A 72,089-nucleotide genomic window follows, 5' to 3' on the forward strand; every position below is an offset into this window, starting at 1 on the left:
TTTGTAACCCGTTTTGAAATAATAGAAGTGTATTATTTGAGTATTATGTGTTTTGTGCTTAATTATGTGGTATGATTAATTAAGAACAAAAATAAGCGTCAAAATTTAAGTATAAAATAAACTTGATATCTTTGGATAATGTTGTAGTAGTTGAAACAAGGTTTCCGAAGATATAAAGAATGCCGAAATCCGAGTTATAACGAAGAAGTTATGACCTGTCGAAGTTTCGCGACAGAACCGGCAACGCTGAATGACGTAAAAAGTGAAATTTACGTTAGAGCGATATTTAGCCTTAGTGATCTAAACGAGAATCGAAGATCGCGTTGTTAGTATCGAAGCGATAAAAAGTTAGGCGAGAACGAACGTCAAACAAAGAAGTTATGAATTTATAACGAAATTTTCTGTCCCGGCCTATTAAAAATAAATAATAAAAATAAAGTCAAGCCGACGGAGTCTAAACGAAAGTTTTAGAGCGTAGCCTCACCTTCGTGTGGGTATAAAGAACGTCGAAAACGGAGTTCGTATGAAGAAGATATGAATTTTCGAAGTTTATTAAATAATTAATAATTAAATTTAATTATTAAAACCGGCCTTATCCGAAGGGGAGTCACCGATCTGATCCGAAGTACGCCCCGCATACAACGAAGAATGACACGCCTCGCACTCGAGTTCTTCGGATGACGCATGCAGTGACGAATTCGGAGGCTTACGCCCCGCGTAAGGCAGTACACCCCGCGTACTCCGAGGCTCCAGCCTCCTATAAATAGGATGCGAGGCTGCCGAGTTCTTTTGCTATTTTTCTTTCTTCACTCTCCCGTTTTGCATCGTTTTGCGTGCCAGAAGTACCCGGAAGCCCCGATAATATTCCCGAGTCCCAAAGCAAGTCCCGAGATCCCGAAGATCCTGAGAAGTGCGATTTCCGAGCCGAAGCTCTGTCCGCGAGAAGTTCGATTTTTGTAGAGATCTTCCAGATCTGCTGAGGATTACTACTTCTACAAGCCGTAGTGCTGTCCGATTATCTTCTGATCATGTGAGTGTGTAGTTACTTTCTTCTAACGCATAATTATGAAGTATTTTATACAAAATACGTGTTATATGTATAATTTTGTTGTTATGTACGTGAATGTATATTCACTCTCTTCAATCTCATAGATCTGATTTGTTTTCTATGAAATACGTGTTATGTGGGTATGCCTCATCTGTTATGTGAAATATGTATTGAATGAAAATGCTATACAGGTTTTAAACTACGTATAAAAATATATATTTTTATCTACTAATATGTTGGTTAGAACATGGGTAGATAGTTGGTGTGTAATAAACAGATGAGAGGCCTCGATGTTGTTGTTGTTGACTTAGTTATTCAGCAGAGTATGGATAACGACCACAAACTCCTTCTAGACAGTCTTGTGGAACGCTAGCAGGTTCATAACCTGTAGGTGTTGTGAACGATGTGTTCACCGATGTACTCTATCCCCCTCATGGTTGCCTTTAGGATATCTATTGTTGAGGAAACCCCTTAGCAGTAATGTCCGTCTCGATGAAAATCCTAGATTAGGTCCCTTGAGATAGATGTTGTTTTAGGGACGTATAGTGAGGATAACGGGAATGGGTAATCGGGATAGTGATTGGTTGGTGAAATTAAATATAATTTATTTATTGTGGGTTGAAAACCCTATATGCTCACCAGGCTCCCAAGCCTAACCCACTCAGTTTTATTTGTATTACAGGAAGTGGCGCAAGGGCGTAAGATGGATGAATCATCGAGTTGTTTTGTTTACAAGTCTGTATATGTATATATTTGTTGAATGACTTGTAATGTTATCGTTTATGCTTTATGGTCTGTATCGGAACATGATACTCCGAGTTTTAATTATATAATGAAAATGCATCTCTTGATGAAATGCTTTGATAAATATTATTTTATCATGTTTTGTTTTGGGAACAAATTCCGCAACACTTTTAAATCAAAAGAATTTACTCTGAAATTATTTTAAAAATCATAAATGAAATCGGTCTTTTCTGGCCGTGATTTTGGGGATGTCACAGTTGGTATCAGAGCATTAGTTTAAGCGAACTAGGAATTTGTAGGATTTCTAAACTTAAACTTAGAATGCTAAGTGGAGATTGCGAGGTGTGTGTCTATTAAATTTTAGACACAAGCACTAGTTTATTTTAGGAAAGTTGCCTAAAATGCTTTTATGTGCTAAATGTTATATGTTGCCATATATGATATTATTTGTTCGGATCTACGGTTTGTTGCCAACCGGATCTGAAGGTTTATGTGTTTAGGATTCTAAGCATATGTATACGATATTAGAACTAGCATGTAATCGTTTCGGAGTGATAAGGATGATTTGAAATCTATCATGAATGAATATCTAAATTTTACCTTATTCGGTGTGTAGATCAAAAATGGTGAGAACAAGGAGTGGCGTTGGAAACGCAGATGAGAACAGGAATCAACAACCAGTGATTGAGCAAGCACCTGTTGTAGTAGCAGCACCAGAACCAATAACGATGGCTGGGGTGCAAGCCATGATTCGGGCTATGTTAGCCGAACAAAGGGAGGATATGCGACAGATGTTGCATAATAATAGGGACGAACCTATCATACCTATTAAGGAAACTGAATTGATTCCAGAGTAATCGGAGGAAGGGAACAATAGTCGCATTATGAGTCAAGTTGGGACTCAAGGAGAATGAAGGAACGATCCGGAAAATAGAAACAACAAGGATGGGCGAATGTACAAAAACTTCTTGGGCGCCAAGCCGCCAAGTCTTTCTGGGAGCCCAAAGCCTGTTGAGATAATGGATTGGATCTCCGAAATGGAGATAGTATTTGAAAGTTGCGACTGTAGCAACAAACAGAAGACCGTCTTTGCAGTTAGGCAACTGAAGACTGGAGTCTTGAGCTGGTGGAAGTTGTTGGCAGATACTATGCCACGAGGAGAAGCTTTGAAAATGTCATGGGAGGAGTTCTTGGAACAGTTAAGGGTGCAATATTGTTCAGAGATAGATCTGATTGATCTGAACAATGAGTTCCAAAACTTGAAGAAGGGGAGGATGAGCGTAGACGACTATGCTACGACATTCACTGAGAAAATGAAATTATTTCCGTACCTAGTGCCAACGGAACTCTCCAAGATTGAGAGGTTTGCTAATGGACTGCATGCCGACTTTGGTCCGATAGTCAAGATGGCAACTACTCTGAAAACAGCTGTTCGAGCAGCTAAGAATGTGGAAGCCCAACAGAAGGAAAAGGGTCTGGAAAGGATAGAAGTTGGTGAAAAGAGGAAGTTCGATGGAACTTCAGGGTCCAATAAGAAAAACAAGTTCTCGAAGTCTGGTTCGAGGGGAAGTGGAGGCGAAGCGAAATGGTGCGACAAATGTAAGAAGAAGCATCATGGAAAATGTGAGGTAGTGGCCACATGCTACAAGTGTGGAAAGCCAGGTCACTATGCCAATGAATGTACCCTCACTAAGAAAGTTTGTTATGGTTGTGGTGAGGAGGGACACATGTCGAGGGACTGCCCGAAGAAGAAGGAGGCAGCTAGACCCAACATTGCGCCAAAGCCAAAGGTGACAGCATTCCAGATGACACTAGAAGTTGGTAAAGATGAAGCTGATGTCGCTCCAGGTACCTTTCTCGTAAACACATTGCCTGCCCAAATTTTATTTGATTCTGGAGCCAACTACTCCTTTATATCGCATGAATTTGGTAGAAAACTAGCTTTGCCTGTTGATAGACTAGATAATGCTTTATTAGACGAAGTTGCTAGTGGCAAGTTTGTACCTGTTAGCCATCGTATGAAAAACATCTTAATCGACCTTAATGGGAATAAGTTCCACGAGGAATTATTGCTTATCGAACTTAACGGTTTCGACATCATTTTGGGAATGGATTGGCTTAGCGCCAATGACGCCGAGATTTTGTGCAAGAAGAAGATAGTGAAAGTGAACCCGCCTGGGAAGGAATCGTTTATGGTGTATGGGGACAAACGCCGAGTGAATTCTGGAATCATTTCCCTAATGAAAGCCAGAAAGTGTTTGACCAAGGGATGTACATCATATTTAGCATTCGTGATTGATGCTAAGAAGGAAAAGAAGGTGATGCAGAGTATTCCAGTGGTGTGTGATTATCCGGAAGTATTTCCCGAAGATCTTCCTGGATTACCACCTGATAGATAAGTGGAGTTCAGAATTGACTTGTTACCAGGAACCATGCCAATAGCAAAAACACCTTATCGATTAGCACTGACGGAGATGAAGGAGTTGATGATGCAACTTCAGGAGTTATTGGACAAAGGTTTCATTAGACCTAGTTCATCACCATGGGGAGCTCCAGTGTTATTCGTGAAGAAGAAAGATGGAAGTATGAGAATGTGCATTGATTACAGAGAGCTGAATAAGGCAACAATAAAGAATAGATATCCGTTGCCAAGGATTGATGACCTGTTTGATCAATTGCAAGGTTCGAGCTATTTCTCGAAGATCGATCTAAGGTCAGGATATCATCAGCTAAAAGTAAGAGAGCAAGATATCGAGAAGACTGCATTCAGAACTATATATGGACACTACGAGTTCTTGGTTATGTCGTTTGGACTAACCAATGCTCCGGCAGCTTTCATGGATTTAATGAATAGGGTTTGTAACCCGTTCCTTGATAAATCCGTGATAGTGTTCATAGATGACATTCTTATTTACTCGAAAAGCCAGGAGGAGAATGGTAGACACTTGCGAGAAGTGTTAGAAGTCTTGAAGAAGGAGAAGCTGTATGCTAAGTTCTCCAAATGTGATTTTTGGATTCGTGAAGTCCAATTCTTGGGTCACGTGGTCAACCAAGAAGGGATAATGGTTGATCCAGCGAAGATCGAAGCTGTGATGAAGTGGGAACAACCGAAAAGTCCCACGGAGATCCGAAGCTTTTTGGGATTAGCCAGATATTACCGAAGGTTTATCCAAGGTTTTTTCTTCGATCGCTAGTCCATTGACAGCTTTGACCCACAAAGGAGCTACTTATGCTTGGAGTGAGAAGCATTCGAGAAGCTAAAGAAGAAACTATGCGAGGCACTGATACTTTCTCTACCCGATGGAGTTGAAGACTTCGCTGTTTATAGCGATGCGTATGGGGTTGGATTGGGTTGTGTTTTGACCCAAAGAGAAAAGGTGATAGCATATGCGTCTCGACAGCTGAAAGAGCATGAAAAGAACTACCCGACTCATGATTTGGAGTTGGCAGCGGTAGTTTTCGCTCTGAAGATATGGAGGCATTACCTCTATGGCACGAAGTGCAAACTTTTCACTGATCATAAGATTCTCGAATATCTCTTCAATCAGAAAGAGTTAAATATGAGGCAACGACGCTGGCTAGAGTTACTCAAGGACTACGACTGTGAGATACTTTACCATGCCGGTAAAGCTAATGTTGTTGCTGATGCTCTCAGTCGGAAAGTCAATGTTGAGAGAAAAAGGCCAAGAGCGTTGAGAATTGAAGTTGTCTCGACTATTTTGGAAAGTATAAAGAAAGCTCAAAGTGAAGCTTCTGAGACGAATGACCGAAAGGAGGAACGTTTGGGCAAAATGTTGGTGTTTGGTGTAAACAGTCATGGACTGAAGGTGTTCCAGGATCGGATTTGGATACCTAAGACAGGAGGAGTCAGAGATCTTCTGATGGAAGAAGCTCACAAGACCATATACTCGATTCATCCTGGTAGCACTAAAATGTATAGGGACCTGAAACCCTACTACTGGTGGCCGACAATGAAGCTTGATGTTGCAAAGTATGTGGCTGAGTGTGTGACTTGTGCAAGATTCAAGACACAACATCAGAAACCGTACGGGAGTTTAGAACCATTGCCTGTGCCTATGGGTAAGTGGGAAGACATTGCTATGGATTTTGTCACTAAACTGCCCAGAACAAAGAATGGTCACGACATGATTTGGGTGGTCGTTATTCGATTCACTAAGAGTGCGCATTTCATAGCAGCCAAGGAGAAATGGTATATGGAGAAGCTTGCAAATTCTTACGTGAAGGAAATTGTGAGGCTTCACGGTGTTCCGTTAACGATTGTATCGGATCGTGATAGCCGTTTCACCTCGAGGTTTTGGAAAAGTCTACAAGAGGAAATGGCTACCAAGTTGGTACAATAATAGTTTCCACACGAGCATTAAGATGGCACCTTACCAAGCTTTGTATGGACAGAAGTGTCGTACGCCGTCTTGTTGGCTTGAGGCTGGGGGAAAGCAGTTTATGGGACCGGAGATGGTTCATCAAACTGCTGAAAAGTTGAAAATAATTAGGGAAAGAATGTTAGCAGCTCAGGATCGTCAAAAGAGCTATGCTGACAAAAAGCGAAGACCGATGACTTTTGAAGTTGGGGATTCGGTTTTGCTTAAAGTCTCGCCGTGGAAGGGACTTATAAGATTTGGAAAAAGGGGAAAATTAAGTCCAAGGTTTATTGGACCGTTTAAAGTTCTTCAGAGGATTGGGAACCAAGCTTACAAGCTCGAACTACCAGAAGAACTGAATGGAATTCATAACACTTTTCATGTGCGTTATTTACGGAAGTTCACGGGGGAAGTTCCCGACATGATTCCACTTTCGGAGTTGAGAATCGATGAGAAAAAAAGGTTGATTGAAGAACCAGAGGCAATTGTTGACCAAAAGACTAAGAAGTTGCGACGCAAGATGGTCGAGTTAGTGCTTGTCCGATGGAAACACACGAATGGGCCGAATCTCACCTGGGAAACGGAGACTGACATGATGGGTCGCTATCCGCATTTGTTTGTTGATGTGTGATTCCTGGGACGGAATCATTCTAAGGTGGAGAGAATTGTAACGACTGTGTTTCTGGGCCTGTCATTAATGTCGATATAATAGTCTAGGTTAACCTTTGTAACCCGTTTTGAAATAATATAAGTGTATTATTTGAGTATTATGTGTTTTGTGCTTAATTGCTTAATTATGTGGTATGATTAAAAGAATAAAAATAAGCGTCAAAATTTAAGTATAAAATAAACTTGATATCTTTGGATAATTTTGTAGTAGTTGAAACAAGGTTTCCAAAAATATAAAGAATGCCGAAATCCGAGTTATAATGAAGAAGTTATGACCTGCCGAAGTTTCGCGACATAACCGGCAACGCTGAATGACGTAAAAAGTGAAATTTACGTTAGAGCGATATTCAACCTTAGTGATCTAAACGAGAATCGAAGATCTCATTGTTAGTATCGAAGCGATAAAAAGTTAGGTGAGAACGGACGTCAAACAAAGAAGTTATGAATTTATAACGAAATTTTCTGTCCCAGCCTATTAAAAATAAATAATAAAAATAAATTCAAAATTAGCCGACGGAGTCTAAACGAAAGTTGTAGAGCGTAGTCTCACCTTCACGTGGATATAAAGAACATCGAAAACGGAGTTCGTATGAAGAAGATATGAATTTTAGAAGTTTATTAAATAATTAATAATTAAATTTAATTATTAAAACCGACCTTATCCGAAAGGGAGTCACCGATCTGATCCGAAGTACGCCCAGCGTACTAGCGTACGCCCCGCTTACAGCGAAGCATGACACGCCTCGCACTCGAGTTCTTCGGATGACGCATGCAGTGACGAATTCGGAGGCTTACGCCCCGCGTACTCCGAGGCTCCAGCCTCCTATAAATAGGATGCGAGGCTGCCGAGTTCTTTTGCTATTTTTCTCTCTTCTCTCTCAAGTTTTGCATCATTTTGCGTGCCAGAAGTACCCCGAAGCCCCGGTAATATCCCGAGTCCCGAAGCAAGTCCCGAGATCCCGTAGATCCCGAGAAGTGCGATTTCCGAGCCGAAGCTCTGTCCGCGAGAAGTTCGATTTTTGTAGAGATCTTCCAGATCTGCTGAGGATTACTACTTCTACAAGCCGTAGTGCTGTCCGATCATCTTCTGATCATGTGAGTGTGTAGTTACTTTCTTCTAACGCATAATTATGAAGGATTTTATACAAAATACGTGTTATATGTATAATTTTGTTGTTATGTACGTGAATGTATATTCACTCTCTTCAATCTCATAGATCTGATTTGTTTTCTACGAAATACGTGTTATGTAGGTATGCCTCATCTGTTATGTGAAATATGTATTGAATGAAAATGCTATACAGGTTTTAAACTACGTATAAAAATATATATTTTTATCTACTAATATGTTGGTTAGAACATGGGTAGATAGTTGGTGTGTAATAAACAGATGAGAGGCCTCGATGTTGTTGTTGTTGACCTAGTTATTCAGCGGAGTATGGATAACGACCACAGACTCCTTCTAGACAGTCTCGTGGAACGCTAGCAGGTTCATAACCTGTAGGTGTTGTGAACGATGTGTTCACCGATGTACTCTATCCCCCTCGTGGTTGCCTTTAGAATATCTATTGTTGAGGAAACCCCTTAGCAGTAATGTCCGTCCCGATGAAAATCCTAGATTAGGTCCCTTGAGATAGATGTTGTTTTAGGGACGTAAAGTGAGGATACCGGGAATGGGTAATCGGGATAGTGATTGGTTGGTGAAATTAAATATAATTTATTTATTGTGGGTTGAAAACCCTATATGCTCACCAGACTCCCAAGCCTAACCCACTCAGTTTTATTTGTATTACAGGAAGTGGCGCAAGGGCGTAAGATGGATGAATCATCGAGTTGTTTTGTTTACAAGTCTGTATATGTATATATTTGTTGAATGACTTGTAATGTTATCGTTTATGCTTTATGGTCTGTATCGGAACATGATACTCCAAGTTTTAATTATATAATGAAAATGCATCTCTTGATGAAATGCTTTGATAAATATTATTTTATCATGTTTTGTTTTGGGAACAAATTCCGCAACACTTTTAAATCAAAAGGATTTACTCTAAAATTATTTTAAAAAGCATAAATGAAATCAGTCTTTTCTGGCCGTGATTTTGGGGATGTCACATCATACCAGGGTACTACAATGTGCCAGAAGTACTATCATGTACAAAGTCCTTTTTTTATACTTGTGTGTCGGGGTACGGGAGCGTACGAGAGTACTTTATTAGTATTTCCCCACACTTTTTCTTCTGATGAGCTTCGTGTGTCAACGTTTCCTTTCACGAAGTAACTGAGGGAACTTTGTAGTCTACCTAATAGAGTGTGTCAGTAATAGACCACTATCAGGTATGTCTGATGTTGTATTGCCAGATAGGGTGAGTCTGGGGGTAAAATACCTCACAATGTCAGACCACTGCTAGGCACAGTTATATGGATAACCACCCCTAAGTTAATTGTCTTGTTGTTTTTACGGATGGAGGTTTGTGTTGAAAACTTATTCCATTCCCCTCATTTGATGTATTTATTGATCCTCGTATGCTGCTATGGAATTTTCGAAGCAACGTCGTCAGTTTGTTGTTCATATCGATCCTTTAGGCTAAATCTTGTAAGATTGTTATATAGGATCTATATGTGGGAATCGACGGGATGGGATAAATTGTTTTAGAGATATGATATATCTATGTTAATGATAATAGTTGGATTTGCAGGTTTGAGATATACATTATTATCACATCGTGGGATTGAAATCCATATGTACTCACCATGTTTTCCAACCTGACTCACTTAGTTTATTGTATCACAGTAGCTATACGAAAGATGCATTATGTTGAGAGATTCATGGAGTATTATGTCACTAGTTTAATTACTGTAACACTTGTAATATTTCGTTATGCTTATGTTTTTGACGATTACATCTTAATGTTTTAATATAAATAAAATACATATCATCGAAAACGTATTGATAATACATTTATCATATTTTTTGGAACAAATTCCGCAACCTTATTCTTCAAAAAGTGTGTATGTGTGTGTGTTTAGTTTTTATCAGATGATAGCCAACAAATATATATATATATATATATATATATATATAGAGAGAGAGAGAGAGAGAGAGAGGGACCCATATTTATTATTAATAAAACTTTAAATGAAATAGAAAAAAATGTATCAAGAGAGCAATTTAATATTTTTTTTACTTTTGCGAGGGATCAAATCCACAAATAAACTTGCTCAAAAGAACCACCATTTGTTCTTTGGATATTTTTCTAAAAAAATGCATACCACAAAGATCATTTTTGTAGTTTTGTATATAGACAAAACTTCAAAAATGGTGCCTGTGTTTTTCAAAAATATCAAGTTTAGTCCCTAAGTTCAAAAAACCTCACAGATGGTCCCTGTGATTTCAAAACTTTTAACATTTAGTCCTTCCGGCTCACTCCGTTAGCATTTCACCGTTAACTCATTTTTTAATTTTATATTGCAGGGGTAATTCCCAACTTTATAAATTTCCCTCATTTCACCGTTAAGAGAAGATCTGGATCTAGGAGCAAATTCAAACTTTACATTCATTTATGCTAGACAAAAGGTGTGTATCACCTAACTTTTTTTTAGTACCATTTCTAAATAAATTTGGGTAACTGATGTTGCATACATTGACTTTTGTTTAGGGAATAATACCAGCAATGGAGAAGGTATTCCCTAGTGATAGTTAGTTTTGTTTGCTTCTTTTTATAGTTTATTTTAGCATATTTCATTCATAATTTAGATAATTTCCATGCATATTTTCCTTTTTGTTATTTTATGACTATTTTGGGTACTTTCGAATCTTGTGAGCATAATTGCAGGTTTTCGGGTCTAGCGGAGCGGGAGTGTTCGGGACGTATGGGAGGCGATGAGATTTGGTAGACAAAAATGATGTTGGGCTTGATGGGTAGTGGAGATGATTCATGGAGTGATCTTGATGATTATTTGAAGGCTTGGAGAGAAATAAACTTTAAATTTGCAAGATGCGGGGGAATATTCAAGCGTACGTAGATTATTAATCGGGAGAGTTCACGAGCTTTGGAGGATTTGGAGAGGTCAAATTGGGCTTAAAATGAAGAAAAACTTGAAGAAAATGGGCTAGGAGGTGATTGGATTCGATCTGGGCTAGTGGGATATGCTTCGGAGGCCCAAAATCTCAAAGAAGCCCATGTCAGGCACCACCCGCGCAACCCACCCGCGCAGAAGCACGCGGGTCGCGCAAGGCTCTGCAGGGGTAATTTCGGAAATCCATTTGGAAGGCTATTTGAGGAAGGTTGGTGCCCATCTTTTGGATACTCTTGGACATCCGATTTTTAAAGATTCTCTCTGGAGTTTTGAAGACTTTTGAAGGCCAAGAACCCTTGAAGAACATCATATTTTTACCTCTTGATTCTTGCTTAATGTTTGGTACAAATTTCTCTAACTTTGTTTCTTTGGGTTTAGCCATGCTTGGCTAAGCTAATCTTGGTTGACTTTTGGTTAATCCTTTGAACTTTTGTTGAATGTTGAAGAATCCATGAACATGTTCTTGAATCTTTATGGGAATGTTTTGTGTTTTAACATCTTATCATTACTTGTATGTTTTAGTTCATGAGTTTAAATGTGTTTGTGGTGATTAGTTGGCTAATTTCTTGATTAAGTAAAGGATCCTCAAATTTGCAAGCAACAAATGATTTTTGTGTTGTTTTTGCTTCACACAATCATAAAAACATTTCCTCCAACATGGTGGTGAAAGCATTTGACCCCTCTTGGATTTGGTGACTTTTTGGTTCTTAATGTAGTTGACTTTCACTAATTACATGCTATTTGGAATTAGTGACTTTGACTAAGGAAATTGTTATGAGCTTCTCTAGTCATTTCAACAATTAAGAAAAGTCTAGGTAATCTCAAGCTCCTTGGATTACTATAGCCGAATTGAGGATTTAAAACAAGTATTGCACCATTGAATTCTAATGATATGTTCATCAAAAGTCAAAGTGAGAAAACTTTAAGTCAACCATCTTTCCCTTATTGATTTTACATCAAATTCTTATTTTTGTTGCAATTGTCTATTTAAATCATAGTTAATTCTAGTTTGTTTCAAGTATTTCAAAACATCAAAACCCCCATTTTTAATTTATTGTCATATTCCAAGTATTTTACAAAGAGATTTTTCATAGAGTTATCAAATTGAACAAATCTTCGTGGATTCGATCCCTTTACCACTATACACTATTTTAGTATGTAATATTTAGGGTTATTATTTGTGTTGGCCTCGACAACCACCAAATTTTTGGCGCCGTTGCCGGGGATTGGTTTTGATTTAATCAGTTTGTTTCTCTATGCCTACATCTCATTGTGCAGGTACTCTAATTTAAATCCCGGAAATTAAAAAAAAAAGTATGATTTGGAAATGCCCCACCCCAAGCTTTTGGCGCCGTTGCCGGGGATTGGTTTATTTTTAATCAATTTGTTTCTCTATGCCCAGATCTCAGCGTACAGGTGACTTGATTTACAATCCAGAAATCGAAAAAGAAGCAAGGCGTTTGGCGAAGGAGAAGCGAATTGAATGTGGTCAAACTTCTAATCCTTACGGGGATCTGGAGGTCGAAACTGCTTCATTAAGCAACATAGAACCCGATTCTAGTCCCGACCTTCGCTAAGAAATTCCCGAAACACCACCCCTACAACAAAATCCACCCATTATTGAACCAATTGAAATGGCGGACGGAGGAGAAGTTCCCGAAAGAACTTTGAGGCAAATGATGGAGACCGATGTTACACAAACTCCAACTGGTATCAATTACCCGGTTTTGGAAGGAGGCTCAGAGTTGAAGTCAAGTTTAGTCCATCACCTACCGACTTTCCATGGATTGGAGAATGAAGACCCTCATAAGCATTTGAAGATGTTCCACATTATTTGCACTAGCATGAAGCCACAAGGGTCAACCGATGACCAAATTAAGCTAAGGGCATTCCCCTTTTCATTGGCCGATAGAGCAAAAGATTGGTTATTCTATCTTCCGCCGGGGTCGATCAACTCATGGACCGACATGGCAAGAGCTTTCCTTGACAAGTTTTATCCCGCCTCAAGAGTCTCAAGTCTTCGAAATGAGATTTGTGGAATCCGCCAAGGTCAAAATGAGACTTTCCATGATTATTGTGAGAGGTTCAACAACTTGTGCTATAGTTGCCCACAACACCAAATTCCGGAACAACTCCTCATTCAACACTTCTATGAGGGATTGTTGCCAATGGAGAGAAGACTAGTTGATGCCTCAAGTGGTGGAGATGTCTTTAGTAAAACCCCACAACAAACAAGACAACTTTTCAACACCATAGCCGCAAATTCACAACATTTTGGCCCTCGCCAAGACATGAAGAGAGACACACAACACAAAGTTAATGAAGTAGGAACATCGAATCTTGAGTCTAAAATAAAAGATCTAACATCCGTCGTCCAAAAGCTAGCCATGGGACAAACTCCACAAGTGATGGTTTGTGGAATATGTGCAACCATGGGACATCCTACGGATATGTGTCCCATCCTTCAAGAAGATGCGGAGCATGTGAATGCCACGGGAGAATTCCAAAACTACCACAACAAACCATCCGGGTACTAAAATGCATATAATTCAAGTTGGAAGCCAAATCCCAACGGAAGCTACAACCCAAGACCATTGCCTCACAATGCATTGGTTAGACCGTCCTATCCACCACCACAACCTCAATACCAACATCAACAACCACACTATCAATCCAAACCGCACCCTCCACATCATCATCAACAATCTCCTCAATCTCAACCAAGTAGCTCCGGAATGTCTCTTGAAGACATTGTCAAATCTCTAGCCACTAGTACCCAACAATTCCAAAAAGAGACAAGGACTAGTATCTCCAACCTTGAAGCACAAATGGGAGATATAGTTACATCTATAAGCAAGTTGGAATCTCGTGGTAAACTCCCTTCTCAAACCGAAAAGAACCCAAATGTCAATGTGGTGACCTTGAGAAGTGGCAAGCAAGCCGGAGAAAGTAGTTCAAAGAAGAAGCCAAGGGAAGAAGAGGAAGAAATAGAGATCATTCCCATTGAAGAACCTACAGTCAAGAACGATGCACAAACTGGAGTTCCAAAGAAGTCCATCCCTCTAGTAACACCAATAGCCACTCAACCACCGTTCCCCTCTCGACTTGCAACTTCAAAGAAGAATATGGAGGAGAAAGAGATTTTGGACACCTTCCGAAAGGTGGAAGTAAACATCCCTCTACTTGATGCAATCAAGCAAATCCCGAGATATGCAAAGTTCTTGAAAGAACTTTGTACCAACAAGAGGAAGTTGAAGGGAAATAAGAAAATTTTGATGAATGAAAACGCATCCGCGGTTTTACAAAGGAAACTTCCACCCAAATGCAAAGATCCCGGAATGTTCACGGTTCCTTGCAAGATTGGAGATGTCACTTTTAGTAGTGCTATGCTTGATCTTGGTGCTTCTATCAATGTCATGCCCTATTCAGTGTATGAATCATTAAATGTTGGACCCTTAAGTGAAACCGGTGTCATAATCTCTCTTGCGGATAAATCAAGTGTCTTTCCTAGAGGTGTTTTAGAAGATGTCCTAGTGCAAGTGAACCAATTAGTCCTCCCGGCGGATTTCTATGTGATTGATCTAGATGAGCAAGTGTCTTCCAAATCGGCTCTAATCTTGCTTGGGAGACTGTTTTTGAAGACGTCTAGGACAAAGATCGATGTGTATGCGGGAAGTTTGACAATGGAGTTTGATGGTGAAACAATAAGTTTTAATATTTGTGATGCCATGAGATATCCTAGTGATGTTTCATCTTTGTACTTTGTTGATGTTGTTGAGCCAATTACTCAAGAATTGTTTGAGTTATCTAACAGTGATATGTTGGAGATGATCTTAAGCAAAGGATTCGATTGTGGGAAGCTAGCCGAGCAATTAAAGCTTTATTCTTTGGATCCGGAAGTTGAGAAGTTGGTAAATAAAATGGAAATGAAAAAATCCACAAGATTAGATGTCAAGCAAATTGAATTGTCCCCAACTCATACAAAATTGTCTCCATCCCTTGTTCAACCACCCGAATTGGAATTAAAGGTCTTACCTCAACACTTGAAGTATGCCTACTTGGGAAAGAATGAAACCCTTCCGGTTATCATCTCAACTCATTTAACCGAATTTGAAGAAGAGCAACTCCTCAAGGTGTTGAAGGAGCATAAAGAAGCCATGGGTTGGACGATTGCGGATATCAAGGGTTTGAGCCCCTCCACTTGTATGCACAAGATCTTAATGGAGGATGAATGCAAGCCAAGTAGAGACGCGCAAAGAAGGCTAAATCCACCAATGATGGAAGTTGTGAAGAAAGAGATATTAAAGCTTCTTGATGCGGGGATGATCTATCCAAGCTCAGATAGCAAGTGGGTGAGTCCGGTGCAAGTCGTTCCAAAGAAGACGGGAATCACGGTGGTCGAGAACAACAAAGGTATGATGGTCCCCACCCGTGTGCAAAACGGGTGGAGAGTATGTATTGACTACCGCAAACTCAATGCGAGCACACGAAAAGATCATTTCCCATTGCCTTTCATTGACCAAATGTTAGAAAGGTTGGCCGGGAAATCCCATTATTGTTGTCTAGACGGGTACTCTGGTTTTCACCAAATCCTGGTGGCACCGGAGGACCAAGAAAAGACAACATTTACATGCCCATTTGGTACTTTTGCATACCGGAGAATGCCATTTGGATTGTGTAACGCCCCGGCCACTTTCCAACGTTGTATGGTTAGTATCTTTTCGGATTATGTTGAAAACATAATTGAGGTTTTTATGGATGATTTCACGGTACATGGCAACTCTTTTCAAGAATGTTTGACTAATCTCACAAAAATTTTAAAAAGATGCATTGAAACAAACTTGGTTTTGAATTTTGAGAAATGTCATTTCATGGTGAGTCAAGGTCTCATTTTGGGTCACATTGTGTCTAAAAAAGGAATTGAGGTAGATAAGGCCAAAATTTATGTTATTCAAAGCTTACCTTACCCGACTTGTGTTCGGGAAGTTCGTTCTTTTTTGGGCCATGCAGGTTTCTACCGAAGGTTCATCAAGGATTTTTCAAAGATAACAAGACCAATGTGCCAACTCTTGCAAAAGGAGGTCGATTTTGAGTTCAATGAGGCGTGCAAAGAAGCTTTTGACAAGCTCAAAGAGTTGCTTACATCCGCTCCCATCATGCAAGAACCAAATTGGGATCTCCCTTTTGAGATCATGTGTGATGCAAGCAAATATGCGATTGGCGCCGTTTTGGGTCAAAAGAATGGGAGGGCCTCCCATGTGATCTATTATGCATCAAGGACACTAGACAATGCCCAAAGCAACTACTCTACCACGGAGAAGGAACTATTGGCCATAGTGTTCGCCTTGGAGAAATTTAGACAACACCTACTTGGTACCAAGTTCATAGTGTATTCGGATCACACAGCTCTTAAGTACTTGATGACGAAGAAAGATGCAAAGCCGAGACTCATCCGGTGGATCCTACTGTTACAAGAATTTGACTTGGAAATCCGGGACAAGAGCGGATGCGAGAACCTCGTTGCCGATCATCTAAGTCGGATCACTTCAAATGAAACTCCTCTCCCATTGTGGGACGAGTTTCCGGATGAGCATCTCTTTTCCCTTACCCAATCTATTCCTTGGTATGCCGATATCGTTAACTTTTTGGTCACAAAAAGGTATCCCGACACATTCACGCGTGCTCAGAAAGACAAGTTGAAAAGTGATGCAAAATACTATGTGTGGGATGAACCTTATTTGTGGAAACATTGTCCCGATCAAATCATTAGGCGATGTGTGCCCCAACAAGAGCACCAATCCATTTTGCAATTCTGTCATGAATTTGCTTGTGGGGGACACTTCGGACCTAGCCAGACTTTGAGAAAAGTCCTTGAATGTGGATTATTTTGGCCAACCATGTCACGCGATTGTTATATGTTTTGCAAAAGTTGTGAGCGGTGCCAAAGGACGGGAAACATTTCGCAAAAGAACCAAATGCCCCAAAATCCAATCCTTGTTTGTGAAATTTTTGACGTATGGGGGATTGATTTTATGGGCCCATTTCCCGTATCATTTGGCAACGTTTATATTTTACTCGCGGTTGACTATGTTTCTAAATGGGTTGAAGCCAAAGCCACAAGATCGGACGATGCCAAAACGGTTATCGAGTTTTTAAAGTCTAATGTTTTTGCGAGATTTGGTGTGCCTAGGGCTTTGATTAGTGATAGAGGGACGCACTTTTGCAACAAAATGATGGAGGCTCTATTGAAGAAGTATCACATGACTCATCGTATCTCCACTGTCTATCACCCTCAAACGAATGGTCAAGCGGAGGTCTCGAATCGTGAAGTGAAGTCTATTCTAGAGAAAACGGTGAATCCGACAAAGAAGGATTGGAGTTTGAGACTTGACGATGCCTTATGGGCATATCAGACCGCTTATAAGACCCCGATTGGAATGTCGCCCTTCAGATTAGTTTTCGGAAAATCTTGTCATCTTCCCGTCGAGTTAGAGCACCGAGCATTTTGGGCGGTCAAGAAATGCAACTTCGACATTGACGAGGCTGGAAGGCATAGGAAACTTCAACTCCAAGAGCTAGAAGAATTGAGAAACGAATCCTATGAAAACGCAAGGATTTATAAGGAGAAAACGAAGCTCTTCCACGACAAGTCCATCACCCGGAAGAATTTTGAACCGGGACATAGGGTCTTACTTTACCATTCACGGTTGAAGTTATTCCCGGGCAAATTAAGATCAAGGTGGATTGGCCCATTTGTTGTAATAAAGACTTTTGACCATGGAGTGGTGGAAATCCAAAGTGAAAAAACGGGACATATTTTCAAAGTTAACGGGCACCGATTAAAGCCATTCTATGAAAGTTTTAATGCAAGTGTTATTGAAGTCATCCACTTGGATGTCCCGGAGTGTTGAACCAAGCTAGAAGGACGTCTCGCCTAAGACGTTAAAGAGAGGCATTTTTGGAAAAGCTTTATGCTTTCGTGTTTCTACGTTCGAATAAAGAAGTTTTGAAAATGTTTTGATGCGTCTTTTGAAGTCATTTTTGAAGAAATCAAGAGTTTCTAGGTGTTTGGGGCATTTGGGATCAAGAACTAGTGAAGAAACGGAAGAAAACAGAGAAAAATCGATTTCCGGGAGCAGGGGTCTGCGCGACCCGCGCACGGGTGCGCGGCTGGTGTGCGCGGCCGGTCTTCAACTTGCAACAAAAATCAGGCACCTAACTGCATGATCTGCGCGACCCGCGTGCTGCTTTGACGACCATCCCATATTGAGTTGACCTTTTGACTTTTCTTGACCAACATTGACCAAAATTGACCCTTGTTGACCCATAGATTAAAATGTTCAGCTTCCCTTCTTCTTCATTTAATCATCTTGACCTCCCACTCCATTCCTCTCATATAACCTTCCAGCACCCACCTCACCGGAAAATTCAAGATTAGCGGAGTTCTATCGGTCATAATTTCAAGAAACCACCGCCACAAACATCTCCTGTCATCCAATCCTCCGATTTAGGTCATTTTTGCCCTTACCTTAAGCATTGAGGACAATGTTTGTTCTTAAGCTTGGGGTGGGGCATTTTATTTTCCTTTTATTTTTTCATGCATTTTTAATTAGGTTGCATAACATTTTAGTTTTAAGCTAATTTTCATTCATTTTTTTTTTAATTCCAAAAAGATTTTATTTTCTTCTTTTTCACCTTTTATATTTTTGCATAACATTTAGCTTAGGGCATTAACATTCATGCATTTTTATTGTCTGTTTATTCTCACCTCCTTAGATGCCATAGAACAGGTTCATGGTTATTGTATCATTATTGGTTCAGGATCTTGTTGCTATCTCACCCATCGAACCGGGACCATTAGCTGCAGTCTGGGACCTCATACTTGGGATCAGATGCTGGTAGCTTAAAGGGGTAAGTGATCATGGACGGGTAGTTTTCATGAAGAATTATGCATACAATACTAATAACTGTAGGATATACTATAGCAATGGATGTCTTAGCCTTGCGGTCACTACCGCCGAGAGGATCACACTTGATCATGTTTGAACCGTTAGGATGAAGCACTAGTGCTTGTCCCCGAGTAGAATCCATATCCAGTATTTTTACATCACCATATCTTTTTGCGATTTTCTTAGGATTTTAGAGAAGTCTTTTAGTCCGCATGTGGACAATTTCGTTATTTTTGAAAAAAAAAATATTCACAAATTGGAAGAGGAGCTTACATTATATCTTTATGCTCCACACATGGTCATTTTCTCGCTTAGACCATTCGGATTATATTACTACCCTTTCAGTTCCACTTACGCACTTTAGGAACCAAATGTTGAGTCAAAGGGTTGTTATTACATTACCTTCAAGTATGGTAACATCTTAAAAAAAATAATAATAAAAATAAATAAATAAATAAATAAAATAAAAAAATAATAAATAAATGGTGTGCAGACAAATTCCCAGCCGTAGAAATCTGAGAAGGGTGACCGGTTCAATTATTGAACTAAATTTTCTAACATTTTGGTCACCCGGCGTTTGATATTCATTTATTTAGGTATGTTTTATTGTATATAGATCGAGTTGTTTTTCGCAAATTGGTGATGTTAGGGAGACTTTCGAGTCGGATACTACGGGAGGTTTGGGCCAACACCAAGTGAATCGATTCCTACAACGGTGCCCGAGCGATTAAACCTAGTTACACATGAGAGAAACCGGCAAATGTGAGATCAGAGTGTACACTTAAAGAAGAGCTCCACCCGAGCCCATCCAGCTGCTTTCTCCCTACTACAAATATTCTTCATTGTATGCATGTTCCATTGAGGCTGCGACTGCTCATCCCTCCTTACTCACCTAAAGGAGTTGTCCTGGGTGTGGTTTATGGTTCCATTGTCATCGGATGAAAAATTCGTGAGGTAATAGCAAGATCAATTCTGACCATGTTGACTAACGGGGATCAGGTTCTACGGTTCTATCAATTCTTTTTATTTTCTTAGGATAGTTCATCCCGAGTTCATTTTAGTCTTGTCTTACTTGAGGACAAGTAAGGTTTCAGCTTGGGGTGATTTGATAGTTAGTTTTGTTTGCTTCTTTTTATAGTTTATTTTAGCATATTTCATTCATAATTTAGATAATTTCCATGCATATTTTCCTTTTTGTTATTTTATGACTATTTCGGGTACTTTCGAATCTTGTGAGCATAATTGCAGGTTTTCGGGTCTAGCGGAGCGGGAGTGTTCGGAACATATGGGAGGCGATGAGATTTGGTAGACAAAAATGATGTTGGGCTTGATGGGTAGTGGAGATGATGCATGGAGTGATCTTGATGATTATTTGAAGGCTTGGAGAGAAATAAACTTTAAATTTGCAAGATGCGGGGGAATATTCAAGCGTACGTAGATTATTAATCGGGCGAGTTCACGAGCTTTGGAGGATTTGGAGAGGTCAAATTGGGCTTAAAATGAAGAAAAACTTGAAGAAAATGGGCTAGGAGGTGATTGGATTCGATCTGGGCTAGTGGGATATGCTTCGGAGGCCCAAAATCTCAAAGAAGCCCATGTCAGGCACCACCCGCGCAACCCACCCGCGCAGCAGCATGCGGGTCGCGCAAGGCTCTGCAGGGGTAATTTCGGAAATCCATTTGGAAGGCTATTTGAGGAAGGTTGGTGCCCATCTTTTGGATACTCTTGGACATCCGATTTTTAAAGATTCTCTCTGGAGTTTTGAAGACTTTTGAAGGCCAAGAACCCTTGAAGAACATCATATTTTTACCTCTTGATTCTTGCTTAATGTTTGGTACAAATTTCTCTAACTTTGTTTCTTTGGGTTTAGCCATGCTTGGCTAAGCTAATCTTGGTTGACTTTTGGTTAATCCTTTGAACTTTTGTTGAATGTTGAAGAATCCATGAACATGTTCTTGAATCTTTATGGGAATGTTTTGTGTTTTAACATCTTATCATTACTTGTATGTTTTAGTTCATGAGTTTAAATGTGTTTGTGGTGATTAGTTGGCTAATTTCTTGATTAAGTAAAGGATCCTCAAATTAGCAAGCAACAAATGATTTTTGTGTTGTTTTTGCTTCACACAATCATAAAAACATTTCCTCCAACATGGTGGTGAAAGCATTTGACCCCTCTTGGATTTGGTGACTTTTTGGTTCTTAATGCTAGTTGACTTTCACTAATTACATGCTATTTGGAATTAGTGACTTTGACTAAGGAAATTGTTATGAGCTTCTCTAGCCATTTCAACAATTAAGAAAAGTCTAGGTAATCTCAAGCTCCTTGGATTACTATAGCCGAATTGAGGATTTAAAACAAGTATTGCACCATTGAATTCTAATGATATGTTCATCAAAAGTCAAAGTGAGAAAACTTTAAGTCAACCATCTTTCCCTTATTGATTTTACATCAAATTCTTATTTTTGTTGCAATTGTCTATTTAAATCATAGTTAATTCTAGTTTGTTTCAAGTATTTCAAAACATCAAAACCCCCATTTTTAATTTATTGTCATATTCCAAGTATTTTACAAAGAGATTTTTCATAGAGTTATCAAATTGAACAAATCTCCGTGGATTCGATCCCTTTACCACTATACACTATTTTAGTGTGTAATATTTAGGGTTATTATTTGTGTTGGCCTCGACAACCACCACCTAGTGCATAACAAAAGTTCTGTTTGAGGCATATCCAAGAAAACATGAAGAAACAATGGAAAGGAAAAGACTTAAGTGACCAACTTTGGGAGTGTGGTAGAGCAACAACAGTCAATCATTTTAACAGAGCAATGGATGATTTGAAGAAGATCAATGAAGAGGCTGATGCTTGGGTGTGTAAGATCCCAACAAACACTTGGGCTAAATCTCACTTTAGTGGTAAATTTCTAGAAATTTATTGATAAATGTTAATCTTCCCTGTTGTTTGTTTACTATATGTGTAATTGTCTTCTCTTAATATCTATTATTCAGGAAGGGCACATACTGATTGTTTGGTGAATAACCTTTGTGAGGTATTCAATTCTAAGCTAGATGAAGGTAAGGATAAACCTATTATCACTTGCTTAGAGTATATTAGAGAGTATCTCATGAAGAGGTTATGTGTGGTGCAAAAGGAAATAGATAAGTCTGAAGGATTTCTAACCCTTACTGCAACTACAGTGTTTGAAAAGATTAAGACCGATGCAACTAAGTATGTGGCTAAATACAATGGGGCAGGAAAGTACCAAGTGGCAAGCACATGGCAAGACCAGTATGTGGTAAACTTGAATGACCAAAGTTGCAGTTGTAGGTTTTGGGAGATTACAGGTTTCCCATGTAGACATGTTGTTTATGCTATATGGGACAAAATTGAAAATGGTGAAAATGGCCCATATGTTGATGAATGGGTCCATCCTTGCTATCGGTTATCAACATGGAAAGCCATGTATTTCAACAAAATTGATCCATTGAATGGATGTTCAATGTGGCCTAAAAGTGATTGCCCATTCACTTTACTTCCACCAAAACATAAAAAACAGGTTTGTATTTCAAGTAGACCAATTATATAGTAAACATGTGAACATAGAATGAATTCAATTTTAACTATAGTGTATCAATATGTGTAGGTTGGAAGGCCTAAGAAGAAGAGAAGGAGGGGTGTTGATGAGCCAAACAGCCAAGCTGGTAGATCGAGCAGGAAATATCTGGCAGTCACTTGTTCTAAGTGTCATAACAAAGGGCACAATTCCAGAACATGTAACGGGTAGGGAGGTAGTGGTGAAGTTGGAGGGGGCTGAAAAGTATTTTTAGTAGTTGGACCTGGTGCTAGTGTTGTAGGTCTTTTGAAATTAAAGTCACGTGTAATTTTTTGAAGATGTGTTAAGAACTTTTCAGGGAATTGCATGTAATGCTTGTGTTGTAGGTCTTTTGAAACTTAAGTCAAGCTTGTGTTGTAGGTCTTTTGAAACTTAGTATGATGGTTATGTTAAGAACTTTAAAAATTTGCATGTAATGGTGTGTATGCAATATGCATATTTTGGTAATGAATTAACCTGTTTTGTGTACTACCCTTTACAAATCAATTAATAACATTGTACATTTCAATTGCAAATCAAAACCATCTTAAATAAGCATTTACAATACACTTAACAATTGCATTTCAAAAACATTCAAGAAATTGAACAATCAACTATTACAAACTACATTCCATTACCATTACCATTACCACTCCATTACACATTAATCTGATACATAAACCAAATACAACAACACCAATTCCAAAACCCCCTACTTAAACTGAAAGCAAAAAAAAAACCCTATTCGATTAAAAAAGAAAAACTGCAATGGTTACAAACCAAAAACCAAAACTCCATTACCATCCAAACCTTCACAAGATACTTAGAGATTAAAATAATACCAAAAAAAAAACACCCATGAACAAAACAACATCAGCTGGTAGTTCCACAATTCTGCACTTGCAATGACAACCCTCTCTTCCAATCGGTTCATTGAGCTTATCAAACCCAGAATCACCACCAATGCCCTAGCACACATAGGAGGATCAGACCATTGAAGGAACCCACATCTTGTACACTTCCAAAATTGTCTTCCAGGGTTACGATCCGTCCATGAAGTGATCTTCATTGTTTCATTCCCACATCTACAAGTCACCATCTTTGAATCAAAAGCGGTTGGATGTCGTGAAAGGTGCAACGGTCGAGCAACAATGGAAGGGAGAAGAGAGATGACGACTGATAAAGGTAAAGAGTTTGCCAAAAAATCGGACATGCAATTTCTTTTAAAGAGAGAAGGTTATAACTGAACTGACAAAATTACCCCTACAATATAAAATTAAAAAATGAGTTAACGGTAAAATGCTAACGAAGTGAGCCGGAAGGACCAAATGTTAAAAGTTTTGAAACCACAATGACCATCTGTGAGGTTTTTTGAACTTAGAGACTAAACTTGATATTTATGAAAACCATAGGAACCATTTTTGAAGTTTTGTCTTATATATATATATATATATATATATATATATATATATATATATATATATATATATATATATATATATATATATATATATATATATTCAATAATTTTATTCAAATGTTTTATCAAAAAATATACATTTTATTCATCACAAAAAATAACAAAACATCGTTTTCAGACACAGTCAAGCCATACCAGATTTCACTCAGTCGGCAACGAAACGATCAAAAACCGTTACACATACACTTTCAATGTAGGTTTTAGAAAACTTTATTTATTTATTTTTATCACAAGCAATTTTAATTTGTATCTATTCATCAATACATCTTTAACTTTTATCCCAAAAAGGAATCCACACTTTCAAAAATCCATTTGTTTTTCAACCAAAAATACAAATAAAGAAACATTCATGTAATTTAGTTTAGTACATAATGCAACATGAATATTAATTCGAGTGTTATGAAAATTTTCGAGTGAGTACCTTCGTGGATCATTTAATTTTCGGTTTATATAAGTAAATAACCATGTCATAAAAAAAATTACAAAACACATTCATAAAAAACTGCATAAGTGCATCACCTATTTACTTCACCCCAAGTCTTTTCAAAAAAAAAAAAAGAATATCTACAACAACCACCTTTTTCCAAATTTACAAAAAAATAAAAATAAACGTCAACTATCTTTTGGAAAGGATAAAATCGTCACACCACATTTAAATCTGATAGTAAATAAGAGTACAATTAATAAAAGGTCATCTAATATCTTGAGATTTCCCCCGAGTTTCTAGCTCTGCTTGCATCCATTGTTGAAATCATCTGTGGCATTGACATCCCCCCTGACACCACAATTTCTATACCCAAAAAAAAAAAAAACAAAATTACAATTCAGTTTTCCGTCAGACAGGGACTATTTTTGTAATCCCTTCAAACACATGGACCATTTCTGTAAAAATATCCGCACCAGAACCTTTTCCATAAATCACAGGAACAGTTTTTACAATTTATTTTCTAAATAAGGACCAAACGTGCCAACATGCAAAAATCTTGTGGCCAAAGTCTCGAACCCAATTTTTTTAAACACAGACCTTTTTTGTAAAAAAAAAAATGCACAGTGACATTTTCTGTAAATTACAGGAACAGTTTTTTTTGTAAATTATTTTCTACACAGGGACCAAACCTGCAAACATAGGAAAGTCTTGTGGCCAAAGTCTAAAACCCTAAAAGTATAATAATGTTCTAACTATAAAAAGAGTTGTAAATATATAAAAACGAAAGTACATTGCTATTTTTTTTACCTATTCCTTCACGAACAGATAAATTTGGTCTGATAACCTCTTTTGAATTCACCAAAAAAACATCCCCAATGTAAAGATGATTTGTTGGGACATATACTGTATACAGCTCCTCATCTCCCGAATAATTCTATGTCACAAAAATTCAATTATTGAACAAGGGTAGTTTGGGTATTACCATAAATATAATCAGATTAAAGGATGTGTAGAAACTACATACCTGAAGAGTGACTGATGAAGTAATAAATCCAAATGCATATTCACCGATTCGAGGATGTGCAATGATTGCAACTTCTTTAAAAGCTTGTGTGTTTTGATCTGTATCATTATGAATAAATAAAGATTGTGTCTTTTTTTTTTTTATATATTTTGACATAAATTTTATAAAAAAAATTACCTGGAGAAATAGCTGAACTGATCTGTTTGGATGCATTGTAGATGTGGCGAACGAATGGCATGCGTTTGATGAACCATTCTCCAAGGGTTAAAACAGATGCACCCAACCATGATGACATGAACACTCCAATTAGAAATATGAATGTGATTGAGGTTATGAACCCTAAACCTGTGAAAATATAAATTTGTAAGTATGATTGGAAGATATGAATGATAGTTATAAATGTTTGAAATGGATTATCATCGAGTGATTTACCGAATATGTTTATGCCAAGATGATCATAGATTGGAGAGAAGAATCCATCAACAAAATGTATAAACCACCATGTAATGTAGAAAGTAATAGCCATGGGTAATAAAATGACACTATAAAAAGGGTTAAAAGAAAACAATAAATGAGTGGGAAAAAAATAAAAATGTCTGAATTGAAAAAGGAAACTTGTTCTTAGTTTCTTACCATCCTGTCATAAACTTTTTAGATGCCCAGCTTCTGATAACTTTGCCGAAAGTCTACATAAAAGTAATAGTGTGTGTAAATGTAAATCAAACAAGTTTGTTTATAGTATTTTATGATTGATATAGACATTATTATAGTGGAATTAAAGAAGTTAATGATAATTATTTGAAGCTGAAAAGTAAATTAATACTTGATTTTAGGTTTGTGGCAACATGCCAACATGCGAGTTTGATGTACCATTTTTCTCTACAAACGAATCAATTATTTCTTATTCATGCTTATTGAGTGCCAGATTCAGTGTGAAAATGGCCAGTTTGGTTGATCAATGACAAAGATTCCCCAAATCTAAAAACCTAATTAGGGCACTTTCAGAAGTTTCAAAAACCAATGACTGATTTAGTTAACTTAAAACAGAATTGCGAATTCTATATCATACAACTGATTCCACCAAAACCCCATCACAATCATCTAAAATCCTAAAGTTCCATAAACAAAATTAAGCCAAATACATAGAAATATTAAAACCAGTTAGAGAGAGACCTCACGACCAGCGGTATGAGATGATGAAGTTGAAGAAGAAGAGGGTTTTGAAGAAGCGGCGGCAGCGTCATCGACGGTGTTAGCGACGGGTATAAGAAGCTCCCGATCTTTCTCTCGGCTAATCGGTAACTTTTCGTCCCCCATTACTTTCTCACTCTAAAACTTTGCTTCAAATTACAAAATCTGTAACTTTTTTGTATGTGGGTGCTATACTGTATACACCCACATACACACACTGAAATCTGAATTGGAATCAGGTGAATCTAAACCAAGGTAGTAGTCGCGAAGAATCAGAGGGTTTGTTGTTTGTGATTTGTGAGGAAGAGTAAGAAGCGATGTGTCGATTAAAAATGGTTATTTAAACCCTAAAATATATATAGATACTGTGTCATGTAATTTAGGCACAATCTTTGATGGGTGATGTTTTATGAGGGGCCGGTGGTCAATGAGCTGTACCTAATCATATGATTCCAGCTATTTACCACAAAAGTTACAAATCGTATCCCTATACTATTGCTTCAAGTCAGATTTAGTACCCAAACTTTAAGTCTCACCACTACTCATACAGTCGTCACAAACCGTTAAGTGTCCGGTTAAAGTCTAGTGCGTTTGTTAAATGAAAGCCTGTTTAAGGCCCAATTGTGAAGTGCGTAAAGCCTTATTGTGTCAACAAAAATAGGGAGATAAGTTGGTTTAGTTGACCTTTGCATATTGGGTCCCCCGCCTTCTGCTAGCCATGAAGGAACTAAGCCAATAAAACCGACCAAAAAATATTACTCTTTTTGTACATTCTTTAATAAAATACATGCACCCACGTTTATATCCTCCAACAAAACGTGATACACCAACAAAATCACAAACAAAGAAACAAAACTTCTCATAAATGTTAAATCTCCAATTCTCTCTCAGTTTTCTTGGTTTATTTCACCTTTCTATAGATAAAATTCGTTTTCAAAAGAGTAGCTCAAACAAATTCAGAGCATGCATCATGCCATAGATATGCACAAATTTTCATAAACATCAAATCATATCAACCGCAGAAACATTGTAAAAAGCAAGAAGCATGGATGAACTCAACCGCAATATAGCTCAAGTTCCAGAAGAAGCTCGTATCGAGGTCAAGAAAAGGCCCAACTCTGGTGAGTTTTCGATAACAAGTACATTTACGTCTTTTATACAAATGAGAGATGTCCCACCTTTTGGGGTGAGACACCAAATTGCAATTTATGTCACGTTAACATCAGTATCAGTCCAATACATGTCAAACACAGTACAATCTATCCTGTCATGTCGTGTGTGACCAACTGTTTCTATTTTTTTTTTTTTGGAAAAGATGAATTTGTTAAAGATTTTTATTTTATTTTATTTTGGTAGACATAGAACAAATGAAGGAAAGATTTGCAAAGTTGCTTTTGGGGGAAGATATGTCGGGTCATGGCAACGGGGTTTCATCGGCTTTAGCTCTATCGAATGCAATTACAAATCTAGCCGGTAATATTTTCTTTCTAAATTCCAAATTAATACATTTTTATTCATTTATATTATGTTTTTTTTTTTGGGTATTTCTACAAAAACAAGTCAAACCCTTTGACTATTTTTGCAGCTTCTGTATTTGGAAAACAAAATAAATTGGCTCCAATGCCGGAAGATTTAAAAAAGAGATGGAGAAAAGAAGTTAATTGGCTCCTATCAGTTACAGACAACATCGTTGAGTTCGTTCCATCTCAACAACAAGGAAAAGATGGATCAAATATGGAGGTCAACTATGTGTATTTTTAGGTGTTTTTGTGTGTGTGTGTGTGTTTAATATTTTATAAAATTATATCCCTCAACTTATTTTTTTTACTATTATTTTTGCAGATTATGGTCACACAACAACGAAGAGATCTCCTCATGAACATCCCTGCCATTAAGAAGCTTGATGCCATGCTCATTGTAATGAATCCTACATAAATTTATCATCTTAAAAGTCCAAAACGCCCCTACTGTTTAGATAACTTCAAATAAATTTTAATTTTAACGAAAGTATTAATATTAATATTAATATAAATAAATATTTCAGGATTGTTTAGATAACTTCAAAGATGAGAAAGAATTCTGGTATGTGGCAAAGGATGCAGATGAATCTGAAAAAGGTGTCCAGAGAATTGATAGATGGTGGCTACCAAGTGTTAAAGTTCCTGAAGGAGGGCTTTCAGATGAAACAAGAAAATGGATGCAGCATCAAAAGGAATGTTGCAATCAAGTTCTTAAAGCTTCCATGGCCATTAATGCTCATGTTCTTTCAGAAATGGAGATCCCAGAAACCTACATCGAAACTCTCCCCAAGGTAATCTTTGAGAATTTCTTTCTTTCAGGCTTCATGATTTGTTACCTAATCTATGAATTTATCTATCTCCACAACAGAATGGTAAAGCTAGCCTAGGAGATTCGATCTACAAGAGCATTACAGATGAGTATTTTGATCCTGGAGAATTCCTATCTTCCATGGACACATCATCAGATCAGAATGTGATGGAGCTCAAGAACAGAATAGAAGCTTCAATTGTGATATGGAAGAGAAAGATGAATCAAAAAGAGTTGAAATCGTCATGGGGTTCAAGCGTAAGTTCAGAAAAAAGAGAAGTATTTGAAGAAAGAGCAGAAACAATTTTACTCCTCCTGAAACATAGATTCGCAGGACTTCCACAATCATCACTCGACATTAGCAAAATCGAGTACAATAAAGTATGATCAAAATCCAAAAACCCTAATATATCTAATCTCCCCTTTTGTAATACAGTATAACTGATAGATTTTCTGATTATGAAATGTGTAGGATATTGGTCACGCTGTGCTCGAGAGCTATTCGAGGGCGTTACAGAGTTTGGCGAACACAGTGATGAACAGTATAGAAGACGTACTTTATGCAGATGAAGTTGTACGAAATCCAGAAATGGAGACGATGATGAAGAAGGAGCAATCAGTGGATGTTGTAGCACTATCAATATCAATATCATCACCGCGAGCGATACGAGGAGTGAAGGATTGGACGGGAGTTCATAGTCCTAAAGGAAAACCTAGCTCGATGAATCTGTTGGATTCGATGGGGTGGGGTTTCGATCAAGGGAAAATGGAGATGATGAATGGGAACTCTAGTCCAGTGAAAATTTTGACGAAAGCGAAGATGTCGTATATTGAGAAGCTTGAGGCTTATGGATTAAGAAGCCCAACTGCTAGACATTAATCATTAATGGCTTCCTAACTGTTAGAACAAGGTAAAGGAAAAAGCATTGTGAGAGTGAGGTGAAAAGAGTAGGAGTAGTGATTCGAGCTGTCAAGATTTTTGTTTCGAATTATGGCTTTCTATTGATCGAGACTGGTGTCCAATTTAAGTAGCAAAGACGGGGACAATTCTCCTGTATCATAACACTTCCCATTTCATAGAATGTGAATATGAATAAACTTCTTTTTGTCACTTAAATAATAAATGACTAACTTGATTGGTATTTTATTATTATTATTATTATTATTTTTTTTGGAATAGGCCAAACTGTTTAGGATTTAAAGTTTATCTATTATGTATCCGTGTATAATCTTTATTTGATATCAAACAATAATATCAAGACAATCTATTTTATATCATGGTATCAGAATTCAGAGTCAAACTCTCTCTCTCTCTCACACACACAAACACCACCAAAATGTTGATGGAACGGTGTTGTGATTAGGCGGCCACCCCTTTTGGCACCTTCACGCATTGAGCCCTTGGAATGGTCTTAAAACAAGAACAGGTAATCTGGATACAAATAAAGCTTAGGACAAAAAGGAAGAACTCAATAATTGTAATACTCATTTTCCAAGTAGTTATCAAGTTTTTGTTTTTATTATCACTATAAATAGATTTTAAGAAATGTATAATAACATGGTTTTTTAACCTTTGCACGCCTTAGAAGTGATTTTCCAAATCTTCTAAGAAAAAAAAGGATGCACAAACATTTTAACATCTACAGTCTCCTAAAAATAAACAATCAGTTAAAAATAGTTATAATGTACGAATAATATGTATATATATGTTCCTACATTCAGAAAACAAATCAAGAAATGAACATGATAAGTAATTTATGAAGAAAAAAAGAAGTTGTTGCAACTGAATTCAACACTTTGAAATTGTACACACAAGTGTCAAGCAAACCAAACTTTCCACTTAACATTCACACCCTGAAGATGATCTTTGTTGCTGCCCACTTCCCACATCAATCGTGTCCGGAAGGTATCTTCATCCACAACAAAACATGAAAAAAAAAACACTCAGCCTGACAGAGTGACAGTGACAATGACAATTGTCAGTGTTAGTGACAGATGTCAATGGGAAAAAACTTGCATCTTTTTTCCCACCAAGAAAGTGGAACAGAGATTAGACCCAATCTTTTGCTTGTGCAAAAGACGAAAATGCCCTTCTCATCTTCATCATAAAAATAGTCCTAGAAAGCTTGTCAAGTCTAGTCATGTTTTATCTTATTATACCATTTTTTTACATTATTTTTGTAATGAGAGTATGAGACCCACGATTATATCTTCATTTTTTCATGACAAAATAAGTGAATTTAATGATATTAAATGAGGGAAATGAATATAAACTTACATTTCTTCCTCGGGTTCGTTTTTGAGGGCGTTTTTGGCAATGCACTCGAAAGCAGCATCAACATTAAACCCCTCCTTTGCAGAAGTTTCAAAGTATGGAATGTTTCCTTTTGAAGCACACCATGCTCTTGCTTTCTTCTCAGACACCTGGAAATTAGGATAAAGAGATTATTATAAAATCTTGATGCATACTTTAAAAACCACACGAATTAAAAGATACACATTTTTCATGATTCAATATTTCAATTTGGTTTATAGAATGTTTTTGGAAGGAATGAAATCTGTCAAAAGAATTATAATATCACAAATTAGAATTTTGGGTATGAAATGAGAGATCAAATTTTCAATTAAGAAGATGGAATTCAAGAACAAAGAATCATCTTATCTCACCACTCGACTATTGCCTCCATCAACATCAACTTTGTTCCCCAATACAACAAATGGGAAGTTTTCTGGGTCAGAAGGGCTAGCCTGAAAATTCATGACAAAATCTTCAGTAGTTTATAACATGTACAACATGGTGTTAGACTGTGTTCGTGTGTTGTAAATTGTAATGAATCACTGAGTGACACCTGTTACCTGAATCAAAAACTCTTCCCTCCAATTATTTAGGTTATCAAATGACTTCTTGACATTAACATCATAGACAAGGACACAACAATCTGCACCTCTGTAAAATGCCACACCAAGGCTTTGAAACCTTTCTTGTCCTGCTGTATCCCATATCTGAAAGTACACAAAATATCATGCCATTTAAGGTTTCTGAAACAATAATGTCTTTTATGGATCATTTTGGAAGCATGTCTACCATTATAAAAGATGATGTGAGGGAAAGAAAGAGAAACTATGGTATACGAAATGGAGAATATATCTACACATGCAATGTTCTAATGAGATAGAACTAAATGTGATTATCAAACATAATGAACATGTTGCATAAAAAAGATATGAGATAAATATGGAAAGAGGAAGAAGACGAAGAGATAGTATGATGAAGACCTGCAATGTGAAAAGCCTGTCCTCGAATTGGACTTCTTTGGTTAAGAAATCAGCTCCAATGGTGGCTTTATACTGATTACTGAACTTTCGATTCACATATCTAAGTTAGAACCATTTAAGGGCAACATCAATAGCACAGCTGCATTTTAATTGTTGACAGCAGACCTAGTTCTAGTAAGTGCAGAATTGGTATGAGCATATTTGAAATTATAAAATCATTAGCATTTTATGATCTGATCTAATCGCAATCTTTTACTCCTAAAGCTTTAGATCCATATAATCGAAATTTGAAGTTAGACTAAATGGATTGACATCCAAAGTAGTGTAGCTTTCTATGAACAGAGGGAGTAAAATTATGATCGACATCACGAATTGGATTTAATATCTACCAATTCATACTAAATAGTATTAAATATTTAAATGCATAATTGTTTAGAAAACATCTAGAACTGAAGGATACTGATTCATAAGAGAGGTCTTCCCAACGCTGAAATTCGCCAATAAACATCAAAAACAGTTTAATAGACTCTAAATCAGTTTATCCAAACAATTATCAATCACAAAAACGTAAATTTAAAAATTAAAGGAGACATAGAGACCCGCTATCGCCGAGGATTATGACCTTGAGCAGCATTCGACGACGAGACGCCATGGATTCCGAGCTTCAAAATCTCTGATTCACTTTCTAAGCTGAAAAGATATCTAGGGCTTGAATCACATCACGAATTCAAAATCAAAAAGATAATCAAACCGCACGTTTAATTTTCGTCTTCGTTATATTTTCAATTGACACCCCTCTAGATATATCGAGTGTACGGAAACTGAATCTTTTTGACATATAGAAACATTTAACAGGAAAAAGCAACCAGGTTGTCAATAAGGCCTTCTAGAATTTTTATTTGACCATTTCACATCGGGACTTCACGCGGCAATTATTAATTTGTATATTAAAATATAATTTTCATTTCTTTTTTGTAAATTAAAATGTACTTTTTTATTTTTTATTTTTTTTATTAATGTATTATATATTTTATTTTATTTTTTCTAATAAAATTCATCATCTTTTTCATCAATCACATAAGGTCAACCGGTATACCATCAACGAACCCGGTCATGGTCTACATGGCCGCGGAAAATGGTCGTGCACACTAGCCTGGCTGTTCGTGGTGGTTTGTAGTGGGGAGGACGAAAGACAACACCCAATCGTTTTCTTTTTTTATCTGAGTTTTGAATCTCTCTCTTCTTTTTTTTCTCTTTCGTTCTTAGTGAAAAGTATTTAGATGGTTTGTGGTTGCTGAAAGGGTTGATCCGGAAGCTCTCCACGATTGATGTTGTGGAGAGTATAGCAGATGGTCTAAGTTAAAAGTTACTAAAAAAGAAAATCAAAATTGCTCCTTAAAATAAAAAACTTTAAAAAAAATATAGAAATCTATTTTATGAATGTAAATATATTCTTGTAAATTAAAAATTGTAAATACATTTACATTTTATTTTAATTTAAGCAAAAAATAATTTTGTAATACGCAGTATGACCCGTTGGAAATTTTGTTGTTTTTTTTTAAACTAGACAAAATATTATAAATTTATTAATTTATCATATCAAATATTGGTTATTTTGTTGTGCGTCTTTATAATATATTTATTATAAAAATTTGACTTAATAATAACATCATATTTTAAAAAAATCTGATTGAAATTTTTTGACAGATACAACCATTTCTTTTAATTATTTTGTCTTACAAAGTAACAAAATACGAGAGGATATACATGCATAATCAATATATGTTTTTATCATTCTTATTAGTCTACTTTGGGTTTCCTAGCACCATAGGATAGGATGTGGAACTCATAATACAACAGATCATATACAATAATATTATTAACTTAAAATCTATAATCGTAGTAGTTTTACAATCCATAAAGATCTAAGGTAATCCACAATGAGAGTTTAATAGAATAAACTTGAATATAATATAAAGGAAAGAGAATGTGGAGTTAAATCACCATTGAACGGTTGAATAAAATATGTAGTGAAAAGTTGTGAGTTTTTTAAGAATTTAATTGAATATATATAGTTGCTTTCCTAATTGACACTCTATTCAACTCTCCATTAGTTTAATGCATTAGAGATGGTCTAACAATGAGTGGTACTATCAACTTGTTGCCGGTTTGTTGTAACTCTAATTGAATCGATTATAAATTTATTTATTTTCTAAATTTACTTATTTTAAAATATATTTCGCTTACATAAACTTTCTAATGTTAGGCCAACCTACCATTAGTCCAATACAAATTAAGCGAGTCCAAAACCCAACTATCAAAACTTGTTACTTGAAAAAGCTTATAAACATCCATTTTTATATAACTTCTCGCAAAAAGAAAAAGATCAAAACATATTATGTTTAAATTCATATTTATTTGTATAACATTATTCTTTCAATTGTTTTTTAACAACTACCCTTCAATTTTAAATTACATGATTATCCCATAGTCGCCCTAAATCCCACATAACGTGCTAGCCATTATCCATAAACGACGACGTCCAAAATGACAAATGACAGCTACGATTATTTTGTCAAACCCTTTTAAAAATCCTCCATTTTCAATCCAACTGTCAAAAACAAACACCCCACAAAAGTCTCAACAAAAACTCTTTGAATCTTTCAAATTAGCATCCCTTTTATTCTTTCAAATTAAAGAATTGTATACCATTATATAGTTTCAAAAAAGACCAAAACAAATTTAAATACATATCCAAAAAAAAAAAAAATTAGCATCCGATTTTTATACAATTATAATTAATCAAAACCCATCGCTATAACCCCGAGTATCTTTCCTCAACTTCCCCATCTCCATTTCTCGTGTATTTTGCCCCTCACTACTTGACCCAGACGGGTTCAACCCATATTCACTCGTGGGTCGACTATACTCACTACTCGCATATTCTTGTGTCCCGAGAGCCATTTTTCTGAATTTAACCATATCTTCGTTATATTGAGCCGTATCGTAGTCTGAGCTCCCATTGTAGACTGAACTGTGTCCCGGTCTGATCCCCTCATCGAGATCAGACAGGGACACATCGCCTTCTAGGGCGCGAACCACCTGGCTCATCTTGGGCCGCCGGCGGGCCGAGTGGCGGACACACACGGCGGCACATGACACCATGCGGGCCATCTCGCTATGGTTGTAGTCTTTTGGTAGACGTTGGTCAACTATGGAGTCAAAGTTTCCATCTTCTAAAGCTCGGGTTAGCAATGGCCTTGCCTGTAATTTGGTAGATTTTTCAAAGTATAATGAGTCAATACGAAACTTTTAATAACCGAAAGTATAATATTTGTAGAAAAGATCAAGGGTTCAAGTTTTAGCAGTATGTGTCAGACACCTAGTGGGACCACTGTATATCTGATTTACATCTCACATGATGTTGCAGGCCAGGGTTACACTGAAAAATGACGTAAGTTGATATTTTTTACTCACCCAGTCGACTAAACTATCGTCCATGAAAGTTTGAGCCGTATCAACAGGTCTTCGTCCGGTTATCAATTCCAAGAGCATGACCCCGTATGAGAAAACATCGGATTTCTCCGTGAGTTTTCCAGAAGCTGCATACTCTGGTGCTAGATAACTATATAAAATTTAAAACAAAAAAAAATGAAAAATTATTCGATTAAAAAAACGGAATTCCAAATGAAGAAAATCATACCCGAAAGTTCCCATCACTCGGGTTGAGACGTGAGTGGCTACATCAGAAGTAATCTTGGCAAGCCCAAAATCAGCAACCTGAGAAATTACGCGGCAACAATAAATACAAAACTAATAGACATCATAAAGTCGTCAGTCTGACATGACAGGTTGTACTGTGTTTTGTTGTTTATTATAGCATATTACTTTCGTTTCTTTCTATTACAACAATGTACTTTCAATTTTTTTGTATTTCTTGCATTTAACCCAACAAAAAAATGCAATTTTTTATCGCATCCATATCAAAAGATCTTACCTTTGCTTCAAAATTGAATTCAAGAAGAATGTTAGCAGCCTTGATATCACGATGAATAATCTTGGGATGACCTGGAAATAACGAAAACAAAACGTTGAGATTTTTTTTTTATTTGTAAAATATATCACAATAAATGTTAAAAAAAATAAAATAAAACTTACAGTCCTCATGGAGATAAGCTAGTCCTTTTGCAGCTCCTAGAGCAATCCTCAATCTTGTTGAGAAGTCCATCACAGGGCGATTCTTGCCTGAAACATTATTCAGGATTATAAATTCACAATCTTTATACTAAATTAGCAATTTTTTTGAAAAGGGTTTCTCAAAGATCGAATCTTTAAGTAATAAAGCTTCGATCCTTGATATAATTTAATGGATCGGGATGAAGAAATGAAGAACATACCATGTAAATGATACTCCATTGTGTTGTTTGGAACAAATTCATAAACAAGCATTCTTTGATCTCCACTAATGCAATATCCAACTAAAGAAACAAGATGTTTGTGATGAACTCGACTAATGATCTCCACCTCCGCCTGAAACTCCCGTTCTCCCTGTCCACTTCCGGCTTTCAATGATTTAACGGCGACCTCTTTTCCGTTCGGAAGCACTCCTTTATGGACGTATCCGAACCCACCTTGTCCGAGGAGGTTGGCTTCGGAGAAACCTTCGGTAGCCATGGCTAATTCTTCGTATGTGAATGTGCTTTTCGAGAAACCTAGTGACATACCAGGGGTAGGCGGTGGAAGTGTGTTCGAACCGCCGGAGTAATTTGATCCTGAACCACCGCTGCTACTCAGAAACGGTGGCCGCGGTGGAGGCTGTGGTGAAGGTGATCTAGCTGGTGATTGTGGTGGCCGTGTTCCCATTGGCGGGGGTTTCAGTGGTGGCATCATTACGACGTGATCGCCGGGAGGTGGCGCGTTGTGCTGCCATTGTTGAGGATGGTAAGGATCGGCTGCACCACCAGTCAAACAATCAGCATCAAAATTCACAAATAACAAGAAATTAAGATCCCTAATGAAATTTTGGTGAACGGAATCTGACCTTTAGGTGGTGGAGGTGGAGGAACATAGTAACCGGCAGGGTCGTTGGTTCTTCTTTTCTTCTTTTTACAACAAATAAACAGAATACTAAATATCGCGAGTATCAGAACTCCGCCGATGGCGATTCCAACGACGGCCCCGGTTGAAATTCCGGAAGAGCCGTCAGACGACGGAGCCGCGGGAGGACTAGAAGACACACTCCTGGGAGGCGGTGGAGAGGATGTAGTTTGTCCCGGAGTAGACGGTGGGCTGTTTCTTGGAACGGATGGTGGCGGGTTAGATGGCGTGGAGCCGGGAGGTGACGGAGGTGATGGAGTCGGAGGCGATGGTGATGGTAGCGTAGGAGTAGCTGAGGAAGGGGGCGGGGAGGTTGTTGTGGGTGGTGCGGGGGAAGTGGTTGGAGGTGGAGTAACAGGAGTCGGGGGAGAAGGAACAGGGGTGACGGGGGTTGGTGGGGTTGGAGACGGCGGCGGAGAAAGAGGTGTGGATGGAGGTGGGGGAGAAGCAGGGGTGGATGGAGGCGGGGCAGAAGGAGTAGGTGGTGGTGCAGTTGCAGCGGGTGGTGGTGAAGTGGTGTTAGTGGATGGTGGTGTAGATGGGGTGGTGGGTGCCGGAGAAGCTACCGGCGGTGGAGAAGACATAATCAAGATTGCTTACAGGCGTGAGGCGGTGGTTGCGGAAACAAATGTTGAAAAAATTGTAGAAAAAGACGGCGTGGATTTGTTTTTCCGGCGAGAATTTCTCCTTTGATTGGGAGAATAAATGGATTAAATTTGAGGGTTTTGAAGAATTCAAGTGATGATGATGATGATTATACATGTGCGATTGGAGAACAGGGTGTAGCAAAATACGGTGGTGGGACCAACGCGGAGGGGCCACGGATGTTCATTTGTCTTACTCGGCCACTTCATCTCAAAATACTCTTTTTTGGCAAAATTAAAATAAATTGTGATAAATCTTAAATATTTTTTTCCTAAAAAATTTGCTGATTATTATTGATTTTTTAATAAAATAATAAATTAAACAGAAAATAGTTAAATGAAGTCATGAAATTATTATCGTAAAGTATAAACAAAAAAAGGCCAGAGCTGATTTGTTGATTTAATCTACAAATAATCACAAATTTCGAAATATGTTTACTGTAAAATCATTGTTTCATATAGTATTTATTTCTTGTATAGTCCCTGTCAAAAAGAAATTATATGCATAGAGAATTTTTATTTTCATACTTTGGAATTGTTATTTATATGCTGTGGAATTATTCATATTATTTTGAGGTACATAGTTTTTTTTTTTTTTTTTTTTTTTTTTTTTTTTTTATCGATTTCATAATTTTTTTTTCTTATTAGATTTTTAAACACCATTTGCACGGCAAAGAAAGATTTGTATAATGTGAAAGTAAAGTGTCGTGAGACATATTTTTCCAACAAAAAGGTATAAAAAAAAGTCTAAAAAGTATATGAAGACCTAATTTTGAATCAAATAGTAATGATTATTTTTGGAAGACTAAAAAATAATGATCTATTTTGTTATAAAAAACTTGTATGAATGTGATTATATTTGTTTTCTAGTTATAAATATATATTTAATATATTAATTAAGGGCAAATGACATAAAATATAATATATTTTTATTTTATTTCGACATTGAATTATTTTTTATTTTAAATCGAACATCATAATTTTTCAAGGCCATTCACTCTCATGGGTCACTCGGTTTGTCATGTTGAGTTGGAGAATGTAAAATCAAAATCGTCAAAAATATATTAAAAAAATTACACATAGTGTCTTTATAACCTAAAAATGGAAAATGCAAGTAGAAAAAAAAGTAAAATGTTGTGTTTTTTTGGTGACATTTAATGAAAATATAAAAATGTAATATTGAACAAAATTAGAAAAATACGATATTGGATTTAAAACAAAAAATAATGCCAATTAATTAACTATAAAAAAAAACATCAAACCAAGCTAATCATGCATTATAAAAATTCGAAATAATGAGAGACGAAACACGAGTGTAGGACATTTTGTATTGAAAAAAATAGGGAAATTAAACATGAATGTTGGTCAATTCAAAATAAACATACATATTTGACTTTTGTTAGACGAGTAGCCAATATCTAACAAATACATAAATGTGATACAAAAGAGTGTAGAACGTTGGTTATGGTACTTCATAAATGACATGCACGTCTTTTTGCATCATCCTTTTTTACATTTTAATTTATAAGCATTGCAATTTGCAACAATTAATGATCGAAAAAGACCCCAACACCTTTGTACTTTTAGGATGAATAATAAAGTACGTTTTCCACATTGTGTAACGTTATCTACAACCCATAATATCATGTTATTACAGCACATTGCGGAAGTTATATCTTTTTTTAAGATGGTATAATACTAACAAATTCAACCTTTAAAGGTTTGCTATTTTTTTTATTAATTTATGTATGTACGAGCAAGTATAACTTGGTAGTATGGTAACATATCTATCATACTGTTTTATAAAGAAAAGGTTAAGGAAATGCTAAAAAAATCAAGGTATTATTTTCATTGTTAAAAAAATCCCCAAATGTTCAAAAAGTCGTTATTTTCTTTTTGTGTCTATTAAAACTATTAGTTCAAATTAAAATTTAACAATTATTTATTGGTTAATAAGATTTTTTACATGTTACTTCGTTATCAAATGTAATATAATTATTGGTGGTGACTTTTGTTCACATCATAATTCCATATTGATATATTTTTTTAAATCAAATAGTTATGTTAAATTACATATTAAATTGGGAGCTAGATAATTTTTGTAACTAAAAAAACAAAATTTAAATCTTTGATTCTGATTGTAATGATGTGATATGATTGATTCAAATTATTGTTTATTTAGTTATATTATTAATCTTGATAAAGTCAAAATAAAAGTTGGTAACGGGTGGTTGCTCCGAGTGAAAGGCAAACATGGGTTTGCTTTAAAGAATGAAGCCATGAAAGACGGTGACAATATTCCTAAACATCCATTTTCTATCAACTTGACATGTTCAAACCTTTACCAAAAAAATATATTTATGAGTTGGATTCCAAATGTCCAATTTTATAAGGTACCCAACAACCTACATAGATGTATATATATTGAATGGTGTGATTTAGGTTTTTTCATGTAGTGGAGTAGTATACATCAGTTGTAGGTATTATTAAGTGGGGGAAAATGTAAGGAGAAAAATGTGATCGACCTTAAATTTTAATTTTTTCCTAGCTTGGAACTTGTATCACAAATCCTTTTTTACTATAAACTTTTATGATTATCTATGATATTATATTACTATTTCCATTTCCCAATGTGGATCTTATGTATCGCTTCTCGAACATTTGTGATCTCACTTCACATATGTTTTTGTAAGAGCATCAACAAGTTGATAATAGCTTTTTCAAGGGTTATTTATTTAGTTAAATAAACTTTTAAAAAGTTAGAAGTATATATCATATAAATATAATATATAATACAATGTGCTACTTATAAGCATCGAAAATGATTTATAAGGGTAAGTATGTTTTAAAAACGTTCAAAAAACATCATTCAAAATTTTTATGTTAAAAAAAACATATCTATTTAATCGCTTTGTACAAAAAAGACAAACAAACTTTATGTTTTGTTCCAATCACATCCACTAATAACCAGCATCTATAGGTAAAAGGGAAATTTTTACCTGTAAACATAATTGAGGAAAAAAAAAAAGATGACATGGCATTCTTACGTGGATTAAGGGAAATTATCAATACATAATTGACTTAAGGATGGAGTGAAGCACAAAAGCAACGGAAACTCTCTAGGGTTTGATCGATCAACCTTTCTGATTCTCTACTCAAATCGATCTATGACCATGTTTGTGGTTTCTATAGGAATTTTGACTAAATTGCCCCTGTAGACTCTTGTATTTGTCTGTGGTCAAGGGTATAAATGTCATTGATTATTTATTACTGGGTTTGAACCCTAAGTCAGATGGTGAACCCAAAGTCTGTAGTCAAGGGTATAAATGTCATTGATTCTTCATTAAAAATCGATTTAGTAGTTTATATAGCATGAATGTTTATACTTTACTCATGGTTGTCTGCAAAGTGGTAGTAAAGTCTCCCGAAAGATGCCAAATAAATAACTAGAAGAGCTCACCAACAGGTATAGGAAAATGTTGTATCTTGGTTACTACAATGTATCCTCGTGTGTCTGATATATTAAAGAAAATGATAATATTTGTTTTAAAGGCTTTTGACTCGATAAAGAAATCCCTTCCTAAAAAAATCAACGATGCGAAACGATTGGAAAAAGAAGTAACACTAAATAAATTCATTCACTATTTAAAAAAATGAAATTTACAGTAATTATGGTTATATTGGTTGATTTTTGTTCATGTTTTCAGGTTGAAGAGTTGACTAAAAAGTTTACAAATTCGACCGAAGATATATGAAAAGCTATGGAAAATGCAATCACATAGAGTGGAAAGAACAAATTATTTGTCTAATCTTTGATGTTACGTTTGAGGGGAGTTTCACATAATTTAAGGATTTAAGCATAAATTTAGGGGGTTCTATGCAAACAATTGTAACACCCTGAATCCTGGATGAGAAATTTAAGAGTTATAATGCACTTTGGAGGACCTACTCGACGAGTTGGTTGGTCCCGCCTCGTCGTGTAGGGGCTGAACTGGCCACACGAGTTATGAAGCCTACTCGGCGAGTCGAAGGGCTGGACTCGACGAGTTAAGTATGTATTGAGAAAACCCTATTCTAGGGCTTGTACCCTATTTAAAGGCCCTTAAGCCCTCATTTCCGCCCCCTGTTCATTTAGACAAATTAAAAGAAACCCGAAACGAGCTAGAGTCACTTATGAGAGAAGGAGAGGCTAAGAGAGTGTATATTGGTGGGATCTTTAAAGAAGCTTGAGGAGCAAGAGGCTTGGAACAAGAAGGAGACCTTGGACCCAACACCTACACTATTTTAGCAACCATCTACAGGTACAAAGTCACCACCTTGGTCACTATTTTGTTAGATCTCTTTCTAGAGAGTTTTTGGGCTTTATCCCATACATCTTTTGGTTTGGAGTTGTTGAACTGGTCATGCAAGTTGAGACTATATATCTGAGCTATATGAGTCCCTATGAGCCTAAAGATTCAAGTTTTATCAAGCTTTGGGCAATTCTTCAAGCATAAAGACCTTCATGGAGCTTGTTTTGACATTTTGAGCCCTATATGCCATACATGAACGTAAAGCTTGTAGCCTTACGTGATGATTCAACCTTAGGAGGCTAGATCCAGAGTATGAGACCTTAATTATGTCTAAAATCGCTTGAATGATGAAATGGACTGAAGAGACGCGATGAGTTGGTGAGTCGACTCGACGAGTTGAGAGAGTTTTACCCGTCTTTGGATTCAGAATGGACTCGACGAGTTGATGAGACAACTCGACAAGTAGGTAGGGTTTTCCTGATCTTTTAGATGTTGCATGGACCCAACGAGTTGGCTAGTAACTCGGCGAGTAGACTCGGGTTTTCACGATTTACTGAGTTCTGAGGACTCGACTAGTTCATGAGTTGTACTCGGCGAGTTGAGTCAACATGGACTGTTGACTTGAGTGTTGACCTCTGTTGACTTTTAGAGCTGGGTCAATTTTGACTGTTAACTTTGGGGTTTTGGTCAATTGGAGATTTTGGAGGCCATGGAGGGGCGGAGATTAGACCAGCAACTCGAGTGTGGGATACATTGCTTACTCTGCAAAGTGACTCTTCTCGCTATTCTTACCTAGAGTGGTAATCTTTGTGTGACTGGAGGGTCTTATGTACTTATATTGAGTATTGTGATATTATGTATTTTATCTTTGTGATATATGCTATATTATTTTGTGCATTTTGAGATCGAATCGGAGGATCCAACCCGAGCTGTGAGATCGGAGGGTCCTCACTGAGATACATGACCGGAGGGTCTAACCCGAGCTATGAGACCGGAGGGTCCTCATTGAGACACATGACCGGAGGGTCTACACCGAGCCGTGAGACCGGAGGGTCCTCACCGAGATGCATGACTGGAGGGTCCATACCTAGCTATAGCCATGAGAGACATATTATTTGTGTATGTGGTATTTTGGAGAACTCACTAAGCTTCGTGCTTACCGTGTTGTGTGATATGTGTTTCATGTACTTTTCAAGATCGCGGGAAGGTGTCGGCTTGATTGTACACACGAGATGGAGTTATGTTTTGAGGATCCTGAATTTTATTCAAACAATTATGAATATGTGTTTTTGATAATTTGATATTTTGGGAAATTTGTGAATGTGATAATGAGATTTATGTGAATTTAAAACAAAAAATTTATTTGAAAATTTACGGTGTTACAACAATAGTTTTGGTATTTTTGTGGGAATTGTATGTTTGGTGTGTCGATGGATTTGAGAGAAATCTATAACATTTTCATGCTTTCATAATTCGACAAGTGTTATAAATAAACAAAAGCTGTAGAAGAATGAAAACTGAAAAAAAGGGAATAAGGTAAACTGGAAAAATACTTGTATGATATAAATATGTAATAAAATGATATTTTGGAAAAAAAAGGACCGACTTTTATTCAAAAAAATGTTTTGGCTTTGGTGTTATTAAACGTCAACAACCAAGAACATGCCAAATGCTCATTATATCTAAATCTCATTAGTATAATCGGTGGTAATATACAAAAATACATATGTTGAGGCATTACACTTCTGACATATTAATGCATTGTGACAAATTAAGGCAATGTACTTTTAGTTTTGTCCCTTCACAGTTTTGACCTAGATAGTTTTATCCCTTGACTTTAACATTGATATTATACCCTTGACATCAGACATGAAAATTTTATTCTCACGAGCAATGAAAGTACATTGATATAATACATAAAAAAACAAGCAATAAATCATATGCAATCATCTGTGATAAAATATAAACAAAACACCAATATAGCAACTTACTTCCATCTCATTCAAATAGAGCTTCACTATCAATCACTTGTATTTTACTGGTATCTTAAAAGTCTTTCAATAGAATTTCATTGGCATCCGACTTTCACAACCATATATGATATATCTACTGGTAGCTTAAGGGTAAATTGGTCATTTTTTGCATAAGTGAGTTTTGATTTTGTCTGTTGTAATAGGCAATGGTAATTCACCATCTGTAATTTAATGCATATGTTTTATTAATGTCATTCCACAAGTATTATTGTTAAGCTTTACTTCTCAAGGGAAATGGTGATTTTTGTGTTGGTTTTGTTTGTAGTTTAATGCATATAATGTGTTAATGTCATTCAAGGGGTATTATTGTTAAGCTTTACTTCTCAAGGGTAAATTGTTTATTTTTTCATTGGTTTTGTTTTTCGTTTAAGGCATTTGTTGTATTAATGTCATTCCAGGGGTATTATTGTCAAGCTTTACTTCTCAATGGTAAATTGGTCATTTTTTTAGCATAAGTCAATTTTGGTTTTGTTTGTTGTAATAGATAATGATTTCACTGTTATCTCAATGTATTTCACAATAAAAGAATGGGAAAAACCAATGAAAGTGTCCATAACATAATCAACAAAAATCACATGAAACCTGACCCATGGGGGAAAACGTCAAAATCTCCAACAAGAAACATAACTTCAACAAATGAGTCTAACTCACGGAGATAGAGAGAGTAGAGTAGTAGAAGAAAAGTATGAGCTTGAGTTGGAGTTCAACAATGGAGAATCCATGAAAGTTGAAGAAGTCGACCAACAAGAGCCGTATGCATCAGTTATGAGCTTGTGACCTAAATTGACTTATCAAGGTGGGTTTTTCATTTGTTGGGTAGATTTGTCAACTTACCACCTAAATATGCTAGCTCAACAAAAATATGTCGACTCATCTACTAACTTGAAAGAGCCGATAAGGTTAAGGTGACATTTGAACAATAAGTATAGTTCATTGGTATTTTTTGTATAGACATCTTATTTGGATGGTGTTTTTTAACATCTTAAACTTGAATGATATTTTTTGAACAAATTTGAAACATACTTACTACCCTTATAAGTCATTTTCCCTTATGAACAGTGTCTTATCTTTATACCTCATAATTTGGCAAAAACATTTTATTTGGCTTTTACTATTTTCGTTCTATGCCAAGAGTTACGTTGATTCTAGAAGTTTTACCATAAGTTACATAAATAGTCCTTATAATTTGTTTGTTTATTCAAAAGTTATATACTTTTGATTTGTTTAACATTTTGTTGTTTTAAGTTACCCGACTCATAAAAGTTTTAATTGCTTTAACTTTTGTTGTTTTAAGTTACATAAATGTTCCCTAATATTCACTTTTATAACATAATATTTATTGATCTACTACACTCATCTACTATCCCCAGATACACACACAAAATAGAAACAACAAACGAAAAAAAACCAAATAAACACTAAAATATGTAAACATCAAAAATATATATATATATATATATATATATATATATATATATATATATATATATATATATATAGACACACACACTAACTGTCGTGAAACATGAATCACCTTCTAATTAAAATAATAATATAACATGGAAGTATTAATGTACTTGTAACATCTCGGAAATTATAAGATTCGTATGACATGCATAAGTTTGAATCAATGAAGTATGGAAGTTTTTCAAGCCTAGGACCTTAATTGCTAGATGGTTGTTGGAGGAAAGGCTCGAACGCAGGGCGTTCATATCTTGAACGCTCAACGTTCAGTGCATGAAGATGATGCAGAGGCCAAGACGAACGCGGGGCGTTCTAGGGAGGAACGTAGCGCGTTCGTCGTCTGCACTCAAAACCCTAAATGTGCACTATTTAAACAACTTAAGACCCAAGGCTCTTGATTCTGTCAGCCTCTACAGTACCCTAAGCCTCTTTTCGAAATCCTAACCCTAATTGTGAGTGTGTAAGCTTGGAAGACCATCTTTGAGTGTATTTTGGTGTTCTTGAGGGAGAGTGATCATCTTGGAGCCTAATTGACCAAGGAAGAGCTTTTGCATCCAGGTTCTCCAGCTCATTTGCAAGCCTCAGAAGGTATAAAGTTTCTATCTTGCTATCTTATAGCTTAAGATCTAGATTAGGGCTTGTTTGGGCTTCTTATGATCATATGGATGCTCTTTGGGAGTTTGAGCTACTCCAAGAGCCTAGGATTTAAGATCCTCATGTTTTTGAGTTGTTAGAGTCATAAAAATTGTAACTTGATGGTTGAGGACCAACCATACAAAGGTTTTGGGTCTTGGTTTATAGATAGGAAGCCTTAATTGATCTTTGGGTCCTTTTGGGCCAATAAAATCCAATACTTTCTTGTAAAATGAACTTCTAGGTCTTAATCCCAAGACCAAAATGATAAGTAGTGTTGTACTAGAAAATAGTATAATGTAGTCTTATCACTTTATAAAACTGATTGAAGGTAAGTTAGCCCAATAAACCAAACATATTGTTAATACCCCATGTGAGTTATTATAATCGTGCTAAATGACATAGAGGGCATGTCACAATGCTCTTCAAGCGTCGGAATGTTATGACATTTGTCACCCCAGAACTGTCGGTCTAACAGTAGTTATTCACAAGTATCACACTCTCTTACAGGAGATTCCAGTTAAAATATAAGACTTTTGTAGGTACTCTAGTAAGTACGTGAAGATAGTGTCTCACAGCCTTGTATCAACAAGTATATGTATAGTGTAAGGAAAGATCTTTTGTAAGTGGAAAAATTTCCTTTCTATAGGAGTTTCGTAGTGTAAAATAATTATACCTTTAAACAATTATTTCTTTCTCCCGAGAGGGTAAACTAGTGAAAATGCCCCATAAACTATACTTATTATAGTTTATAAAAATGTTTCGGTGATATGAAAGACCTTTGTATGTAATGTTATCATTTTTACATGATAAAAGTAATGTGGAATGAAATAATTATATGTATTTTTTATATAATTATGCACCTTGCTCAACAGGTTACAAATGTGATAAAGTTTCATAAACTATACTTACATAGTTTATTATAGTAATTTAAATTTGTATCCAATATATATATATATATATATATATATATATATAATAGCGTGTTTGTATTCCTTTTTCACGGCTTTATGTTTTTTATCAAAACTTTGCATGTAAAAGTTCAGAAGTTTGATAGTAAAGTTATTTCATGTATTTAGCACGTTTTCGCAAAAAGTAAGAAAATGTATTTAAACATTTGTTTTTATGTAAGTTTTCTTGTGTTTTACTTGTATCCCCCCCCCCCCCTTTAAAGCATGGAAAAAGTCTCGAAAAATGTAGGGGTATGAACTTGCTTTGAGTGTGTTTGTGGTTGTATAGAGAGGTGATGGTGAAGATCTTCTAGTCTAAAACACTTGAAGGAGGTTGAAGAACCCTTTGAAGATGGTATTATCACCATAAGTTTTAACACATGATAATGTGTGTAAATCAGATGAATCTAACATGAAAGTGTGTAGAAACACTAGATTAATAAGAAATACTTACCAAAAATTCTAGGAACCAACGTGGAAAATAAATCCTTAGAAGGTTGAACTTGATCTTGAGAGAAATGGTAGAGAAGATAGAGAAAATTTTAAAATGTGAAGGGTGTTGTAAGAGCTCTCGGCCGAAGTTAAATATGGGGAAAAAGAGAGTGGGGTGGGGTGAAGTGACGTTTGCATTGATTTGTGTAAGATATCACATTGAAAAAAATGCACCAATCACGTCACAAGACCATCGAAATCACATGATGATTTCGGCCTAGTACCACCAAGATCCCAAGAGAATTTCGGTCCAAGCTCCATCCGAAAACACCATTTGTCCACCAAAATCACATGGTGATTTCGGTCCAGGTGCCACCGAGATCCTATGGTGATTTTGGTCTAAGAACCACCGAAATCCCATGTTGACGGTTCAATACCCAACCGAAATCTTAGTGATTTTGGTCCTAGGACAAAAACTTTAAAAGTAAAGTGTAAACTGAAAATTTATGACCAAATCAGTTGACCTTCGTTGAATTGTTGGACTTTTTCTGACTTGGTGACTTTATTTGACCCAGAACTGCCAATTGTCACATTATCCCCCCGTTAGAGGGAATTTCGTCCCGAAATTTGTTCTTGAGTGGGCACTCATGAGTCAGGGAAAAGATGTGGATACTTCTGTTTCATTTGATCTTCTCATTCCTATGTGAATTCATGCCCTCATTTAGCGTTCCAACGAACCTTTACAATGGGTTTGAGGCTTTGTTTCGTCCTCTTAACATCCCTATCCATGAGTTCCACAAGTTCTTCTATGAATTGTAGACTTTCGTTTACCTCGATTTCATCAAGTGGGATTAAAAGAGTCTCATCGGATAAACACTTTTTCAAGTTGGACACGTGGAAGGTGGGGTGTACGTTGCTGAGTTCATGTGGTAGTCGAAGTTTATAAGCTATCGGGCCGATTCTAGCAAGGATCTCGAATGGCCCAATATACTCGAATTCAGTTTCCCATGTTTTCCAAAATGTATCATTCCCTTCCAGGGTGAGACATTTAACAGAATGCGATCACTAACCTGCAATTCCAAGGGTTTGCGTCGCTTATCTGCATGTCTCTTTTTCCAATCCTGAGATGCCTTTAATCGTTCTTGGTTCTAAACAATCTTCTTCATAGTTTCCTGTATGATCTTAGGGCATGTTAGTGTGCTATTATACACTTGTCCTCTCGCTAGTTACGTGTCACCCATAACGGTGTTCTACATTTGCGCCCATAGAGAGCTTTGAATGGCGCGACTTTAATGCTAGTGTGATAGCTGTTATTGTATGAGATTTTGATGAGTGGTAAATGGGTATCCCAGGCTTTACTAAAGTCTATTACACAAGCTCTCAACATATCTTCCAGCGTTTGAATAGTTCTCTCGCTTTGCCCGTCTGTATGAGGGTGATAAGTTGTACTCATGTTGAGTTGGGTCCCCAAGGAGTTTTGTAGTGATTGCCAAAATCATGAAGTAAATTTGTTATCTCTATCAGAGATGATGGATATTGGCAGCCCATGGAGTTGTACAATTTCTTTAATGTGCGTCCCTGTTAGCTTCTCCATCTTGTCGATCTCTTTTATTGGTAGTAAGTGTGCGGATTTGGTTAACCTATCAACGATCACCCAGATGGTGTCGAGTCCACCCGTTGTATTAGGCAACTTGGTTATAAAATCCATGGTTATCCGCTCCCACTTCCACTCGGGTATGTTCAGTTGCTGAAGCAAACCCGAGGGATTCTGGTATTCTATCTTGACCTTGGCGCAAGTCAGGCGCTTGCCCACATAAGTAGCAATTTCAGCCTTCATGTTTAGCCACCAATAAAGTTTCATGAGGTCCATGTACATGTTGTCTGTATCGGGGTTAACAGAGTATTTGGTTTTGTGAGCCTCGTTCATGACAAACTCTCTGTCCACTCCAAATTTTGGTGTCCAGATTCGGTTCATGAGGTAATAAGCTCCGTCGTCCTTGACTGCAAGGTTCTTATCCATTCATTGCAAGGCTTCACTTACGACATTCTCAGGTTTCAAAACTTCCAGTTGAGCCTCTTTGATTTGTGTGGACAGGTGTGAATGGATGGTCATGGTTAATGATTTTACTCAGCGGTCCGAGTATTCTTTTCAACTTAGGGCATCCGCTACAACGTTGGCCTTGCCTGGATGATAGTGAATCTCGCATTTGTAGTTATTTAGTAGCTCTACCCATCATCATTTCCTCATGTTGAGCTCCTTTTGTTTGAGGATGTGTTGGAGACTCTTATGGTCTGTGAAGATTGTGCACTTTGTACCATAAAGGTAGTGCCTCCATATCTTCAGGGCGAATAATAATGCTCCCAGTTCGAGGTCATGTGTGGGATAGTTGGCCTCATGAGTTTTAAGTTGTCTCGAGGTGTAAGCAATGACATTTCCCCATTTCATGAGTACACAACCTAGCCCTTGCTTGGACACATCACAGTAGACCACAAAATCTTTCGTTCCTTCTGGAAGTGACAAGATTGGAGCGATGCATAGGGTTCACTTTAGCGTTTGGAAAATATCTTCTTGTTTCTCCTCCCGATTGAAGGTTACAACTTTCTGAGTCAAGGTGGTGAGTGGCTTTACGATCTTGGAAACATTTTGTATAAACATTCGGAAGTAGCCAGCTAGACCTAATAATTGACAGATTTCCATTGGTGTTCTTGGTGTTGCCCATTTTTCAATTGCCATGAATTTGGAAGGGTCCATGTGTACCTTTCCTTGCTGACCACTTGGCCTAAGAAAATCCACTCTTCGAATACATAATTCTCATTTCGAGAGCTTCCCATACAACTTCTTTGCCCTTAATGTTTCCAAGACTTTCCATAGGGGCTAACTATGTTCTTCCTTACTTCATGAGTAGACTAGTATGTCATTAATGAATACTATCATGAATTTGTCTATGTAGGGTACTATTAACGTATCCCTCAGAGGAAACATCAAAAAGAGAAGTCAAAACTAGTACCGGGCTTGGCCTCAGCTGAACTCAGTCGGACCAAGTTTGAGGCCAAGGTCGGACCTTCGCTAGTGCGAAAGACATAGGCGTGACAATTATGGTGTATAGCAGCGCTATAACCTCCTCACCAAGGAATAACACCCTGACGAGCATGGGACCATTCAGAGCATCCCACATGCTCGTATGATGATACCCACGATCTCCGTAATAACTAAAAGATCCTCCTCTAGTTAATGAGGAGAGGAAGCAAAAAGGGCGTGACGAAGGATCTTCCAGTATGAGCCTGCCATGTTACGCCCCAAGAAGGAATGTCCAACAAAATCAGTTGGGGCCCACATGCCTCTCAAACCAGGTATAAAAGGACCCTTCTTCCTCGCAAAGTGGGGACGAAACTCTTTTTCCTGTGAATACACTTTCTCTTATAAAACATACACCGACTAGATCGTCGGAGCTTTATCCTGGGAGCCCCTCCCGGATGTCGTCTAATGATCTACCTTCCATTTTGTACTTTGATATCAGGAGAAGGCATTTGCACAAAAACCATCAGAAACCTCAATACAACCGTCTCTAGCATATCACAACAGGTCGGCATACACAGTTTATTAGATCCATGAACACTACGGGTGCATTTGTCAATCCGAAGGGCATTACTATGAATTCGTAGTGACCATAGCGAGTTCTGAATGCTGTCTTGGGGATATCTTCCTCCTGGACTCGTAGTTGATGGTACCCAGATCTTTTGTCAATCTTTCAAAAGTAACTTGATCCTTGCAGTTGGTCGAAAAGGTCGTCGATTCGGGGTAGAGGATATCATTTTTTGATGGTTTAAATCTCTACGGTTGAGCAGTATCTCAAGTTTCAAACAGTTGGAATACCTTTTCCTCAACAATTTCATGCAGTTGAGGAGAGGTAAGGGGGACGCTAACTCTGTAATGGCATGCAAGCAGAAGGAAGGGGAGTCTATCCATGAATATAATTATCGATTTACGTTGGCTACTTTGAATGTTCTAGGACACGAAGAGTTCTTGGTAACACGCACCTTCGCGCAAGGCTTGCTTCCTGGACCCCTATCAAAGAAAATGCAGGGAACTCTTCCTAGAACCAGGGACAAACTTAAGTTCCGTATGGAGAAGTATTAGAGGCAAATTGAAGGGGAGGAGAGAAAGGAACCTAACATTAAAGCCATAGCTAATGCATACGCCAGGAAGGAAGAAGCGGTGTGTCGCCCAGTCTCAACCTAACAGGTGAGGCAAGATGGCAACCAGCAAAGACACAATCATCACTCCCGACACATGTCAAGAAGGTATAGACCATTCAACAGGGATGATCACATGAGTGGTCACACCGACGTTCACGCAACCAACAAGGTGTCTGTCACACCCCCAAACCGGAAAGACGGAAATGTTCGGGGGAAGAGGACATCATGTATAGTATCATAACAATTGTAAAATAGTAATCAAAGTAACAACAATCATTGTATTAATAATATAAAGTTTACATCATTTTCAAAACACTGACTGATTTACATTAAAACTATAGCAAAAGATAAGGCATAATGCTACTATGCTTCGTTTTCATAACACCCGTGAGGGTACCTGCTACTAACTTTCCTGAGAATGCAAGTGGTTTAAAAAGAGAGTATCAACATTTAAGTTGGTGAGTTCATAAGTATTTTGGTGGGAAAGATATATTCTTTGTTAATAACAACGTTAATGTGTTCTTCCATAACATCCAATATTTTCTTAGTAAGCAAATCATAATCTTAGTACTTTGAGACTAAAAAGTATAAAGTTCTTATGTTTATAACCTGTGATTCGGTATTCTGATTCATGTACTTAGTATGAATCGTCCAGTTACCTCCTATGATTACTTAGTGTATGCAAATTATATATACTAAAAATTGAACAGACAGTCGATTGGGTGAATCTGCCCTAAGCCCACAACCAAACAAGGAACCGGAAGAAAGGCAGGAATCACATATTCCACTGTTTATCGGGTCTTCATTATATATAATCATAATGTATACGTTAAGTAATCATAGACTTTAATAAAAAGGATACTCGTTATATGTTTTTCTCAACTTCTATTTGTACTATATTAGTAACTATATAATGTTTTACTTATTGTGTAATTCATGTGTAGATCTCGAACTTTAATACTTACATATAATGTAATATCTCTATCCCTAATAAAAACCTCTCTAAGATGCCACATGGCCTTTTTCTACAACTCCAAATTGCCACGTGTCATATTGTGGTAGAGCCTTTCCTCTAATTCCCGCCTATACACCTCCTTCATCGTTAATCTTTAGTCTTTAATGCCATCCTACAAAACAGGATTCTCATTGAAACAAAATCACCTATCGATTGGTTACACATTCAATTTTAAATCCCTGATATTTCCCCCCTTTCCTTATCAGATTCAATTTTGAATCCGGATTTTCTTCGTCTCGGCATCTATCTCTCAAAAGTCCCCCCTTCGTTTATATCTGATGTCTTATGAACTTTTCTACTTCTCTGCTTCAACATCGCAACCTCCATTGACAAATTGCAACTTCCATACACGTATCTCAGTTTCGCTTCTAAACGGCTTCAAGCAATTTTGTATTTTATAATTTTCATAGTGTCGCTGATTTTTATTCTACTCAATCTCCATATTATGTGAAGGTAATTTCTGTTTGCGTAAAAAATTTTGGATGCCAACATTTTAATTTGAATATTACTTTTAGGGTTCGTGTTTCATTTATTTATATGTTAGCATAAAAAAAAAGCTCGATGCCATCATTGTTGTTATAATGAGTTTTGAATAATAAAAAGGCTATAGTTGACCAGGTTAAATTGTTTTCAAGTTTTTTTTATATGCTCATGTGTTCTTAATGGGTATTTCTTTATCGATAAAATAAAGTTATATCAACATAGACAAGAGAGTTTAATTGGTTTTTCACGAACATAAATGCTCTGGTCAAATGTTAATGACATCATAAAAGAAATGTTGATATGGTAAAAGATACTAATTATATCATGTGTTAATATTATGAATTGAATTTGTGGAGTCTGTAATATTGCTAAAATCCATATAAATTACATCTCCTTGTAAGAAAGTTACAATATTTTTACTCAATTAATAGAGGTTTTGGTTATAATTCGATCGACTAAAATATCCTTAATTATCATTTTCAAAGTACACTAAACAATTTTTGTTTTGGATGTTCCAATATCAATATAACAAGTTCCATTTTTGGCATAATTTCTATCAAGAGTTTTCTCCTTGCTCATTAATAATCCTTTGAATGTATCAATGACATTTATTTTAATCCAAAACATTATCTGTTTTTATCTTTATTGAGGAGGGTCATTTATGTGATTGATTAATAGTTGATTTTTGAAAATAGATTTACCCCTTTTTGTTTCATATTATTTTGTCATAAATCTCACCATTTGTGTTATTGAGCAGAGATATCAAGCATGAAGTAGGTTCCATGTGTGAGTATACAAAACATTATCTGGTTTGTGCGTTTTTTGCGGGTCATGTATATGTTCTGTTTTGTGAAAAGCAAATCAACTTTACGCGGTGACATATCTCTTCTACCTTCGTTTTTTATTATATGATAATTACATAAACTTAATGAAAGAATATTCAGGCGAAGTTTATTTCTTTCTTGCCTTTTGATACCTGGAAATTAAAAAAAAACATTAAAAGTCTAAATGAATATGTTTTATTCAGGTGTTAAATAAGCTTTACTTTTGGGAAAAAGTCCAAACTCCAAGGCTTTAAGCCCCACCTCAAAAGGTTACACAAATATCAATGACTTTTGAAAGATGGCATTTTACCTTCTTACATTCCTGTAAGTTCACTTCATTTTGTCATTGACAAGTTTACTAAATTGTTTACTTTCTGGGTGATTTTATATTAGATCATCTTTTATATGACAACACTATTATGCCATCATACATATTACTATCACAAAGTAAATTAAATAACTAATGAATTTTTTCCTTTTCAGCAACAACTTTTGTATATGGACCGGTTAGTTGGAAAACTTACACCATGTCAAGTATAATCAAGTAGAGGTGGCTGATATATACAATGACGGGGATAACTGGGTAAATAATTAAGTTTGGTGATTTCCAGGTAGCTAACAAAATAAACTCTATACACAGCATGTTTTTGAAAATGCATAAGTAAACGTTTGTTGAAACCAAAATTGTATGCTTGAAAGTTTATATCACTGATCTGTTTATGTACATATTGTTATATGTATCGTAATATTAATATATATATATATATATATATATATATATATATATATATATATATATATATTCTTTTTTTGTGCATGCTTCATGTTCACTTTAATATGTTATGTTGGACTGGGGTAAATTTGTCAAAATTGCCATCAACACTTTAAAGTGATAACCAGATAAGCAACAAAGCTTCAACTTGTGTTTGTTGATATGTGTTTCGATAAGAATGATAGACTATCAAATAAAAATTCAATATTGTGTATAAACAAGTTTTATTATAAGACATTTGTATATATTTATTATTTATATAGATTTCAGTTTCCGTTGTTATTTGTATCTATATTGCATTCTATAAAATTATGATTTTCTAACATACATACACACACACACACATATATATATATATATATATATATATATATATATATATATATATATAATGCCAATTGGATATTCAAATCAATATCATTTTCTAATTTCAGCCAATAATTATGTCATTGTGATATTTCTGACAAAAAATATATATTTATTATTTATTAAAGTTTTTATTATCAATTCTCAATAATTAAGTTATAATTCAATTAAAATTATTTTTAAATTATTCATCTGTGGTGCCCACGGGTTATAACCTAGTGGCTTTATTATTTAAATAAAACCTTTGAAAGCACAGTTGCCTTGAAACCCGAATGTATAGTTAATAATCAAATAAAACTATTTGAAAATATACAATGTGTAAATAAGTGTTAAATCCTTTGTAAACGTATTCTTAGTTATATTCGTTCTACTATAAAACATTGATTTCGATAAGCAGTTGTTTTTGTTTTCGGAAAGTCGAACTATAAACTGTTCACTTGTAAAATAATGATATTGAATCCTGGAAAATCTTATATTTTCTATAATATCAATTTGTGATTTTAAACATTCCAAAACCAAAAAGGTTTAAGTATAATTGCCATAATTAATTTTATGATATGTAGTTTTATTCATAAGTAAAACTAACTGAAGATATATTTGGCATGTAAAATAGATATGATGTAAATACCTTGTTTTACTATTTCATAATAAGTATATTACTACATAAAATAATCGTTGTTTTCTCCATGTGAGTTCTTATAACCATACTATATGATGGATATGCCTGATGCGATGTTCTTTAGGCATTGAAATGATATGACATTTGTCACCTTAGGCCAGTCGGCCTAACTGTAGCGAACAATTAAGGTGTGAGATTGTAAATCCCGTATAGATCTATACACAAATTCACGCTCTCCCTCCAGGAGATTCTGGTTAATAAGTCAGGACTTATGGTCGTACTTAGGTAAGTACACCACGAAGTGTCTCACAAATTTATCGTTTCAACGAGATTACGAGTAATACAGTGGAAAAACCTTTTAACAAATAAAGATAAAAATTTTCCGTATATAAGTTTAAGATGATTGATATTGTGAATTGATTCATGAATTATACCTATTATAATTTATATGTGTGTTTTCATATCGTTTTCCTTACTTAGTAAAATAGTCCATGAGTTCCATAAACTATTCCTATTATAGTTTATATACATGTAAATTATGTAATATGAACCTTTTGTATTTTAACAACTTTGAGAGTTTATAAGTCTGGTAACAAAAACGTTTAGTTAGTATTTTTAGGTACAATATTTATAAAGTATATAAAAGAGTAAAATAAAAAATGTGTATTTTAAACACAGTATTACTAGTGTTTTTACTTGTATCCCCCCTTAAAAAGATAGAAAAGTTTGGAGAAGTTAGGGGTATTAACTCACTTGATAAGTGGTGATTTGGACAGCGCTTCGCTGCTTGAAATTATGAGTCTTTGGTGAAAATCGAGTTCTGTGCGGATAGAGTTTCGACAAGAAAAAACTTATTTTCTCGAGGACTTTGATTGTTTCGGGCTTTCTTTGGGTGTTAGGGGGGTTCCTTAGGCTTGGGGGGTTTTAGAAGGGGCTTAAAGGAGTGTATGTGGAAGTAGAAGTGAGTTAAAATCGTAGCCAAAACAAAGAGGGTGAACCCTCTATTTATAGTCTGAAATTTCGACTATCACGTCTTGAGCCTGCATGGCTCACATCGTGAGTTTGGTCTTGATCATCCCGTAGCTTTGCCACACGCGTTTCTAGCTCCGAAAGGTGTCCAGGTGACTTCTCACGGCGTGAGAATTCAAGCTCACGTCGTGAGACTTTAAAGTAGACTTGTTGTGTGTATTATAGGCTTGAAAAGTGGCATTTTGACTCCTCATGTAGTAAGAAATGATGCTCACGTCGTGAGTTCAGTTAAATTTTTGACACGCGTCATGCTCTCAAACAGCTGTATCTTCGGAAGGTCATAACTTTTGGATACGATCTCTGTTTTTAACATTGTTTATATCCACACGTAGGTGGAGATGTACTCTAAAACTTTCCTTTAGATCATTATGGCTAAAAAGTAATCTATCGTAAACTCACTTTTTACGATTCCCAGGGTCATGCTTGTTTTGTCGCGAAACTTCGAAAGGTCATAACTTCTTCGTTATAACTCGGATTTTGGCTTTCTTTATATGTATGGAAACCTTGTGACATATACTAAAATTTAGTTAAGATTATTTATTATAAATAATCCTCTATCAAAAATTCATTTTTCAACGCTTATTGTCTCTAAATTGACTAGCCTGAATCTGCAGGCGTTACAATTAATTTCCCCTTAAGACGATTATATTATGAATTCACTGGCACATGATGGATGTTTAGACCTAACTTGTTCTAGAATTTTCCAGTTGTCACAGTGCCGGAAAAGGAAAGCAAAGATAAACACAAGTCTTGTGAGTATCACAAAAGCAAAACTCATGATACTAACGAATACACAGTACTAAAGCGGTAGATTGACGAGAAACAACTGGTCGGAAAAAGACCTCATGGAGAAATTTGACGATGATAATCACCACCCCAAAAACCAGAAAGATGGAAGAAAAGATCACGAAATAAGGGAGGAGATACTCACAATCACCGATCTTCGCCCCTGTAGCAACCGCCAAAACCAACGCCAAGGTACATGAACATATCATCAGAACATCCTCAATATAGTATTCTCGATGAACGACCCAATGCCAGAGCATTAGGATCCAAATGATCCATTGCACATCATCGGTTACATTAGTTGACACCGAATTGAACAAGTGTACATAGACAATGGAAGCATAGCCAATGTGATATACAAACACTGCCTCCGTCAGCTACCAATCGAATGGAATAAACACCTCCTGCCACCGCGCCACGGCCCATTTGTTGGTTTCACTGGTCATAGTATTTGGCCAGCAAGAACGATAAGACCCCCGTTCACGTTGTCAAATCATGACAGGGCAAAGAAGATAACACGGGTGCTCGACTTCTTGGTCATTAATTGTCCGGATGAGCACAATGTTCTCCTAGGTAGACCCGCACTCTTCCAGTTGCAAGTGATCCCATCTACCCTCCATGGCGTCCTTAAATTCAGCACAAATGACGGATCAACCATAGTAGTGGTGACCAAGCCAGACAACAAGCGTGGTGCTCAATGGGGAGCAAGGCAAGAAACTCAATTGCATCAAAACGAGAGCCGCCAAAGGATAGAAGATCCCCACTAGAGATCCGTTGATGCACAAGTGTCGACCCATAAGTCTAGGAAAAGACAACAAGATGTGTTTAGTCGAATCACAACATCTCTCCTACATAAATAAACTCGCATTGACCCGAGGATTGCTCAACCATAATACATAATGCAAAGTGCACATCAAAGAAACTCTCGCCCACAAGCGAAGGCACCTGCCAAGCCCATACCCGACAACCATGCCAAGCCCGACGAAAGAGCAATTTCGGATCTAGAGCAAACCTTTTCTAATGACAAACGTGAACCAAAGTTCCTCCGAACAGAGGATGCAAGCGCAAGAAGCACCATCAATGTAACATCCCAAAAATACAGACCAAAAATCTCATTATTTTAATTAAACACTTATATATCCATTTGTATGAAAACCACATAGGAATATATATATATATATATATATATATATATATATATATATATATATATATATATCAAGCCAATGTATCCATAGTCATAACATGTCATAACAAAATCATATTAGAGTATAAATCTCATAGATCTCTGGTGTGGAAAATCGTGCGTGTGATGTGCTGCTACCGTGCCGGCTCCTTTCCCCTCGAGAAAGAAGTACCTAAAATCAAAACTAAAAACTGTAAGCACAAAGCTTAGTGAGTTCCCCCATCATACCACATACAATATAATCACATAATGCCTAGCATATCTGGGTGATGGCCTCCTCTTCGGTCTCTTTAACCCGGTAACTGCCTTGTATATATGTGTGTTGACCTAACCTTCCATCTCTTTTAACCGGTAACCGAGGACTATTTCACCCCTACTACTGCCACATAAAACATATAAAACATATGCAGCCTAGCATATCTCGGTGGTGGCTTCCCCTTCGGTCTCTTTCAACCGGTAATCGAGGACTATTTCACCCCTACCACTACCATATAATAAAATAGCATACTAGCAAATAAAGCATATCAAATAGTGGCATATCAAAAATTATCACAAAGACAATCATCTCAACTATAATCACCTACTAGTGGGCCGACATTAGTGCCTTTGACCCACTCCTACTAGAAGGTAACTCACCTCAATGACGCGTAGTAGCTGAACTGTCCTCAGTGTTGGGATCAACTCCTCTTAAACTCCTATACATAACAATCTCATTTAATTACCCTTCCATACTCATAACCCTTTTAAGGGTCAACTCAGGTCAAAGTCAAAGTCAATGTCAATGTCAACACCCTGGTTAAGGTCAACCTTTGGTCAAAGTTAACATCTGATTAACTCAACTCGCTGAGTTCCATAATCCATAAATCCCTGAAGTCCCACTCCTACTCGTCGAATTCTTTCATGAACTCAACGAGTTCTTCCTTATAACAGATTCGTAACCGTTACCAACAACTCGTCGAGTTCTCCTTCATACAGAGTCAGGACATTTTGTTCATAACTTGTCGAGTTCCTCGTTGGACTCGTCGAGTTCTTTAATCTCTGAGTCCAAAACATGTCCAACTCGCTGAGTCATCTCCTAGAATCAATGAGTTTACTCAGTAACAGAAAATGTTAGGGGACCATGACCTAATTCGCCGATTCATATGAACAACTCTTTAAGTCCCCCATATTCTAAATCCATACAATCATTTTTAGTCAGGCTTAATGCATCCAAAACACAGATGTGGTTCCTTAGGGTCGATATATTATGTAAAGTTTCTATCTTTACGTGCATGCATGGGTTATTTAGCTCAAAAATCCCTAAAAAGTGGTTCTTATGAGGAATGGGACTCCCATGGCCATAAAGTTGGCACCTTTATGCCATGAAGTCCTTCAAAGACTCTGGATCTGAAGTCTTGACCCCAAACATGCTTACATCCATGAATGGTTCCAAAAATAGCTCCTTAAATCCCTAAACCACTCCATGAAGGGATCAAGTAAATGAATAGAAAAAGGTATAGACTTTTTACCTTAATATGACCAGAAATGAAGTTCTTCTTCTGGATCCAAAGCTCATTCCTTCAACCAAACACTTCTAGCTTCCACTCCTTCAAGGAAAATACCAAAGAGCACTCTTTTCTCTCTCACATACACTTACAAGGCTCAATAGCATAGATTAGGGTTTGTTGGACTAAGAGAGGTGATGAGGGAGGCCACAATAAGGTGTTAAGGTCTTTACATAGGGTGCAAACCCTGAAAATTAGGGTTTCACTATGGCAGCCTTACTCGTCGAGTCAAGGCTTCTCGACTCGTCGAGTAGGCTTCAAGTCTTGTGTCCAAAAATCGCATTCCTACTCGACACATTTGGGGCCTCCAACTCGTCGAGTCCCTTTGAAAAAAATAAATAACTCTTTATTATAATACATACCAGGAACCGAGTGTTACAATCAACAGGAGCAAAATGTCATTCCTTTTAACACGCAAAATTCTTCAAAAACAAGAACCACAAAGGCCTTTGGAACGCAAATTGGCACCTCCGGTAACACTATGCAATGCAAGGAGGATAGGGGAACATAAATGCACTGGTGGAACTGTTTCCCAGTCAAGGCTAAGCGCTTTCCACAGTCGCGCCACTCATCAGGCAAAAAAGAAAGGAATGTGAAAGCACTCCCAGGGCGCTAGAAGCGGAATGTAACTCCTTCACACTGGGATCCGCTAGGGGAAGCAAGAGGAAGCCTCAACCCACGAGGACTCACCTACCTCTGGTGAAGAAAGGATGTCACCGCCAAACAAGAAGTATGGTTTAACTTCACACATGATAACCATACTTTAGGCGCTGATGCAAAAGCCGAGATTGTGCCGTGGTCTTTAGATACCCCGTGTTTGTCAATTTATGTCATTCCTTTCATTTTAAAGAATTAATAAAATTTACATGTCAAAAGAGCTTTCCAGAATTTGGTTTAAATTTCAAAAACATAAAGTAAAGGGGTTATGCATATTTTCCAAGTAGCGTCAACGGCTCATCGCCTACACTACTCAAGAAAAATCTATGCAAGAATGCAACCATAGGTCTTCAGAGAGTCGTAATCTTTACCTACATTGTGCCAATAACATCTCAGAGATGAGAACGTGCAAATTCCAATTAAAGGCACAAGAAAAAGGGGTTCTAAAAGATTTATAACCTTTCCCATGATAATACAACTGTATAAGGCCTCGAGGTGACGATCTCGACCTATTTATGGGTAGTTACACTATACAGTATAGTCCACAGCAGTGACTACCATTTTGTGGCTTAACACATTAAGCCCGACTAAAGACACAGATCAACGAAGCATACCTCGGTAGTAGCATCTAAGCGATGTTGTGGGATTACATTAGCCGATATGACGTAAACCCTAAAACAAGGGAAAGTAAACAAAAAACAAATCACAATAGAAACGTCGAAGAATCCTAACTTGAATTTATTACAGGTAAATTTAAAATGTACATATACCTGCGTACAACAAAAGTAAAAAAGAAATAGAGCAATTCCATGACAAATGCAAAACTAAATATGCAACCTTTTCCCTCGTGAACAGTGCATGGGAAGGCACATCCATTACAAAACTAACAAGAGAGATAAATAAGAATTAGCCTTCAGAGTCCGAGGAAGAACTTCCCAGACCTGGTCTAGCACAAAACTGGCAGAAGTAGTTGTAATCCATCTCCCCCAAATGGAAGAGGCCAACAAAGTCCGTCTTAGCAAGGGATGCAAGGGCAGTGTCCACCTCTTCAACCTTTCTCGCAACATGGCCAGGATCCAAGGCCCCAGACCTACCGAAAGTTGTGGAACAACTACTCAGTTGATTTTCCCTTTCAAATCCAAGTTCTTCACATGCCTCGCGAACACCCTGAATCCCTCTGGAAAACTCAGTGCTCTCGATAACCCTGTCGATTACACGAACCACTCCCTTCCCTAGCACCCATTGCAAATCACCCCGAGCAATGGCACCATCAAAACGTGCTCGATCCAGTTGACATGGCACCATGACAATTTATTCGCCAACACATTCTTCTCTCGGGTTAGAGAGCTTACTTGATCCTTGATGCGCTCTGTTCGGTTCTCCAAATTGAGCACATGATCCTCCATATTGTCCTTCTCGCAGGTCACCATGCAATTTTGTTCAAAAATAACGTGATGCTCAGCCTCTGCATCTTGGAGTTCCTCTTTCAGGCTTACAATGGTACTACGTAAAGGTCTTAGTTGTGTTTCGGTCACCATGGCATGGCAAACTCGGTCAACAGATGCAACCATCCAAGCGGAAGCCTGGGCCGCAACATAACAAAGGTCACCAACAACTTGAACCTCCGCTCAAGAAATATTATTGTAGCCGGGGAATGAGCACAGACACTCCATTCTTGGGCACCGGCACCATCCGACAGTAATGAATCCCCATTAATTTCCTAGCCTGGAGCATAAGCCTTATTTCGTAGCCGGGGAATGAGCATAAACAAGGAGCAATGCACAGTTCATATTTCACCCTCCACTAAAGGTTTCTTTGGCTGAATGGAACCTCCAGGTGAACCCAATGCACTCCTAAATGTGGATTCAAAACTAAGATCAATCGGGAAGGTAGTAGTAAATGACGAGGGAGGTGACATTGCAGAATAAGGGATCACTGCTTTATCTTTTTTCATAGACGCCACAAACTTGTTGCAAAGAACATCCTCGATGCTTCCAAGAAGCCTGAGCATAGATACAATCCTGTACACTTTACGAGGATGAAGACCCACATCACACTCGACGACAACACTACATGCAAACTTTGCCTTTTCCGAACAAGATCGGTAGCTCTCTTAGCTTGTACCCCCACAAGCAAACCAGAAGGGGCAGAAATCATCGGATGAGTCAAGGAAGTGAACTCATAGGTCAGGCGGGAGGGCAATACAAGCCTGCTAGAACCAACAATTTCCCCTTCCGCCAGGAGCAATTCAGCAAGCTCTCGCATGCGCCTATCAGACACAGGATGGGGAAGAGTCACTACAAGGTTGATCTCCTGATGATAGATCCTACCCCGATAGTAACCATGCGTGGTCATCTTTAACGAAATCTCGGCTTCAGCATCTGAGCAAATAAAGGTTGAATATAAAGACTCATCAAATACTCCTGTTCTTTCCCCCTGTTTTCCTTTTTCAAAAAAAAAGGGGGGGGGGGGCGAAGGGGAAGAAAAATACGAGTGGATACTGTTGGATATGATGTCTAAGTCCATAACTATTTATGGTATGTACTTGACCCGACTTGGCATGGTCCATTTGGGTTGCATGGCATCATGCATTTGGATAGACAAAAATGAGAGAAAAAACACTTATGGGTTGAATTAATTAAGAGATCAAAAGGTGACTAATTAAATATATGGGTTGAATGTGTAAATCATCAATAACTTGTATAGTGGTCTAATGCTTCATGGATTATCAAGTTGGGCTAAAACATATAGGATGCTCTATGGATGTTTCATGGTGTTTATAGAACCCATAGGTAATGTAAATGAAGAATCATGACAATTAGGGTTTACATGGTGTAACCCTAATTGTAACACACTATATAAGGATCGTCATGTTCACCAAAATTGGCCACTTAAGCAGGAGTGAGAGGGCATAGTCGATTTCTAAGCGTGTGACATTTCTCTCAAGTCATTCCAAAAGCATTTGATGTTGTGTGAGACATTTGAGGCATCACACTTGGGGTGCTAGGCTCACAAGGTTGTCAAGGAATCCAAATCACTACAAGGTATGTATTTCTAGCTATCTTTTATGTTTAAAGTTCTCCATGTATGCTAGATAGGATTTAGAACCTTGGAAATCAAAATTTTCATGTATTTTAGACAAACATAGATCCAATGTTTCTACTTTCTAGAGTTGCATGTACACCTTAGGAGTGTTAGAATGCTCAAATCCCTTTAGTGGTATCAGAGCCTAGGCTTGTTTGTTTGATACTTGATGCAAAATAGTGAAAAAAGTCAAAATTCTTGTTGTCTGCACAGGGGACTCACCGAGTCCATATGGGGACTTGATGAGTCCAAGCGAATCTGCAACCAAGTCGACGAGTTAGTTCTTGCACTCGATGAGTTGGTTAAGCAGAGTGTAGATTTTCGACTTTTGCTGCTGGAAATAGACTAGAAACATTACCCTAAACTGTTTTGGTGTTTTAAAACTAGATTTAGATGGTGTAATGGCTGTTCTAATCCATTTACAATGGCTAATATCAAATTCCCTTGTTTATATGTGTTCATATGTGCTTGAAATTTTGATATGAATATTCATGTTCTTATGAGTTCTTGCAAGATCATAGGAATTATGTGCTATTGATTGGTAGTTAATTCATGATCATGATGTGTTTTAATGGAGTCCATAACTTGTCCTCAAGTTATGGATAACCAAAAGTCACTTTGTAATAAATCCATTAAAAGAACACATAAGTTACAAAAAATGAAGAGGCTTCATTTTTAATAAACAATAACTCATAAGTTATGAATTGAAAAGTTTTGTAAAGTTACAAAACTTGCCCTCAAGTTTTGGAACATGTAAAGTCATCTAGTAAACTTTAGTTCCAATCCCTAGAATTTTAAAAATTAAAATTCAACCCTTATACTTTATAATATTATAAGTTAATATATATATATATATATATATATATATATATATATATATATATATGTATGTATGTATGTATGTATGTATAAGATCAAGTCGTTTTACTGTTAGTAGGCCTCATTCACGAAGTCGGTCTATAAGGGGGGTATAAGGTTGTTGCCTATAAAATGGTAGCTTAATGGGTGTCCACTCTCACCCACCGCTTCCTTGACTGGTGGAGGGTCGTTGGCCGAACGGGTAGGATAATGACTTAAAAATTCTCATTAAAAGTATAATGATTATTATAAAGTAACTAAATGTTTTTAAATTCCTAATTTTAGTTATTTTAGAAACATGTGAATAAGGTGCTAACCCATGAAATTACACATTACACTTCGATTAAGTCGTTAGTAAAGCGTGAGTGGTTAACCAACACACTAACTTGGACTTAACAAGGTAGGAAAAGGGTGACTTAAGATTTTTCATAGGTCGATGGAGCGCATGTGGTTAACCGGCACATCGATTAAGTGAAAAACATTAAGGGTACCAAGTAATTTGCATGGTTACTTCACACCATGTTTTGTGATCCTCGGCATCCCAGTCACAAAACCTAAAGGGCACACTCGAGATTATAACATGTCATTAAAAAGTTCAATGAATCTCAAAAGAATCTAGGAGTTTCTAAAAACTGATTAAAACCTAATAATTTATATTTCGTTTTCATGGTGGAAATTGGTGAATCGTCATTCACCTACATTTCAAATATGTTATAGCTTAGATTACGGCATGTCACTTCTAAGTTATAATATATTGTGATTGGGTCCTAGCTTTAATATTACATTTGGGTGTTTTATTAGGGAATATTTTTTTATATCTAATCTAAACTTGTTTTCTTCTTTTCATATGTCTTCAAACAATGATGCTTCGGGCTCAAACCCTACCGGCTCATTCTCTCTCATGAACCTTTGTGGGAGAGTCATCTTTGACGGATCCAACTTTATGGATTGGATCAGGAACATCAGGATGGTCACTCGGTATAAGGACAAGCTACGATATTTGAATTTGGGCTGAGAAACCCTAAGGAATAAGGGTGGACGAAATTTAGGAGGCTAGGCCATCCAATTTCTTCCATAAGGGCCTTATTCCAGAAGGTTCCTGGACTGCTTAAGGCCTAAGCTATCCTTTAGGGTTATGGACTAAAAACCCTAGCATCACAAGTATATAGGGACCCCTAGGTCTAGGGAAATCGGCTACACGTAATCCAAGAGAACCCCAGAGCCGGTTTTTCCTCTTATACTTCATTCTCTTGCTTATGGTGTTTGTACGCTATTAGAGGAGTGACATTTGTAACTTTAAGCTCCAAGACAATAAGATTCAAGCCATTCTATAAGAGGAAGTCATCTAGATCTATTCTTACATGTCAATTTCGAAATTCATATGCTAGATTAGGGTTCTTGAGTCTTGGATGAATTGCATGTACAATAGAGAAACCTAGATCCAAGCATTAGGATTTGTATGAGCACATAGGATGTTCTTTTGTATAAAACCCATCACGAACACCAAAATTCATAGTTGAACAAAAGAAGTAACTGAAAACCTAGAAGGTGGGGATACAACCCAAATATTGACAAATTAGTTTAAAACCGACGATTTTATTGACAGCGCTCGGAGTCAACTCGTCGACGCAGAAGCCATAGTGGTTCAAAATCATGTTGAAGAAATTAGATGTTGGCAAGCATAATCCAACTTTGAATAAAGGGATCGGAACCCCCACTTTCTCTTGAGGTCAATCATAGATTGATACCCCCTTTGCTGGAATCATTACACCATGCTCCCGTAAGAAACCAAAATGGTCCTGCAGGAGCTGAAATTCCTCAACAGTAGGGACTCTACCTTGACGATCCATTGCCTACAACAAGCGAATGATAGAAAAGTAAAACTTGTAGAACACTCAAGTAAATGGAGTAGAATCAGAGATAAACAGTAAGAATGAATCGGTCTTGGAAGGGGGAACTCTAAAGACAGAGCTGGTAGCACGACTTGTCCCCCTTTTTTTTGGGGCTGACGTACATTGACGATGCTGATAAGACACAAGACTCACGTATTTATACTATGGGGTTCACCACGTCATGGACATATATGCACCACGTCGTGGGGACCAACTAAATCCGATTTTTCCACGTATCTCCTCCTTTTGCCATGTGTCGTTCTCTGGTTGACACATGTCCCAACAACTCACCTTTTACCACATTATGGCTAGTATACTACCATGTCGTGGTGGTCTTAAAGTTGATTGTTGACGTGACTTACGTTGAATTTCTCAAAATAGCAATGTACTTTTATCTTAACTTCAAATAGCCATAACTTTCTCATACGAACTCCATTCTTGATGATATTTATATCCACATATTCGTCTTTAGAAGATCTATCACTTTCTCAACTCTATTTTACCAAACAACAAATATCCAATTTAAAGAAAATCTATGTTTTATCTCACTCGCTTATGTCACTTCAATTCACATCTTTCAATATAATACATGTTACGAAAAACATGTGTTACATTTGCACCGTTGCATGGTATATGGCTGCCACGACGCAGTGTCCAAAGTAAGAAGATAATGGAAAAAGAGACCCATAACGCGACAAGTAGATCGCCACTACGCGGAGGCATAAGTGACTGCAATTGACCAAGGTTAATTAGCCACCACGACGCGGTAAAAAGACCATTGTGGTGTGGTGTCGCAACAACTTAAAGGTTGTTAAGACTTTCATTCTCTTCATAAACACCACCCAAGCCCTCTAAGGATGAGCTTCAACGATTTACAGAATGTAGAAGAGGAAAAAGGCGACCAAGAGTGTTTATGGCTTCGATTAGGCATCAAAAGCTTATGAGGTAATCATTTCCTTCATCCTTAAGCTCTTAGGGCTTTAATGGTGATTTATGGAATTGAATTAGATATGAATGATTATCCTTAAGCTCTTAGGGCTTTAATGGTGATTTATGGAATTGAATTAGATATGAATGATTACTCTTAAGAAGTTTTTTATTGATATCCTTAAGAGTGCTTGGGAGCTTTGAACAAGCTCTATATGTGATTTCTAAGGTGAAATCTATGTATGTGAAGTTAGGGTTTGAAACCCTAACTAATGGTTAATGAATTGATGTGTTAGATTAGATTGTATTGAATTGGGTAGTATCTGATGCCTAATTCATTGTTTGGATTGGATTAAGAGGATAGAGAATAAGAAAATAGACTTATTACCCATTAAATGGTTATTTTGATTTAAATAGTCATTAAGCTCTTAATACATAGAGACCCTCACAACAACTTAGTGAATAGAAGATACGGCTCCATTAAATATGGTTGAAGTTTAAGTTGAGAATGAGAAAGACATTGTCACACCCCAAAACCGGAACGACGGAAACGTTCTGGGGTGGATGACGTCATGTCAAGTATCACAACACATGCATTATAGTAATCAAAGTACAACAAAACATTGCATTAATAGTAATAGTTTTTACAAGGTTACATTACAACACTTTAAAGTAATACAAGTAATAGTATAAATATAGTGTGGTACTAAGCTATCTTCATCATCAGCTCCAGGGATGTACCTGTCTAATGCTAACCTGAGAATACAAGTTATTTGAAAAGCGAGTATCAGCATTTTTACAATGCTGGTGAGTTCATAAGTATTTAGTGTCATTTAGTCAAATAACTTTATAAAGCAGTAATTTAAGTGATTTCAGTGTATTAGTGTTCTTTCCAGAAAATCCTATATTTTCTTTAATAAAAGCAGCCTACTACCAAGACTGGTCAGTGTAATGTGGTAAGAAGAAGTTTCCCTTAATTGCTATTAGTATCAAAATACTGAATTTGATTATTAAAGAAAGCAGAGGCATCAGGGAATAACATACGCCTCAGCAGTGAGGACTGTTGACTAAGGCAAAAGAGTCATAGACTCTAGGAAAGTATCGAACTAACGACACGCCTGGTTCAGTCTAACAAATGGAGACACAGACCCCAGAAGGTACCAAATGAAAGGTACAACTGGTAAGGTCTAAAACAGTGAACGCAGACCGAAGACGATACCAAATGAAAGGTACATCTTGCAAGGTCATAACAATGAAGACAGACCGCAGACGATACCAAATGAAAGGTACATCTCGCAAGGTCAAATAGAGATAACAGACCCCAGACGTTATCAAATGAAAGATACATCTTGTAAGGTCAAATAGAGATAACAGACCCCAGACGGTATCAAATGAAAGATACATCTTGTAAGGTCAAACAGAGATAACAGACCACAGACAATATCAACTGAAAGATACATCTAGTAAGGTCAAACAGAGATAACAGACCCCAGACAGTATCAACTGAAAGATACATCTAGCAAGGTCAAAACAATGTGATTCTGAAAAAGGTGACAACAGCATACAGTGTAAATCGCTGACTAAATACCGTTACCTTAAAGCCATGAATTATAAGGCAACCCAGGATACTCGTAACCATACTGACTAGAGTTCTAGACGCTCTACAATCATCTATATAATGTGACATTTGTCACCCCTTGGCTTGGTAGGCCGTGGACTGTAGCTAGCAGTCAGGGTGCGGGGTTGTCAATCCCGTATAGGCCTATACACACAATGTCCGCTCTCCCTACAGGAGACTCTGGTTACCAACTAGACGACGGAGAAGGCCGCGTCCCGAAGATGCATCCCAAATAGAGGATAGTGTGTTTCTAGAAGGGAGTGGATTTCTGATGCAAGTGACGTATTAGAGATAGAGACTTCCAAATAGTGGGTAGTGTGTTTCTAAAGTAAGTGTAGAATAGAGGTAGAGACTCTCAACTGACTTGACTAGAGAATTTCTTGTATGTCCATACTCATATACATAGTATATAACTAATGAACCAAACGACTTTCGGACGGCCACCCGATCACACCAGACCACATCTCATCGAAGAAAAGGAAATAGGGCGGATGAGCCTTCCTAAGTCTTTCAATCGTTACTTATATGTATCTATATAAGCACAGACGTACATCTAACTACGGTTGAGTGTGTAATAATTGAAGACATATCATTGTGGTGTGAATTCATATCGTGTGGAATAACAACATCATAAAGTATAAGTGTATCAAGTATAAGTGATTCTTGTGAAGTAGGAGTGTCTAATGAGTGAAGTAGGAGCGGTCGCAAGTGAAGTAGAAGTGTCGAACAAGTATAAGCGTATCACGGAGTAGAGGCGATAATAAGTGAAGCAAAAGCGTGTCAAGTATAAGTGAAGTAGAGTCGTTATCAAGTATAAGTGAAGAAGGAATCGTATCTCTAAGTAAGAGCGTGAATAAGCATAAGCATCATCAAGTATAAGCGACTATAGGTATAAGTGAAAGTGTTACCGAGTCAGAGTATAAAATAAGTGTAAGTGAAGCAGCAGTATTTAATAAGTAACAGTATACGTCAAAAAAGGAAATCTTTAATGAAAAGCCTTTATGTACAGAGAAAATCACAAATTGTATTCCTTTGTAAAATATGTTTAAAACCTTAGAGTATCTTTCATAAACCAATTTAGAATGAATTTGAATAAATCAGTATAAGTAAAAGTTATGAAACAGGTAAAAATCATTTTAGTGTCCCACTCGGTAAAACAGTGTAAAGTGGTAAAATCTAGTGCATGCGGGTTATCAATCATATGCGATTGACATGATAACTAGCATGTTTAACTTGTATTCCCCCCCTATAAAACATTTAAAAGCATTTAAAAGGTTCATTCAGGGGTATGAACTCACCTGGTGTAAGTAGGTCCAACGAGAGTGTTGTTTGGGCATTCGGTGCCACGTAAGGACTCGAACACACTCAATGACCTATTTAACATATGATAACATATGTTCACATACAATTAGTATATTTAATGCTAATTACACAAATATACGCGCTCAAAGGAGCGGAAAACACTTTTGGCTAAGTGTTTGGGTGTCCCGGGTAGCGTTTAAGGGTGCTACGGGTCTCCTATCAGTTGTGGAACTTTGCTAAACTCAAATATCAAGTGTGTGAATGGGTTTAAAGCATTAACACGGACCATTTTGGAGTTTACGGCCTAACTCAACGGAGTTTACGGCCGTAAACTCCCAAGGTTATATTCTTGGGTGTTTAATGCTTCTAGCTTGCTCATGGGATTTTTCTAAGGACTTTTCATAAAAGGTATGAGTGGGTTTGAGGCCTCTAAGGGCTTGATCTATGAGTTTACGGCCAAGGAACCACTCCTAAAGGAGTTTACGGCCGTAAACTCTAATCCTTAGAGTTTTGGGAAGTTTAAAGCCCCTAATGCCTTTCTAGTGATTTCTAATGAAGTATGATGCTATTTTGGAGGATTAATACCATCATTTGAGTGGGTTTTGGGGAGTTTACGGCCTAGACACTTGCTTGGGCCGTAAACTCCTTTTTACCCCTCCATTTCATGTGTTTAAGTCCTTAAATCTTTCCTAGCATTTTATAGAAATAGTCTAAGGCCATTTGGGGGACAAAAACCAACATTTTGGCTTAGTTTGAGGAATTTACGGCCTAAGCATGTGCTTGGGCCGTAAACTCATTTTCATCCTTCATTTTGATGTGTTTAATTGATCCAAACCCCAAATGCTAAGTCCCTAAATTATGTATGAAGTCTAAGGGTGGTTTGGGAGTGTTTTTGGGGCATTTTGACATGGTTTAGAGGTGTTTACGGCCTAAGCATGTGCTTGGGCCGTAAACTCTCTTTTATGCCCTCAATCTTTGTGTTTTGATGTTTAAACACTCCTAGGCTAGATCCCTAATTAGTTTCCAAGCTTAAGGACAAGTTTGGAGGCATGTTTGGCACCATTTTAGGGGTTTACGGCCCTAGAGTGTTCCTGGGCCGTAAACTCCTTATCCCATGCCTTCTTGGATGGTTTTTGGGCTATAACTACAGCTAGTAATGTTTAGAACAAGCTAGGGTAAGCGGACTTACAATTTGGAAGCG

At 37.0% G+C, this 72,089-nt stretch overlaps 5 protein-coding genes across 5 annotated transcripts; 2 read left to right on the plus strand and 3 right to left on the minus strand.

Annotated features, from left to right (window-relative positions):
- The first annotated feature begins 21,606 nt into the window (after positions 1–21,606).
- Positions 21,607–22,650, plus strand: LOC145010055 (uncharacterized). Its single transcript, XM_078968647.1, has 3 exons — positions 21,607–21,781; positions 21,875–22,422; positions 22,510–22,650. The coding sequence occupies exons 1-3, from the start codon at positions 21,607–21,609 to the stop codon at positions 22,648–22,650; spliced, it is 864 nt and encodes a 287-aa protein (XP_078824773.1).
- Positions 22,651–24,433: 1,783 nt separating this feature from the next.
- LOC145011320 (protein LIKE COV 1-like) lies at positions 24,434–27,342 on the minus strand. The gene is made up of 7 exons (XM_078970020.1): positions 26,563–27,342; positions 26,023–26,075; positions 25,822–25,931; positions 25,567–25,734; positions 25,390–25,487; positions 25,173–25,299; positions 24,434–24,728 (listed from the first exon to the last, which is right to left on the minus strand). The coding sequence occupies exons 1-7, from the start codon at positions 26,704–26,706 to the stop codon at positions 24,634–24,636; spliced, it is 795 nt and encodes a 264-aa protein (XP_078826146.1). The 5' UTR covers positions 26,707–27,342; the 3' UTR covers positions 24,434–24,633.
- A 95-nt stretch (positions 27,343–27,437) lies between these two features.
- On the plus strand, positions 27,438–30,055 carry LOC145011317 (rho guanine nucleotide exchange factor 8-like). The gene is made up of 7 exons (XM_078970018.1): positions 27,438–27,701; positions 27,937–28,053; positions 28,166–28,320; positions 28,423–28,497; positions 28,625–28,891; positions 28,969–29,289; positions 29,381–30,055. Exons 1-7 carry the CDS (start codon positions 27,626–27,628, stop codon positions 29,786–29,788), a joined length of 1,419 nt encoding a protein of 472 aa, XP_078826144.1. The 5' UTR covers positions 27,438–27,625; the 3' UTR covers positions 29,789–30,055.
- A 504-nt stretch (positions 30,056–30,559) lies between these two features.
- On the minus strand, positions 30,560–32,967 carry LOC145011321 (ras-related protein Rab7). Its single transcript, XM_078970021.1, has 7 exons — positions 32,784–32,967; positions 32,645–32,671; positions 32,185–32,284; positions 31,765–31,911; positions 31,576–31,656; positions 31,187–31,332; positions 30,560–30,818 (listed from the first exon to the last, which is right to left on the minus strand). The coding sequence occupies exons 1-7, from the start codon at positions 32,834–32,836 to the stop codon at positions 30,749–30,751; spliced, it is 624 nt and encodes a 207-aa protein (XP_078826147.1). The 5' UTR covers positions 32,837–32,967; the 3' UTR covers positions 30,560–30,748.
- Positions 32,968–34,837: 1,870 nt separating this feature from the next.
- LOC145011316 (proline-rich receptor-like protein kinase PERK15) lies at positions 34,838–38,023 on the minus strand. Its single transcript, XM_078970017.1, has 7 exons — positions 37,226–38,023; positions 36,582–37,136; positions 36,343–36,429; positions 36,182–36,252; positions 35,888–35,964; positions 35,662–35,809; positions 34,838–35,448 (listed from the first exon to the last, which is right to left on the minus strand). Exons 1-7 carry the CDS (start codon positions 37,863–37,865, stop codon positions 34,987–34,989), a joined length of 2,040 nt encoding a protein of 679 aa, XP_078826143.1. The 5' UTR covers positions 37,866–38,023; the 3' UTR covers positions 34,838–34,986.
- Between the last annotated feature and the right edge of the window lie 34,066 nt (positions 38,024–72,089).

The sequence above is a fragment of the Lactuca saligna genome, chromosome 8 (assembly GCF_052625555.1).
Source record: "Lactuca saligna cultivar CGN05327 chromosome 8, ASM5262555v1, whole genome shotgun sequence".
NCBI lineage: Eukaryota > Viridiplantae > Streptophyta > Magnoliopsida > Asterales > Asteraceae > Lactuca > Lactuca saligna.

Excerpts from the sequence above, each read along its gene's own strand:
- LOC145010055 (XM_078968647.1), top strand. The coding sequence starts at position 21,607 with ATGAAGAAACAATGGAAAGGAAAAGACTTAAGTGACCAACTTTGGGAG. Across the intron at positions 21,782-21,874 it reads GGCTAAATCTCACTTTAGTG|GAAGGGCACATACTGATTGT; the intron begins GTAAATTTCTAG and ends TCTATTATTCAG. Across the intron at positions 22,423-22,509 it reads CACCAAAACATAAAAAACAG|GTTGGAAGGCCTAAGAAGAA; the intron begins GTTTGTATTTCA and ends CAATATGTGTAG.
- LOC145011320 (XM_078970020.1), bottom strand. The coding sequence starts at position 26,706 with ATGGGGGACGAAAAGTTACCGATTAGCCGAGAGAAAGATCGGGAGCTT. Across the intron at positions 25,488-25,566 it reads CAGTTCAGCTATTTCTCCAG|ATCAAAACACACAAGCTTTT; the intron begins GTAATTTTTTTT and ends ATAATGATACAG. Across the intron at positions 24,729-25,172 it reads ATCTGTTCGTGAAGGAATAG|AAATTGTGGTGTCAGGGGGG; the intron begins GTAAAAAAAATA and ends TTTTGGGTATAG.
- LOC145011317 (XM_078970018.1), top strand. The coding sequence starts at position 27,626 with ATGGATGAACTCAACCGCAATATAGCTCAAGTTCCAGAAGAAGCTCGT. Across the intron at positions 28,892-28,968 it reads ACATCGAAACTCTCCCCAAG|AATGGTAAAGCTAGCCTAGG; the intron begins GTAATCTTTGAG and ends TCTCCACAACAG. Across the intron at positions 29,290-29,380 it reads GCAAAATCGAGTACAATAAA|GATATTGGTCACGCTGTGCT; the intron begins GTATGATCAAAA and ends TGAAATGTGTAG.
- LOC145011321 (XM_078970021.1), bottom strand. The coding sequence starts at position 32,836 with ATGGCGTCTCGTCGTCGAATGCTGCTCAAGGTCATAATCCTCGGCGAT. Across the intron at positions 32,672-32,783 it reads ATAATCCTCGGCGATAGCGG|CGTTGGGAAGACCTCTCTTA; the intron begins GTCTCTATGTCT and ends GGCGAATTTCAG. Across the intron at positions 31,333-31,575 it reads ATGGAGGCAATAGTCGAGTG|GTGTCTGAGAAGAAAGCAAG; the intron begins GTGAGATAAGAT and ends CCTAATTTCCAG.
- LOC145011316 (XM_078970017.1), bottom strand. The coding sequence starts at position 37,865 with ATGTCTTCTCCACCGCCGGTAGCTTCTCCGGCACCCACCACCCCATCT. Across the intron at positions 36,253-36,342 it reads AGCTTATCTCCATGAGGACT|GTCATCCCAAGATTATTCAT; the intron begins GTAAGTTTTATT and ends CGTTATTTCCAG. Across the intron at positions 35,449-35,661 it reads ACGATAGTTTAGTCGACTGG|GCAAGGCCATTGCTAACCCG; the intron begins GTGAGTAAAAAA and ends ACCAAATTACAG.